Below are 72089 nucleotides of genomic sequence, written 5' to 3'. Positions count from 1 at the left end.
AATCAATTTATAAAAATAGTAACTCTAAGATACGGGGTATTATTTCCAAAGAAATTGACAGGTTTTTCCCAGATAATTGGTAGAATGTCTGAATTGTATACAGTGACTTTTGGTTAAATGTCTTAGAAAAACAACTTCATGTATATAAAATTCAGCTACAAATTATTTATATGTTAGGTGGAAATGTGCATTGTTCTTTCAATGATTGCTGTTTTCTGGTACTTTTCTCTTTTTATGTCTACACTGCTCTGTTATTTTTTAGATTCACCCTTGCTGTTATATGCCATTCTTTCACAAAGTATCATTTCTTTCACAATGGTTTTGCATTTTTTGCATGAACTTTCTTTCCCTATGATGTGTCCTTCTCACCATTAAAATGAAACAGTTTTTCCAGCCTGGAGACATTCCTAAAAATGACCATTCCCCAAAGTCACATTTCTAAGAATATTCACATATTTCATGGGTTACATTGACGCTCATTCTCTTTCTGGATTCTTAGAAGATAATTGCTCAAAATGCCTTTTGAAATAAAGATTTCTTGTTGCATTAGGTATTTCAGGATATATGGAATGCTCTGAAAAAAGGGTGCTGCAAAGAATATGAATATTCAAAGGTAAGAGTGTTTGAGATTTGTTCAATTTTTAAACAAATCACTCATCTAGTAACGATTGAGAAAAAATCCAGACTCTATGGAGAGTTGCTTTACATTATATGGTATATGTATGAGATTAAATTTTTCCTCTTTACCTTAGATTTAAGAATAGGATTTAGCACCAAACATTTAACAATTATTTCCAATAACAAGGACTCATTCATATAATAGAATGCTCAGGAACTTAATAATGGCTAGTATTTGCATTACTTTTAATTTGTTTTGTAAACATACAGAAAAAATTGTATGAATTGAACTAATTCACCAGGGGGAAATTTTATAGAAAGTAAAATTGATTGGCAAAGAATTGTGAAATATATACAAGTCTAAGATTTGCTTTCCTACCATTAGGGGGTGCAATTGAAGTTTAAAAGGCTTTTTATTTTTACCTAATTGTTCACATTAGAATTCAGAAGATTATGTTATTTTTCCTTTCACTGAAAGAATCCTTTTAAACCACCTTGAAAAAGATATCAAGAAATAATACACTCTTTGTGTGGTATTTAAATCAGTTGTTCTCTCTGCTTTGGGGTTGTAAATGCAAAGAATAATCTTTTAAAATGTGTGATAGCAGTATAATAGTAAAAAGGAAGTGTGATTCCTTAAGCGACAATTTCTTCTATAAATGAAGCTCAGGGAAATGTTGACAAAATATATCTTTAGTTAACTAGGAAAGGGGGAGGTGGGCAGGTATAATGGAAATCCATTCTGCTTTAGTATGCATATGCATATATGAATATTAGTTGTTAAAGTGACTCTTGTTTAAATATGTCAGAAATATAAAAGAATTGAGGAGAAATGTGTCAATTAATGTAAAGTGATTCAAATCATATAGATGATGCAAACTTTTGCATGTGTCTTTTGGGAGAAAAGTAAGATGTATAAATTTTGTCATAGTAAAATTTTGATGAAAATAAATTCTGGTTGACATTTGTTTGCTCTATTTTACCACTTTCTTTTTCAGTGCCAAACTTCTGTGCTACCGAGAAACCAATTAAATCATTCACAGTGTATGAATATTTGCATTAAAAAAAATATCCCTAGGAAGTACCCAAGTAATGTTTTTAATAGCAGTATTTTAGGAAACTTTCTATGGAGATGGGTAAACTATTTTTATTCTAAAGGATTTTGACTCTTAAATCCTTTCCTAACTTTTAACTAGGTCTTAAAATAACTTTTAAAAAATTTGATTGGAGGCTATGGTGGTCCAGTAGGCAGAGTTCTCGCCTGCCATGCTGGAGACCCGGGTTCGTTTCCAGGTTCCTGCCCATACCAAAAAAAAAAAAAAAAAAAATTCGATGAGCCTTTGATAAACTCCCTGTGTTGGTTTTTCAGCTTGAGATCACAATGGGATTGCCAGCTTCAAGTGGATTTTCTGGGTACCTGTTGATTGCAACATGTTTATAGTACATGGACTTCTGAGCTTCTATTGAGACATAAGTCAGATCGTATTTAGGTAATTGATCAAAATAAATTAATCAGCAGAAATTTCTGTAGAATTGGGAATTAGAAAGACTAGTCTGGAAGTTTAACTTGGAGATAGGGAAGTTCAGGAACTGCCAGATGAGCAATGGTTTTCCAGTTTCATATGATTCCTTCTTGTACCTTCCTCATAGACTTCATCATCTCACCAACAACCTTTGGGCTCTCCAGCCATTTTATACCTTCAAATTTAGCTCTCTGTCCAGAATCTGCCCTCCACCTTTCCTTTAACCTTCCTATTTCTTCCTTTCTGACACATCTCTTGTTTTTTAAAGACAGTATTTTATGATCTAATGAAGGTAAACCTTTCCAAGATTGAACTAGTTTCATATACTTTTACTCTTCCTGGTTTCCCAGTTAAAAGCTTGTAGTTTCTTTACACTGTTTATGTTAAATCATAAACTTCTAGAAGGAAAAAGATTCTCATTCATTCTTTCATTTCCTGTTCTTTCAAGGCTTACAAACCATAAGTACTCATTACGTATTTCCTAAATTAACTGAAGCACTAATTATTTTAAATTTCTAACATATTCCTTGCATCTCTAACATTCCTTTCAGTCACATTTCCACTTTAATTTCATTCCTTTAAAATTTATTTTTGTCACTAGCTTAATATTCTAAGAACACCTTTCAAAAATACTGTTTTCTCAGCCTTTTGGGGAGTTTTTTTTTTTTTTTTCTTCTCTGACAGGGAAAGTCAACTTGAAAAACTCATTTTAAGAAGTGGTCCCTGGGGTCAAGTGTATTCATCAGCTGAGTGCTTAAGATAAATTGTGAGTTTACTCCATTCCTCTCAATTAATCTTCTGGTTTGTAACTGCAGCTCTGATTCATGTTAACAAACATGATGTCAATCTCTCTGTAAATCCAATTGATTTTTCTGTTCACTTAATGTCCGCTTGCGATAGATATGTGCATCTGCCCACACCCTCACACTGTCTCTCACAGACAAAATGCATATACTTTGGAGATTAAGATAAATGCAACCCAAATATCCAATTTCCTTATCTATGTGTATCCGTGCTTTGCCCATATTCTCTGCAAATTCCCAGCTCATTTCCCTATGATTCTCCCTGCCTCTGCTCTTGCATCTTCAAAAGTAATTAACTTGGAAAAATTGCTGACGGACTTCTGTAATCAAAACATATATTGCAACTTAAACTCCAATTACAATATATGATTTGCCTGGGACTCACATGCTTATGAGTTGCCATATTTAACTAAGGGTGCCCCGAATTGCAGCTACCACTGACCTCACTTATGATTTTTGTTTCTCATATCAAAGGAAATATTGAGATGCACACAAAATCCCTACACACCATGTGTAATGCTCAGGACCTTGTCCTTATAAGCCTCATTTTTGTGTTCCCTTGAGCAAAACCAAAATGAAAGCATTGCAGAAAAAAAAAATGTTCTTAGCAATTTTCTCCTTTTATTCTTCTTAGCTTTTATAAATTAGAACGTAGTTATCTAAAGTACAAAATGAGATGAGATTCTATCAAAAAAGAGGTTCCCCTCTCTCTTTTTTTTTTTTGATGTCACAAAGTCTTAGATCATTTTCATGTCACCTGCAATACCCCAAACAGTACAGGGATGCTTGAGATAGCATTTGCCAGGAGTGGATCTGGTGAAACACTTTTTCTTTTATCTTAAGATATTTGAGTTTAAATTCAGAACACAATGGTATTCTATTATCCACACTCCATGGTGCTGTTTTATTTTTCATTTTTTTAGTTTACATCTTTTCTTGGTGATCCTATCCCCAGTGAGTCCCATGCCTTTGAACACTAATAATCGCCCAGTTTGTATCTCTAACCACCTGGATTGTAGATCCAATCACAGCCTCAGCAGCTCTATTGGTAGTTCATGAGGCAAATTTACTGTCGCAATAAGACTTCTGATTTGTTCAAACATCTTTCTAAAAATATCCTCCTTTTCTAAGTACTTTCCAACTCAGTTGTTGGAATCATTATTCATGGAATTGCACAGATCAAAAGACTAGGAGCCACTTACAATCACTTCTCCTCTGTCCCTTTCAGCATCAAAACCCCCAGGAGGTCCAGGTCTGTCTCTGTTCCTTGTTCCACTTCCAACACCCAGAACATCTCTTCCTTGAATTACAACAATAGCTGCTTGAATAATCTCCCTGCCAATAATTTTGATATCTTTCAATGCAGTCACATAGTAGCCAGAGTAGAGGTTCAGAAATACAAGTCTCTTCTTTGATTCTTTGTTTAAAACCCTCTAAAGATTTCCTGTTATGCTCAGAACAAATTCTTTACTGGGGCCTGAGTGAGCTTCTGCCTCGTTCTCTACCATCATATCCTACCACTCGCTTCTTCTGTCCCTGTATTTCAATCACACTGGCCTTATGGCTTTTCTTTAAACTTGAAGAGCTTTTTCCTCACCGATCCTCCATGAACACCGATTGGATTATTTTCCTGCAAATACTCATTCCCCTTCATATTACATAGTATATTTATCTACTCTTCTGACCTTGGCTTTGGCGAATGGGATGTTAGAGGACACAAGGAATAAAAGCACCATATGGTTGCAGCATGAGGCTTGCCCTCTTGCTCTTCTGCCATTGTCATGTGAAGAACTTTCTGGGATGGTCCAAGAATTAAGAGAGACATACAGCAGAGATGTCCCAGCCAATTTACAGACCTTCCGTGTGAAACACAGCTTCCCAGCTTAGAGCAGACTCCCCCGGCTAACTCACAGACATAAGCAGGAAGAAATGACCTGTTTTATGTAACTGGGTTTTGGGTAGTTGATTATACATACTTTTTATGACAATAGCTGGTTATCATGGTCGCTGTCGTGGTGAGGTTCACATGTCAACTTGGCCAGGTGATGGTACCCGTTTGTCTGGTTGGGCAGGAGCTGGCCTGTCGGTTGCTATGAGGACATTTCATAGAATTAAATCATGATCATGTCAGCCATATCCACAGCTGATATCATTTGTAATCACCCAAGGAGAATATCTTCTGTGATTAGTGATGCTTAATCTAATCACTGGAAGCCTTTTAAGGGGGATTCAGAAGAGTCTCTTTTCCTGCCTTGGCCCACGAGACTCTTCTGTGGAGTTTGTCCAGACCCTCCATTGGAGTCGTCAGCTTCATAGCCTGCCCTACGGATTTTGGACTCTACGTTCCCACAGTTACGTGAGACACTTTAATAAATTTTATATCTATGGATATTTCCTGCTGATTCTGTTTCTCTAGAAAACCCTAACTAAGACAGTCATCTACTTTAAAATCCATCTGACTCCTCCCATTGTATCTCTTTAGTCTTTATTTTTTGCCTTTTATGAATAAAAGCAGTAAACTTTTTTCTTGTTTCTTTAAATTTTTAGAATATAAAATATATTTTTCCATAGTAGGCACTCATTGATTTTTGTTATTTGGATGAAGTAATGAAATCCCAAGCACCCCTTCCTGGTGGTTTTAGGATAATTATCTCTTCCTCATCTCTCAAAAAGAGATATTTATTCTCCTATCTGTGAAAAATGAAATACAAGAGGTACTTCTCTTTTGGTAGAAGTTCTGTTTTGGAGATAATAATGAGAGAATGTTCCCCTTCAAAGAGTCTTGAGTATTCTTCTTAATTACAGTTGACATTTTGTAAATTGTCACTGAAAAAAAAACAGGTGCATAGTGGTTCAAAATGCACATGTTGATGCCTCCAATTTGAAAAGGCAATCTGTGCAGAGAGAATGGACATCAGATGTTGTCTGAGAGAAAGGGCTTGAGGGAACAGTATACAACCTGAATAAAGTACCCAATATCACAGAAGAATCTGAGGATTCAACCTGAAACGCACCTATCAAAAACCTAGTCTATGCAGGCGTGATGCCAGCTTAATTTGATTTCATATGATATAGCATACTGTGTAAAGGTTATACAAGGGGATATTATTGCCATTGTACAGGTGAAAAAATAATTTAATGAAGATAAGAGAAATTATTAAGTAAAGCAGGATAGAACTGAACGAATTTTTTTATTTCTAAAGCAACAGCTAATCTTTTTATTAATGTCAGACCCAAGGGAAAAGTTAGAGAACCTTGTATTAACTACCATGCTGTAGAAAATATCATGCAAAAAAAGGTTTAAAAAATCGATTTCAAACTTGCTGAAGAATTGATCAAATTAACCATTGTTTTCTCCCCTTTTTCAGACTTAGGTGTATTATACCTATTAAACAAGTATATAAACTCTACCTCAGAATCCCAAAACGTTTACAAAGCCTAAATGGTCTGTGAATGCATTGAATTGTTTTGACTTTGCTGGTTGACTAGAACACACAGGGAAAAGAATCAGGGAGAAAGAGAGTCTGGAGCCCAAGAAGAGTCCAGCAAGTGTCCTGGGAAGAACACTTCCCGACCTGCACTCTAGGTGGAGGCACTAGTATATATGGACTGGAAATACCAGACAAAACTCTTGAGTACTAGCTATATTTTCATGCAATCCTAATTTACTGAGTCAAAGAATGTTAAATGTAAAAAGCTGATTGGAGCAACCAGTCTTATTCTTTCATTTTATAGAGAAAAGAAATGTAAGCTCAGAGAAATTGGGCAGGTTACACATTTCCTCCATCTTCCAATTCTGAATCTCCTAGATCCTGGGTATTCAGTCTGACCTCACCTCTTTTCCCAGGGAAGGTTATTCTCCAATAGCAGTCAAGTTATTTTGAGCTATTAATTTATTCTCTGTGTTTCTCTATTATTAGCACAGCATCCACACAACAAGTTGGAACACATCCAAGGGGCATTAGTCACTGTGAATTGGGTTTTCCTTTTGGACAAGCCTCTCTTTTTTGTCTTTATAAAGTTATATATTGTCTTACTTTGGGCATAATCAGTTTCCGTTGCAATGTTCCAGTAAACATAGATCCTTTATCTCCCAGATCATGTATTTTCTACTCAGATGTTTTTTTTTTTATTTTTTAGACGTATTTTTATTGAGACATGTTCACACACATATAGTCTATCCACAGTATGCAATCAGTGGCTCACAATATCATCCCATAGTTGTATATTCATCACCATGATCATTTTTAGAACATTTACCATCACTCCAGAGAAAGAAAAAGGAAAAGAAGCATACATCCCATATTCCTTACCCCTCCCCCTCATTCTGCGCAGATGATTTTTGGTCCTCCTTCGCTAGGTAACATCAGCACCTTTGTTCTAGGTCCTCTCTGGCTCTGATGTCTGAAAACACAGTAATAAACCCTAGATCCATACTCAAATATCTACTAGGACTAGGCGAATAGTACTTCCTATTTAAGGGGGCATCTGCTTGCTACTGAACCTCAACGAATTTTTTTTACTCAGAGTGCAAGATTCCATCCCTAGAGTTTGCTATTCATAGGTCAAGTTGGGGTCTGAGAGTCAGTTTCCAACAAGTTTCCATGGGCTGCTAAAGCCACTGATAGGGGCCACACTTGAAGCATTACTTCTCTCAGGCATGAAAATTATTTGTAATATGGTCTTTTGAAGGGTTCTTCGCTCTGGTTGCCCAGAGACCCAATTTTTTCCAGCACCTTGCAGCTTCCAGCATCTCTGTTCTACTCTCAGCCTCTCCACAATTCTTCTGTACTAGGCCTTGTGGAGTTACAGCTTACACTTGAAAACATTGTATTTGGCTAAAGATCTGAGGAACTGTTGTGCAGATTTCGGAGTCTCTTCTCTGCATGGGTCTCATCTCTGTTACAGTATCCTGCAGACTACAGTAGTCCCTACAGCCACCAATAAGGTTCTTCCCCACCCCCCACCCCAACTATCTGCTATTTGCGGGGGACATATCCCTGTGCTGCTGTTTATGTCCCAGGCAGAAAAACAGGATGAATGTGGAACTCAGCCAATGTGTGGCTCTTCTCTCAGGCATAGCTACATGCTGTCTTTTTACCAAAGCCTGAAAAGAGCCCTTTCATATAGCATGTCCTATTTTATTGATTATTATGGCAGGATGATACTGCTAAAATCTATTACTCTGTCATGGTCAGAACTGGCAGAGTATAAGCCTCTGTACTGCTGTTCCTAAATTTTAAGGAATAAAAGAGTTTTCTCAACAGCTAGTTGCTGCTTTTTCTTCTGAATTTCCATTTTCCACTCTCCAGCTCCTTCCCCAGTTGTAAAATATATAGCAAAATATTTACTATTTGGAATTTAATTAGCCAGGACCATCACCGGCCCAGAAATAACCCCCTGACACGTTCACTGAAAAAGGGGAAATGGCAGCTAAGAACCTGGTAAAAAGGAATGCTTCAGTCATTCTTTCACTTTTAAATCTCAGAGCAAAGGATATTCCAACTGCTGAGACGCCCAGAGTTCTCTTTAGTTTGCAGGTGTTTCAGTGAATTCACCATGGTGTAGGGCCCTGAACACGATTTTGTTTTATTTCAAGGTTACGTTAAAATCCAAGGCCAACCAGTTCATAACTGAACTCACCAGTGACTAAAATATTTTAATCTGAATAGCAATTTCTTAATTTATCCTATGATCTGTACCTACCGGGGGTCTGTTCACACATCCTCTGGCCAAGACATTCTTTCCCTGTAAACAATTCTTTTAAAATCAGAGATTATTTTGTGAGAACTAAATCAGCACAATAACTGTTAGAATATTTTCTGTCACCAGGCTTCTTTACTCCAACACTTCTCTGCACAATAATAGCTAATAGCTATTTCTTACTGAGCCATTATTTTCACACAATATACACATGAGATGTGCATTATTACATTCTTGTTTTCCAAGAGCGACACAGACACAGAGAGTTTATGTACCTAATGAATGTTAGATCTAGGATTCAATCATCTAAGTCTCTCTCAAGAGTCCAAGTTATACCTACTGTGGTATAAGAACATGCAGAGTCCAATATCGATTCTTAGGATCACTTCTTGTATTGACTTTGTTTATACATCATTTGTATTGAGCAGTTCTCATATTAAGAATGCTTGTGTCACTTCCTCATCTCAGTGACTGGCTAATGTCTCTGATTAAAACATTTCTTTAGATATGTTCATATATTCTATTGTGCTTCGGGGAAATTCGTCGGTGGCTTTGAATAACTAGCCTTAATCGCCAATTGTTCATTTGTGGGGCTATCTCAATCTGGAATCCTGCAAGTGGTATCTACATTCCGGAAAATTATATTTGGCTCTAGCATTTTATAAAAATTTAATTTCTTGCCATCAAGTTAGTGTGGTGAAATGTCACGTGCATATCCAGATTTGTACTTCTCTTGAAAAATATCATGAAATTTAGAAATAATTGAATCATATTACACATATTGACAATAACCTATTAGCTCTATCCAGACAGAAATGTTTTCAAACTTTGATATGTAATTTAGCTCAAAAGAAAATAACTGCTAATATCATTTCATAAGATAAGTACACAGATCTATCTTACTATTTTCAATGGTCATGTAGAGTAGTCTACTATGGTAGTACATTATTTATTTTAGTGTTTCCTATAAAAGCACATTTGAAAATCTTATTTTTATGAGAAGCAGTCTATTATATTGGTTAAAAGCACAGTTTTTGAGTCCCTGCTATGTCACTTACTAGCTTTGGTATCCTAAGGAAATTATTTCATCTGTCTGTGTCCTAGTTTCCCTTATCTAAAAAGTAGTGATTGAAAAATTAACCTGCCTCATAGAGGTCTTATAAGGATTAAATACATACAAATTGCTTAAAGATGCATCTGACATATAATAAGTGGTTTTTGACCATTTCTTTTTCGCTACTGCACACTATGATGCAATGGAAAGACACCTTTGGAATGTGTAGAAATACTCTTTAGATCAGATATTTAGAAGTAGAACTTGACTTTGACTTGGGTCAAAGACCTGTGGGCTTTAAATTTTATACGTAGACTATTGGCAAAGTATTCCCCAAATGAGATGTTTTAATTCAATATCCATCAATAACACATGTCCTAGCAATTCCTTAATTACTCTTTTAAATGTTTCCAATCTAGGGCAGTGCGATGACAGCTCAGTGGCAGAATTCTCACCGGCCATGCCAGAGACCCGGGTTCGTTTCCCAGAGCTGGCCCATGTCAAAAAAAAAAAGAAATAAATTTCTAATCTAGAGTTTGAAAAGTGACTTCCTTTTATTGTTTTATTTTGCATTTCTCTGCTGTCTAGAGACTCATTGTATTAGTTAGCTATTGCTATGTAACAAGTAACTCAAAAACTTAATAGCTTTAAATAGCAAACATTTATTAACTCACACAGTTTCTAAGAATCAAGAATTCAGAAGCAGCTTAGCTGGGTGTTCCATCTCGGGTCTCTCATGAGGTTCCAATCAAACCATTGACTGTGGTTGTGATCTCTCAAGGGGCTGGAGAATGCACTTGCAATCTCCTTCATGTGGCTTTTGGCAGCCTATGGGCTTTTGCCATGTGAGCTTTTCCATAGAGCTTCTCACATGACAGCTTGTAGAGCCAGATGGAAGCCACACTGTTTTCATAACCTAATATTGTAAGTGATACACTATCAACTCTGCCATTATTTTGTAGAAGTAAGTCATTAAATCCAACCTACTTTCATTCAATCATGGTTTGCTAAGACCAGTCTATACTTAAGAGGAGAGGAATTACATTTTCCCCTTTAAAGCAAAAAGTATCAGAGAATTTGTGGGCATATTTTTAAGATCTCTGTGCTGATCTTCTTTAACCCTTCTGTGATTGTCTGTACATATCTATGCCATTTTTTCAATTAAAATTTTTAAGGCTCCATTGCACAGTAATCTACGAGATCTGAGCTACTAGACTGGGATATTAATAAGGTGACATTTCTTGTATTTCCCCCTTCAATTGCTAAAGTAAATGCCTATATCACGAGGAGATCTAATATCCCTCACTGATGTTACTTCTCTTTTTCTCCTTTACATCCCTCCCTCGTATCTATAAAAATAAAGCAGTCTTGCTTCGACATTTCTTGCTAACCTACACTCACAAACTTGCATACTTTGGTAGAATTTGCTGATACATGGTGGATATATCTTGAAAAGTTTCCAGAATGAGTCCTCTTTCACAAATCTACAGATTTTTGTACTGAATTGTAACAGTATGTCAGTTTTCCAGGCTTCTGTGACAAAGGATTGGCTTAAACAATGGGAATTTATGGTCTCACAGTTGCAGAGGCTGGAAGGCTTGCTTCCCCCTAGGATCAGTAGCATTCTAACTGGCTGCTAAGTCTCGGGTTTCGTGGTTTCACCATCACATGCCAAGCCCTCTCCTTTCTCTTCTGGATACCCTCTGGCTTCCTATACATATAAGGACTCCAGTAATAGGATCAAGGCCCATCCTGATTCAATTGCCCTCACTTTTTGTAACTAAAAAAGGTCCTATTTCTCATGGTTCATTGTTCATGATTTTTTTTTCTACCATAGTGAGAAAGATGAAAATAGTATACTTCTTTAAAGTTGGATTTGCTCTGTCTTGAGCTGCCCTGTTATCTTTTCTGTCCAGCAGGAGCATTTTATTCCATGGAGAGATTCTATAACATCAAATCTCAGAAGCAAGGTGGGGATGAAGACCCTGTACATCTCAGGAGACCCCCAGATCCAGACGCAAACTCACCCACCTCTACTTCCAGAACACAGAGGATATTAAGAAAAGCTTGCTTTTATTCAAAGGTCAAAATGTCCTCTGATGGTCTTTCACAAGACCAAATGTATCTGCTTCATATTACTGCTCTAGTGCTTTGATACATATGAGGCTGATATGTTCTCTGTATCTTTTTGTTTGTTTGTTTTTTGCATGGGCAGGCACCCGGAATCAAACCCAGCTCTCCCGCATAGCAGGTAAGAACACTGCCACTGAGCCACTGTCGCACCACCCCTCTCCATATCTTTTTTTTTTTTTTTTTTTTTTAGAGAGAGGGAGGAAGGGAAGGAAAGACAGAGAAGGAAGGAAGGATGGAAGGAAGAAAGGGAAACATCTTTAAACATTTTCTTGTTTTATTATATTTTGTTTGTTTGTTTGTTTTTTACATGGGCTGGGGCCGGGAATCGAACCGAGGTCCTCCGGCACGGCAGGCAAGCACTCTTGCCCGCTGAGCCACCGCGGCCCGCCTCTCCATATCTTTTTATCTTATGATTTGTTTATAGTGTCTTTGACCTTTCAAAATTATTAATCTATATTTCTATCAGTCTTTTCCTTTATATACTTTGGGTTTGTTTTCTTACCTATAAAGGCTTTCCCCACCCTAGAATTCTAAGTTATTCTGTGTGCTGGTTTAAATGTGTTACATACACCAGAAAAGCCATGTTTTAATCCTGTTTCCATCTTGTGGAGCAGCCATTACTTTTAACCCTAATTCAATACTGTAGGTTGGAATCTTTTGATTAGATTATATAGATGGAGATGTGACGTTCCCAATTATGGACATTAGCTTTTGATTAGATGGAGATGTAACTCTACCCTTTCCAGGTGGGTCTTGATTAGCTTACTGGAATCCTTTAAGAGGAAACATTTTGGAGAGAAGACAGAAACAACAGGGTTTAGAGAAACGACAGAAGCCTCAGAGCTGACAGAAACTTCCCAGCAGAGTGGACACAGATGCAGGCACGTGGAGAACAGAAACACGGATGTTTGGAGATGCTTGGAGCCCAGCAGACTCCATGAGATGTTAAGCAAGCCACAACCTGGAGAGAGCCAAGGGAAGCTAAGAGATGAAAGTCAGCTCCAGAGAAGCAAAGTGAGGAGCCCCTACAGGAACAGAGGCTGAAAGTATGGAGCCCAGGAGCAAGAGACCAGCAAGGGACCAGTGTGTCTTTCCAGCTGACAGCGGTGTTCCAGAGACATAAGTCTTTCTTGGATTAAGGTATCCTTCCCTGGATGCCTTAGTTTGGGTATTTCCATAGGCTTAGAACTATAAACTTCTATCTTATTAAATTCCCCTTTATAAAAGCCGTTCCAGTTCTGGTATATCACATTCTGGCAGCTTGCAAACTAACAGATTATTTGTTTCTCCAATAATTATATAGTTGTTCTTAACAATGATTTACTTTTGATAATACTTATAAATTATAATATGTCTATAGTTGAATATGGGTGTGTATGTGTTAAGAAATAGAGATTTATTTTTCCTAATGCATATAGAGTTGCCCAATAAAATAGACACCACTTAGTTAAATTTGAATTTCAGTAAACAGCAAAAAATGTTTTTACCGTAAGTATTTCCTGTGCAATATTTGTGACATACTTATACTAAATAATTATTCATTGTTTAGGTGAGATTCTAATTTAACTTGGTGTCCTGTATTTTTATTTTCTAAACCTGGCAACTCTAAATAGATAGCTGAATATTTATTGAACATGCCATTATTTCACCCCTGCTGTCAAAGCCATTTTTATGTGAAATTTCTAAATAAGTTTGTTTAGAGCCGCTTTTCTGTTCCGTTGATTAATTGTCTATACATGCATTAATACCATCTGTATTGAATACTGAAATGTTAGAATAGAGATGATTTGGCAGGGCAAGTTACTTAATTTATGCATAAATTCTTTTATGACATTAAAAAAAGTTTACATTTTTTATGCTGGTGCATTAGTTTTTGCTGTTATTTCTAGTTATTACCAGATATCACTATTTTAATAAGATATATCTTTTATTTTCAAATATTTGAACTTTCTTGGGTAATTTAGTCAATTAAATGTTCTTAATCAATAAAACCTGTTGATTTTTAAAAAATCAATAACTATGCTGCTTATTTTGGTCAGTAAATTTTAAACCGAAATAGCAATAAATAATAAGAAAAACTCTCATTGTTATGCCTTAATATGTTTTGATGGGGGTACAATAATTCAAAGTATTATACACAATCTGTTGCATGCTTGCAGTTGATTTTTAAGCCTTTGACTTTCACTGTATGTTTTCTTTTTAATACCTTTTCTAGTATTTTAGTTTTTCTACAATAAAAAGGACAATTGTATCTATCTGGAAAACTATTTTATCTGTGTATTTAAACAGTTTAGAATTTTTATTTCCTATGAGGTATTTTATTTTCTTATAATAGCATTGCCCAGCCAATGTAGTATTTCAGATATATGTTCAGAATTTATGTTGATACCAAACGGTTGCTGCATTGCTCGTTTAACCATTTTTATAGCTTTTTATAGCTCTATAAATTTTTGTATATGATATTTGCCTATTGGTTATCTCCCATATGCCCCATTTTCTTGCCCCACCACACAGATATATAGACAAACTTTAAATGGAAAAAAAAAGTGCTAGCGTTGTATAGATCCCTTTTTGCATGCTGAGGTAGAGATCAATAAATTTTGAGTAGGAGGTTGGCTTCAAAATTTTCTTCCTAGACTGAATGAGTATTTATAGAAATATGGATATGTGCAGAAATCGTATAAATTATATTCCAGATAAAATAGCCATGGAAACTTCTGCAAAGATTTTCTTTTTTTTTTTTTTTTTTGCATGGGCAGGCACCGGGAATTGAACCTGGGTCCCCAGCAATGGCAGGCAGGAACTCTGCCACTGCGCCACTGTCATACTGCCCAAGATTTTCTATTTTTAAAGTCCTCCCCCTATCTTTAATTAGATAGAATACTCATTCCTTTGTTTTCCATACCATCTTATGTCATCACCTGTAGAAAGCGTTTGTGTAGCATGTTAAAAGTCTGATTTATAACTACATTTTGAGCTCTTTGAGAATAAGAGATATGACTTACTCATTCTAGTACCAGTGCCTGACAGACGTTAATTGTACAATGAATGAAGAAACAGAATTGAATTAATGAATGGTATTTGGAATTAAAAGTTAGTGAATAAAGAAATATGGCTGGTATGTGTTAAAATTAACTTCATAAAATGCTTACAAGTATTGGAAGAAGGAATAGCACCAAATTTACTTAATTTGAGGTATACTAAGTAAGAAAATTTTCTGAAGGCCATGTAAGTGACTATATTATAATTCTAAACCATTATCATTGTTAACATCTATAAAATGGCAATAATGACACCAATTTGTATGATTTACCTCAACCTTATTGAATAGATTTCATTGCTTTCTTCTTCCCCCATATCACCTCCGAATTTTATACATTCTCAGTTCAAGGAATGATACTTTATGTTATAATTGTTTTCCCATTCAGTTCATTCTTTTCGAAAGTTAAAACTGTGTTCTCAATCTTTGAATAGCAAGCTGCTAGTTCAATGCCTGACATACACTGTTGTACAATAAATACCTATTGCATCAAAAAGCAAATTAGCTTCAAGTCACTGTGTTCAATAAACATGAATCAAATGTAAATTGTAGGACAACATTAGCAAATTTATTCATTAAGATTAAACTCTGTTCACATTTTTTAACAATAATGATTTTACTATTTTGTTAACCTCTGTTAAAATCAACATTCATCTATTACATAATATTCTCTACAAATTTCCACCAATTAATTAGAATTACTCACATAAACTATTTCAAAAGAGAAAACTAAATGTGAGATTTTATTATTGGTGATGACAATAATTGAAGCAAACTCCAGTGTCTTAAACCAACAAATGAGGATCTTATGTAACATTTTTTAATGCTCTGATTAAAGAATTTTCTAATTATTTACCTCTGTTACAGATACTTGCCCCTATTTAAGTTTTCACTGGTAGTATTGAGAACCTAGCCAGATCTGAATTCTGACTACCAGTTCTGATTCCTTACAGATAATAATTTTAATAATTTGTGTGAATAGTTAGGAGGTAAGGAAAGAAAAGGTGGTCTTCTTTCATTGAGGGACAATCCATTCCAGCATGTTAATTTTAGGATTACAGACCAATCACACTTAAAATGGCAGGGACTGAGAATAGATGGAGCTTACACTTACTGACCACCAGTATACCCTTGGCACATTGTATACATTGCAATAGATAGTATAATACAATAGGTAATGCATACATTCAATTGCATGCAATGCAATACAGTATCATATATGTACAATATTACAGATGCATTAATGTAATATTATTATATATTATACCCATTTGAGATTAGTGAGGAAATTCAAGTAAATAGTAAATAGCTAAGGCCAATGTCACGCTCACTATATAGTAGTGATTTTCTAGCTCTCTTAGAAATTTGATTCTTTCCTAATGGAAGGGGGATATTGACGGAGAGTTTCCTATTACTAGTATGAATCAAGTCCTAAGAAATCTCTGCAATATTTCATTCATATCAAATATACAACAGGACATATCATAAATCCCTCACCTCCTCCTGCTTTCCAAACTTCAAACTATCTCCTTTGACTTCAAGCGCCTCTTCGCTAAAGGAGTCCATTTATTCATTTATTGTCCCACTTAGTTCATATGCAGAAAGTATATTTTCTCTGTGACCTTCCAGATGGCTATATATTGACAAACTATTTACCTAATATCATAATGCATGATCTAATGCATCTCAACTCCACATCATTCTATATTCCTCTCTGTACCAACAAAGTTAGAAGTCTACAAACTATGTTTCCAAGATGATTTGCCAGCTAGTTTTCTCTTAAGTTCTGCCATTGAGGAGGAGTGGTAGAAGTTTGGAAAGCAGGAAGGGGTGAGGGATTTGCAATCACTGACTCTACTACTATTGGAGTCCAGGCTTCATGGTTTTGCCAGACATCAACAATGTAATTCTATAGGAGCAGGACAGAGAAATCTTTCCAGCAGTTTAGAAGCCGTTGCTTACTCATAGGTTCCAGTACAAGTATGGTATCAACTTCACAGTATTGCTTCTGCATTCTTTCCAAAGTCTTTCTAACCAATTCTCTGCATCCAGCCTCTCTCTCCTTAAACAATCTAAAGTGGTATGTAATATCCTATCTGGAGAAATACGGTGTCAGATTGTTTTTTCCATGCCCATCCTTTATTTGTTAAAAAAGAGTTCTGAATTTTTAAATCATTAGTCTTTGATCTGGTCACAAATGTTTCTTGATTTCATGGAGTTCTTGTTGCTGGATTTAAACTATTTCTTTTTTTATTAACTAAGAAATGTAAGTCACTTAGGCCTGTGCAATTTGAATCTGAGTCAATTAAATGCTTTCAAATAGATGTCGAATTGAGCATGCAAGAGTGAAAAAGAACACTTTACCTGGAAATTGTGTTCCAACCCTACCACTGGGTGAAGTTTGGCAAGTCATTTATCTCTTATGGACTCAGAATCCTTAGCTGTAAAGTGAGACTTTGCATAAATGAATTCTTTTATTCATTAGATTTTAATTTTGTTTTATTTTATATGTTGATTAAAATATACCTGTAACTTAGTTATTAACATAATCTGCAAGGTTTATTCTTAGTACTACTTCATGCTAGCACCTGTCCAAAGGAAACATGTTTATCTCTGGCTCTCACGTTCTTCATTTATATCATAAGATACTTGAAATAGGAGGAATCTAAGATTCTTACTGACATTAAACTCACCTTTGATGCTAGTTTCACTCTGCTTCTGTTAACAGTACTAATTGAATTGTTGTATCATTCTAAACTTCAGTTTCCTTATCCATAAAATTAAAAGAATATATCTTTTCCTGATGACCTTATTAGAATCAATGAGATATCAGATATAACAATTCTTTTGGAAGTGTAAAGCACTTCAACATAATACATGATTCTATAATTTACTACAGTATACAAATGCATAGTGAAAATGTTTATATACCCATTTGTACACATTCAATTTTATTAAATATTGTGTTTCACAAGACTTTCTTTGAAGTTGAGCAGTTTCTAGTTGCAGCATCTATGTGGATTTGTCACTTTATCTCAGTAGAGTTAATAAAAGCTATGTCTACATATAAAGAAACATGGTCTTTTATTTAGGACACTGGTATATAGCCAACACCAATAGTCAGCCTTCAAATACTGATTTAATTAATTAAAACTTAGAACAGCCTGTTGAGGCTAGATGATGATTTAACACCTGATTATATCAGGTGCTATATATACAGAAGATTAAGAGTGTCATTCTAAACTTTTTTGAGAATCAAAAGAACATCACCATCACAGAATCCTAGAGCTGAGATGGAAGCTCTATTTTCTGCACTTTACCTAAACTATTCAAGATGAAAGCTCATATTTTACATGCCTTGAGCTTCACAAAGTGGCTATTTCACAACCCACCACATCTACATCCATTATGAAAATATCTTGTGAGGGAAGACACATTGTTTCGAAAATTTGGATATGGTTTCTATTATCATGGGCAAACTTAAGTCAGGAAAGAAGGGCAGAAGAAAGATACTTTCTGGAGGAAAACAAGAAAAAGAAAATAATAGCTCAGTTTTACCACTTAATCTCCACTAGCCTTTTGGAGTTTTCTACCTTCTTTTCTGCCACATCCTGATTGTCCAAAGATTCTCAGCCAAGTATATGTCCCAGTGTTTGGCTAGCTATAATTACTTTTGAGTTCCTTTATGTTGTCTAGACAAACAGGTAGGATCTGTAACATAATTCTGAGCTTCTTTTTCTCTTGGTTAAGGATAGGTGCTTTGAATTAGCCAGATAAATTGATTGATTATAACAAACTGTCTAACATTTTATTTCCTTACAGACTACCATTTAAGTGGTATGTTTTCATTTCCTAGCTGCTGAAATAAATACCATATACTGGGTTGTTATAAACAAAGGGAATTCATTGGCTCACAGTTTTAAGGTTAGATGAAATCTACAATCAAGACATCAGCAAGACAATGCCTTCTTCCTAAATACTGTGGCATTCTGGGTCTGGCTGCTGGTAACCCTTGGCCCTTTGCTTTTCTGTCACATGGTAATCCATGTGCTAATGTCTTCTCCTTTCTCTTCCAGGATCCATTGACTTCTAGCTCCTGGCTGCTCCCTGTAGTTTATCTCTTTGTCTGAATTTCATTCTGTTAACAAAGGACTCCAGTAATCCAGATTAAGGACAACCTAATTCATTTCATCTACTCCTTAACTGAAGTGACATCTTTAGGAAATCCTACTTACCATGGGTCTACACCCATAGGGCCAGGAGTTGGGACGTGAACGTGCCTTTTATGGGGGGCATTATTCAGTCTCCAGCATGTTGGCAAATTGGCTTATGGTCAAATGCCTATGTATAATTCAGGATTTGGATTTGGAAACCTCAGCTCTGTCCTTCTTCTCTTTATTCAGATCCCGGGGAAAACTGGCTTTTACCAGCACAGATGCATATGATAATTGTGCCACTGTAATCATTAAAATGTGAAATGCACATTTTTAGTAATAAAAATACAAAACATCTGCACCAGATTTAGCCCTTTTTTTTAAAAGAAAAATTACCTTAAATTTACAGCTAATGAGAATATGGAGATGTGTTATTCATTTCTTCATTTTTTGGATCATCAAACAGACTCAGAGATATTGAGTAATTTATCCAAGGTCTTCAAACTAGGAAGTGGCAGAACTGTGGCATGGATTCTTGGCTATGGAGTTCCAAAGGCCACACTCCTAACCTCTATTCTATATTGCCATCCTTTTTAGGGAAGTAGCATGTTCAAAAGCTAAAAGTAGAAAAGGTCATATAATAAAGACCTTTGATTGCCATATTAAACCTGAAAGAATCTGAAAAGGAGTTGAGCTGGAAATGAGAGTGGTATTTTAGAAAGGTTACTTTTAGAACACATTGGAGGAGGAAGATAAATGATACATTAATGTAAAAGATTAAAATGTGTTAATAAGACATTGCTCTCCGTTCTTTCTATACATTAGGTCAAGGCAAATAATTTTGAAATTGAGTTGTCAGAAAAGAACTTAAGGCTTCCTGATATGAAGAGATCTAGGCTTATGCTTCACAAATGAACCAAGAATTGATGTACATATTTTCTTTGTTCTACCTCTTTCAAAAAGAGTTCTCTAACAGAATATGTGCTTAAAAACCGTTGGGGTTTGATATCAACTCAACCATGAATTCAATAATCTTATTTTAATTGAAGGGAATATATCATTCATTATTTCATCATCAAGCATAATGTATTATCTTCCTTGTTGATTGATAACATGATGATCATCTCATTTATTCCAAACATGTAAGAGAATGCAGACTCTATCCATTTTGGCTGAACTTCATACCCATAAGTGAGCAAACAGACATTCTAATTATTTTCCACTAACAAAACTCTTTTTTTCACAGAAAGTTGTGGGAAGATGGCAGAATAAGAGTCCCCAAAATCAGTTCCTCAGCCAAAATAACATTTGGACTGCCAGGAACTGTCTGAATCAAACTTTGAAGGTCTAGAGTCTAGTGGAACACTGTACAACATCTATAGAAGAGCTGGAGGGAGGCTGGGAAATTATGGTAAATACTGGTGAATTTAAAGCTCCCATCAGTGGCTACTATCCCCCAGACCCTAACCTTGTGGAAGACAACAGTGGTGACTGCAGCCAGGGTCATGGAATGGCTTCCTGATATCAGAGTGGAATACAGAGACCTAGTCTTCCAAATTCCCTGTGTGTGTGTGGTCTGAATGCTGACCATTGCTTTTGATCAGCTGCTTCAGATTACTCATGGCTGGCTCTGAGTATAGTGATTGTTTCAATCTCCTTCAGGAAAAACAGCAGAGGAATTTTAAAGACAGTACCTGTGCTGATTTGACAGGATTTATTTACCCTAGAAAAGCCATGTGTTAATCCAAATTTACCTTGTGGGAGAAATGATTTCTTCTAAATCCCTATTCAGTACTGTAGGTTGTCTCCATGGAGATGTGAGTCTATCAGTTATGGGTATTAAACTTGTTTGTATGGAGATGTGTCTTTGCTCATTCCATATGGGTCTTGATTAGTTTACTGGAATCCTATAAAACAGGAGACATTTTTGGAGAGAATGCTTTTTGAGAACGAGAAAGCCGTAGCAGAGCCGAGCAGAGCCACGAGGCCTAGAGAACCACAAAGTCCACCAGCCAGTGATCTTTAGAGATTCTGAGAGAACGACAGGAGAATGAGGAGAGCGACAGGAAAACGAGGTGAACAATGGAAGAACCAGGAGAATGCCACAGAACCGTGAAGCAGAGAGTCTATGAGCCAGTGGCTTTTGGAGATGAAGAAACCAGGGAGCTTCATGAAACAAGAGGCCTGGAGAGAAAGCCAGCAGATGCCACCATGTTCACCATGTGCTCTTCCAGCTGAGAGAGAAACGCTGAACATCATCACCTTCTTGAACCAAGGTATCTTTCCTTGGATGCCTTAGATTAGACATTTCTATAGACTTATTTTAATTGGAACATTTTCTTGACCTTAGCACTGTAAACTAGCAATGTATTAAATTCCCCTTTTTTAAAAGCCATTCTATTTCTGGTATATTGCATTCCAGCAGCTAGCAAACTAGAACAATACCCTTCTGCAAAACTATAGAAAAGAGGTAAAGGTCTGCAGTAACTGAATGAATAAAAACTAAAGAAAATGCAGCATCAAAAGCCATAGGAGAAGCTCCTAGAGCCTTATTGACCCCTTCCCCACCCACACTCTAATGCGTGGTGTAGCCAGCCCCTGGCTCTATTCCAGAGGGGTAGTGTAACTCCTATACACATACTGGGGTGCCTCTATATCAGTTCCAACCTATCAGGTAGTAGCTTAAAAGACTGAACCAGTGAATGTATCTCAGGCTTGCCCTTCCTAAATCTGTCCAGAAGGTAAAGAAGCAACTTACAGACAGTTAAAGCAATGTAAGGAATTAAGCCAAAATGACCTGGGGAAGGAACAATTTGCATTAAGCAAACAATATAGCACCAAGGAGGGGATGGAAGTGGATTTCAAAGGAAGTGGGGGGCACAAAAACTCCTGTAAACTGTAAACAGGGGATTGTGGAGGTGGGAGGCTATGAGGAAATACAATCCCAGAAGAAGAGGGAGGCTCCACACAGGTTCAGATAAGTTGGAGAAGACACTGCACCTCTCATTCCCTTCAGGTTGATCTTCCTGATAGTAGGGGTGAGCTCTGAAGGAGACCTTCAGCTAAAGCATAGCTACTTTGCAAAGACTGTGAAAGGTGTTGGCTTTGATTTATTTATTTTTGTTAACTCCAAAATTCAAGGATATCTCTGTCATATCAACAGAAGGATAAAAACTTAAGGATCAAAATCTTCGGGACTAAATCCAAGAATTAATACTTTAAATATTAAAATGCACAGCATGTAACAAAAGATTACAAGACATTGAAACAATAAATGTTGGTCCATCTAAAGGAACAAGATAAAAATCCAGAAACCATCAATGGAAAGGACCAGACTTTGGACTTACTAGGAAAAGATCTTTTCAAAAAGATGCTTAATATTCTTAATAAGATAAGTAAACACACAGAGAAAGAAGTAAAGTATATAAGGAAAACAATGAATGAACAATATGAGAATCTTAATAACAAGATACCATTATGAAAATCAACCAAATGGAATTACTGGAATAGAAAGCCACAATAATTGAAATGAACAATTTCCTAGAGAGTTTCAATAGCAAATTGGAGCTAGCAAGAGAAAGAATCAGTGACGTCAAAGACAAGGCACTGAAATGATTAAGGTTGAGAAGCAGAAAGAAAAAAAAGTGAACAAACCCTTAAGAGACTTCTAGACACAATGAAGTATACCAATATATTTTTTGTATGAATCCCAGAAGAAAAAAAAAAAAAAGAAAGAAACAAAGGGGCAAAAGCAATATTCAAAGAAATAATGACAGAAACTTTCCAAATTCCATGAAAGACATGAAAATGCACTTTCAATAAACCAATGAACACAAAACAGGACAAACTCAAAGAGAACCATGTGAGAAGCACAGTAATCAAATTGACCAATGCTAAGAACAAGGAGAGAGTTCTGAAAACTGCAAGAATAAAGCAGTAAGTTATGTGCAGAGAAATCACAAGAAGATTATAAAAAAACAATGCAAGCAAGAAGTTATGGGAGGAAATATTTAAAGTGTTGAAAGAAAACAATTGCCAATCAAGAATTTTATATCTAACAAGAATTTATTTAAAAGATAAGAAAGAGATTAAGACATTCCCAGACAAACAAAAGCTGAGGGAGTTAGTTCATCACCACAAGAGTTACTGGTGAAGGGAATTCTTCAGATTAAAAGGAAATGATATGAAAAAGGATCAAAGCAGCATAAATAAAGACACTACAGTTAATCCTATGGGAAATTATAAATGCTAGTGGTATTCTATTGCATCTTTTGGTAGGTAATTCCACTTCTTATTTCTTATAAGTGCTAAAATGCAAATGTATGAAAAGTAATGATAAGCTTAGGGTTTGGTACACACAGTATCAAAGATATAATTTGTAATAAGCAAAAAAATTAAGTTGGTGGACAGAGAGGTATAGAAACTGTACATGTGGATGCCATTGAAGTTAATTTGTTATCATGTCAAATATGATTTTTATTGATTTGGGATGTTAAATATTAACTCTCCAGTAATCACAAAGGAAATCTATGAAAAGTGTATTTGGAAAGAAATGAAAAGGGACTCAAAATGTTACATTAGAAAAAAAATTGAATAAATATGAATGTATACATTAATTTAAAAAATTGGGGATAAAAAGGTATCAGAGTTACCAAGACAAAATAGCAAAATGGCAGAAGATAGTCCTACATTATCAGTAGTAATTTTAAATGTAAACGGTTTGCACTTTCCAGTCAAAAGGCAGATTGGCAGGATGGGTAAAAACTCATGAAAAAAACTATATACTGTTAAAAAAGATGCTTTACAACTTCAAAGTCATAAATAAATTGAAGTTGAAAGGATGGAAAAATATATGCCATGCTAATAGTAATGAAATTGAGCTGGGCTAGCTATCTCAATATCAGATAAAATAGACTTTAAGTAAAAAAATTGTAAGGAGGGGAAAAAGAAGGTCATTAGATACAGATAAAGGGGTAAATTCATCAAGAAGACTTAGCAATTATAAATAGGTATGCAACTAGTGGCAAAACCCCAAAATATATTAGGCAAATATTGACAGATTTGAAGGGAAAAATAGATGCCTCTGAAATTATAGTAAAAGACTTAATTATCCCGTTTTCAATAACAGATAGAACATCTGGAGAGAGGAACAATAGGAGATGAAAGACTTGGAGGACACTTCAAACCAACTAGACTTAGCAGGCGTTATAGACCCTTCCTCCAACCACAGCAGATACACACTCTTCTCTAGTGCAAACTGATCATGTCTCAGGATAGACCACATATTAGGCCACAAAAAAACTCTCAACATATCAAAAAATACTGAAATCATCCAATGTATCTGCCCCAACAACAGAAGAATGCAGCTAGAAATCAGTAAAAGAGGGAGAAATGGAAAATCCACAAACACATGGAAATTAAGCAGTGAATTCTTAAGTAATTAATGTGTCAATGAAGAAATCAAAGCAAAAATTAGGAAATAGTTTAAGGCAGATGAAAATGAAAATACAATATACCAAAACATGTGGGTTGCAGCAAAAGTACTTCTGAGAAGAAAATGTATGGCTCTAAATACTTATATTTAAAAAGAATAAATATCTCAAATCAGAAACCTAAGCTCACAACTGGAGTATCTAGAAAAAAAAAAAAAAAAAAAAGAGCAAACTAATCCCAAAGCAAGCAAAGGGAACAGAGATCAATGGGAGGTAAATGATATATAGAGAATTGAAAAAAAAAAAATAGATTAAACAAAACCAAAAGATGGCTCTTTGAGAAGATCAATACAGTTGGAAAGCCATTAGTTAGACTGAAAAGAAAAACAAAAAAGAGGAAACAAATCATTAAAATGGTAAATAAAAGGGAAGCATTACTACTGACCCCACAGAGCTAAAAAAGATTAAGAGGATACTATGGATAACTGTGCAGCAAGAAGTTAGATAACCTAAATGAAGCAAAATAATTCCTAAAAACTCTGAGTGATCTACACTGATACAGGAAGAAATGGAAGATCCCAACAGACCAATAACTAGGAAAGGGATTGAATCAAATACCTCCCAAATTAAAAGTCCAAGAAAAAAGACAAAGAAAAGTCCAAGACCAGATTACTTCACAATTAAATTTTACTAAACTTTACAAGAAAAAATTTCCATTACTGTTCAATTCTTATAAAAAAATTAATACTTTCTAACATATTCTGTTAGGTGAACATCACCTTCATACCAATGCTAGGTAATGATACTACAAGAAAAGAAAATTGCAGGTCAATATCTATTGTGAATATAGATGCAAAAATCCTGAATAACAATACTAGCAAGCTGAATCTCACAGTGTATTAGAATAATTCTACACTTTAATCAGGTGGGATTTCTCTTAGGTATGCAAAGTTGTGTCATGTTGAATTAATGTAATACATTAACAGAGCAAAGGAAAAATTCTTCTAAGGATTTTATAGTTCTGGTTCTTATATTTAGATCTTTGACCAATTTTGAGTTGTTTTTGTGTATATGGAGTGAGGTAGGGGTCAACCTTCATTCTTTTGTATGTGGAAATCCAGTTCTGCCAGCACCATTTTTGAGGATTATTCTCTCCCCATCCTGAAGAAGATCAAACATCTTCAGGACCTTGTGGTAGGCAATATTTTCTGAGACTTTACACCCAAAGCACAAGCAACAGAAGAAAAAAATAGATAAATAGAATCTTATCTTTTGGACAACAAAGGATTTTATCAGTAAAGTTAAAAAAGACAGTCTACATAATGGGAGAAAGTATTTGGAAAAAACATATCTGATAACGTTTTAAAATCCACATATAAAAAGAAAACCTACAACTCAACAACTAATAAAGAAAAATTAAGAACTGAAGGGGATTGAAATAGACTTTTCCCCAAGGAAGACATACAAATTGCCAAAAAAAAAATAAAAATAAAAAAAAAAAGGATATGAAAAAATGTTCAACATCATTAGCTGTTAGGGAACTGCAAATCAAAACCACAATTGAAATACCATTTCATACCCACTAAAATTTCTACTAGTAATAAAATGGAAACTGGCAAGGAGGTGGAGAAATAGAAACACTTATTTACTACTGGTAAGAATGTAAAATGGTACAGCCACCGTGGAAGACAGTTTGGCTGTTCCTCAGAAAGTTAAGTAAAGAATTATTTATGACTTGGCAATCCTGCTTCTAGGCATATACCCAAAAGAAATGAAAGCAGGAACTCAAACAGATATTTGTGCACCAATTTTCATGAGGGCATTATTCACAATTGCCAAAAGATGGTAGCAACCCCAGTGTCCATCAACTGATTTACTGATACAAATGCCATGGATATTCAGCCATAAAAAGGAATGAAGTTCTGATACATGTAATAATATGGATGAAGACATCTTATTGAGTTAAATAATCTTGGAATAAAAGGCAAATATTGTATGTTTTCATTGACGTGGTATAATTCTATTCATCAAATTCATAAAGTCTGAAACGAGAATATAAATTATCAGGGGCCGGGGTGGGGATTAATGCTATATATTGTTAAGCTAATGTTTATATTGTTCAGAGCTTCTGTTTGGTGCAATGGAAAACTTTGGTAAAGGATGTTGGTGATGGTAACAAAACACTGTGAGCATAGCACTGAATTATAAATTTGAATGTAGTTAAGAAGGGAAATTCTATGTTGTATATATGTTAGCAGAATAAAACTAAAAAACAAACAAAACAGTACTGTGTAACACAAACAGTGAACCCTAGTGTAAAGCATGGACTGTTGTCAATAGTGCAATTATAATAATACTGTTTCATCAAATGTAACTAATAAATCACACTAATGCAAGGCGTTAATAATATGGGGGAGGCAGGTAAATGGAAGCCCTGTATTTTCTACATAATTTTTCTACAAACCTACAACTTCCCCATAAAAAGTACCAATAAAAAACACCTAATAACGAAACATTTTTACAAAACTCCTTTCCACATTTTATCTTTTAAGAAAAGGCAGAACAGCATAGATAATTATCTTTCTCTCTATATAAAAACTTCTTACTTTTCATAAAAGGATTGATGCATTCTCAGAGCTTATCAAAACATAATTTTCAAAAAAGCTAAAAAACATAAGTCTCATACTATATAGTGTGCATGTGTTCCAGATAATTTACCTCATTAGTGAGGGATCCAGCAGAATTATAAAGGTAGTCCTAAAAAGGATAGAAAGACTGTCTTTAACAGTGAATTAAAGACAGAATACCGAGATAAAATTGTTAGCTAAAAAATTGGTTATTATCCTACAGGTTAATAAAATTATAACCTTTTTAGGTTATAGACAAAACTCTTATTAGACAAAACTCACTTGTATCACTCCTGGATAAAAATCATTTTCAACTATCTGCGTTTTGCAATTTAATGTCTAATATCGCATACTGCTGGGCCTACTCAGTAGCAAATAGCCAATCAAAGAAAGCATATTTTTTTCCAGTGAATTGGATGATCTTTGGGGCAGAGCATTAGAGGATGCTACATTCTATCATTGAAAGGACACGCAGTCATTCGTTTGCCTTGTTTTCAAGTTTGGTACATATGTATATATTTTGTATGCTGTATGGTGGGTTTACATTTCCATCCTTTTTTCATGTGAGCATTCCCTTATTGCAGCACCAATTTGTGGAATCTTTTTTTCTTTAATTTTTTGTTTGTTTGCTTGTTTGTTTTTTGGGGAAATTCAAGGGCCAGGAACGGATCCCAGGTGTCCCTCATGGCAAGTGAGAATTATCTCTCAACTACCCTCTCCACCCGCCCCCCCCACACCAAGTTAGGTAAATATATTTTTTAATATCCTCTACCCATAATAAAATTACTTTATACTTGGGCTTATATTATATTTAGTATAGACTTTGGATGCATTCTTCCATTTAGTCCCTGTCTTTGTTTCCCAGATACCAGATCACCACAAATTTCATTACTTAAGGCAATGGAAATGTATTGCCTCACAGTTCTGGAGTTTAGAAAGTACAAAATCATGATTTTGGAAGGGCCAGGCACGCTCTGAAGTCTGTAGGGAAAATCTGTCTCTTGCTTCTGTCAGTCAGCAATCATTGGCACTTCTTGGTTTGTGGCAAAGATCTGTCCTTGTAATCACTCAGCCATCTTATCTCTCTGTGTCTGTGTCTCCTCTCCCCTTCTTATTAAGGATTAAGGGCATAGTCTAAGTCAGTAGAACCTCATTTTAACTTGTCTAATACCATCTGCAGTGACTCTGTTTTCAAGTTAGGTCACATTTTGAAAGACTGGAGACAAGTACTTTATCTTTCTGGGCAGACACAATTCAACCCATGACAGCCCTCAACTGAGTATCAATGAACACACAGCCTTTTTTGATGAAATTCTGATTATTTCCTTGGGAAAATCATCATAAGTAAAGAAACTTAGACAAAATAATTTGAATATTGTGATTGTTGTTGATGTGCATAGCCAAATTCATTTTTAAAAAGAGTACCACTTTATATTACTCATGAAAAACAGATGTAACCATCATACAGACAGAATCAAGCAGCCCCGTTTACAAAAATCTGCCTATCTGGCAGATGTGAAATAAATTTTCTTTTTTGATTTTCATATGGTATTTGGTTACAAGTCAAATGGAAATTTTAAAACGTGGATTTATTTTATTTTAAAATTGCTGTTTCCATATTAATGTTCATCCTTTTACTTTATGAAAGCTTAACGTTTTGTGTTTAATTCTTATACAACAAAGAGCTTGTCATGTATAATATTAATGGAATGTTTTATTGAAAAATAATAAGATCATAAATGAAACTCACTTGTGCTGACTTGAAACTCAACATAAGATTATACTAATAATGATGTAATGTCATTTCCTCTTTTTCTATTAAAACTTGTAATGAAAAATGTAATGCCCTTATATATGCAAATGCTGCTGATAAGTGTCCAGAACAGACACTCCAGGAACCATTACAGGGATATCTGTAAATGTAAAATTCTTTGCAAATTAACTATAATCATTGTATTAATAAATAAATAATATAGCTTTAGGCAATTTTATTTTGAACAACTTAGAATTAAATGGGCAACCTTCCATAATAGTTTAAATCCTTTTTGTAGGGCATGTGCTTGTAAAATAAAATAGAAACCAGAGACTGAAACAGACTCACGATTATGCAATTTATTTTGTATGTAAAGTTTGCATATATGCACAAACACTAATATATAGAATAAAATATGCCATTACAACGTTGTGGGTTTTAAAAGATTTCTCTGGACCCATTGATCATTTATATATATATATAAATTTATATATATTATAAATTATTATAAATATATATATATATATATATATATATATATATATATACATATATAATTATCCTACCTCCTTGGAGTGGGAAAAAAAAAAAAAGACAGCCAATGGTCAATGCTATAGTTTGGTCAACTTTTTTCTATTTTTGGTTGATGTTCTCTAATTTAGAACATTTGGTCATATGTGTGTATCCGTGTGTTACATGTTAATTAATATATAAATTATACATAAATTGTTACATAATTTATACACAAATATAGATAAAATATAGAGAAACTAGGGAATATTTACGATAGTAAATAATGGAGAAAATTATTTCTCTGAGCTCTGTGGAATCCTGTCTAAATCAACATATATATATATATAGCATGTAGGAATTATAGAAGCTTTGAGCTCACTTTCTTGTCTGCTGCCATTGGGGAGACGGGAAGTGGGATCCCAAAGAAAGCGAGACGCCTTCACGTTCTGTGCAGAGGCCCGTCTAAATTGTTAACTCACGGACATCACTGGTTTCACGACCCTCCTTCCACCTCGGTCAGCCACAAAAGCCAATGAATAGAAACCGAAGGGTAAGAAATCCTAGCAAAGAGGTCTCGGGAAGTCCTCCCGGGCCTGCTTCCCCCCGCCCCCCCAAAGCGCGCCGTCTGTCCCTAGCCCGGCCCGGGTCTACACAGCGCTGGGAGCAGGCACGAATCCACTCGCTCAGTCCCAGGGGGCTGGGGTCGTGGGCTGGAGTTCGCATGGGACCAGGCGAAGCCCGCCCACCCTCAACCTCCACTGCACCCCACCAAGTCTAGGAAATCCTCTAGCGGTGCCCTGTCTCACTTTGACCACTTGAGGGGCCGCAGGCAGTACTGCGTTTTCCCACGGCCCCATGGGCCTAGAAAGTGCCAGAACAGTAGGTGTCAAAGCCTGGGTAGGGGTCGGGATCAAAGCCGCGGGAGTTCCACACAGAACTGGAACTGGCCTCTCTGCCGGGGCTGTGATCAGTCAGCTGTGAAAACTTCTGGTCCTTCAGATTCTTCAGCTCTTGGAAGACGAACCTGCCAGTGCGAAGGAGGGGAGTGGGAGAAGCTGGGGAAGCTTTTAGGGTCCTGAATTGAGGGGTTTAAAAATCCCAGTGGCCTGTTCCCCAGCTTCACACCTCCTTACGGTAATTTAAATCACTGACACCCCGGGCAGGGGATTTTTGTGTCGAATCCTTTGGCAAAGAGTTCTTGGCCCTCACTCATGCTTGCCACGATCAGATTTCTCTTCTCAGACTACAGTTAGCCAGGAGGTAGGGGGTATTTGCTTTCAATCTTTTTTTTTCTGTGCTTATTTCACCTCGTGTGGTTGGATGTGGAAGGCAGGGGAGGGGGTTCCAAATCCAGTGAAACTCCCGTTCCGTGAGTATTCCTTTGCCTGTGGGGTTGGCAGTTCTTAAAGTTTAGCAAGTCTGCAAATAACTACAGAAAACAATAGCGTCCCCCTCCCTTCCTCTATTTTTTTTCTTTTTTTTTCTTTTCCTGCTTTCAAACGCCTTCGAGGCTGTAGCCGGGCTGGTCTCCAAAGGTGCAGCAGCCACAACAATCTCGCAGTTCAAAGTTAAACAGCAGCAGTTGCACAACTTCCAGCAACACTGGGCTAGTCACTACCGAGCTGAAACTCCAGGAGGTGAAGAGGAAACTTCTCTCCGCCCTTCCCCCTGGAAACCCAGATACCTCCATCCCGGCCCCCAGATACATTTGAGATAAGGTCCTGGAATTCGCTTGCCTTGTGGACCATGGCTCCCTTTGGAAGAAACTTGCTGAAGACACGGCACAAAAGCAGGTAAAGACCCACGTGTGTGTGTGAGTGAGACCATGTATTTGGGAATCTAAGTGTGAAAGAATGTGCTTCCTTGGAGTTCGATTCTGATAAAAACTCCCCTTAGGGGACAAAGCCCTAGGGAGTTAAGTCTTGTACATGTGAAACCCTAGTTGGTGAGGATATTGATCCAGTATGGATGGTGGCCAAGTGACAAAGATCACAGAAAGGAATTACTTTTTTGACTCCAGTTTTCTCTTCTGCCAGTCTTGGTTCCACAGCTAGCATCATCAAGAGTCTCTCAGTCGCACTGCACATTTGAGGGTAATAGGATGGTGAGTTTCATTTTGCTGCAAACAGAACGTAAGTGTATTACAGGAAGGGTTAAAATTTTGATGATGATATAACTAGAAATCATAGCCCCTAATTAGAAGGAAAAGCACAGCTGCTTATAGAAACTGGAAACAATGCTTCGGCTCCTCTGCGAGCTGGGCATTCCTGAAATCTGTAAAATACCCGAACTGAAAATACTTTATAGAGGAACTTCGTGTAAACTGATTTCTGTGGAAAATCCTTCAGAACTTTGGGTGGTTTGAAGCATTAAAGGAAGACTCAAGCAGCTGTTCTTCTTGATCCTTATGATTATTTTACTTTGATTTATTTTGCTATTTCGAGCATGCTATGCCCGTAATATAAATATAAATGTATTTAAGACACACACACACACACACACACACACACACACACACACACACACACAGATTTTTTGAGCAAGTCTGTTTCAGCCCCATTAAATATCTTATTAGGATCTCAAATGTTAAAGCCAAAATATGTGAGGATAATTTTAGATATGGACTTTACCTTTTGAATGTATTTTGGCTCTACTCTTCTGAACTATGCCTGTTTGTACTTGTCATAATTTACTTAGTGCAAATTTAAGAAGTATACAATTATATAGTCAGAAATGATATAATTATTTTAAAGTGTCTGTTTGACAATTCAGAATGTTAAACTTTTAAAGTAAATTTCAGCACTTTATTCTTTATTCAAGAATGCCTACCTTAAAAATTCTGGTCTTTAACTGATTCCAGATTTATTCATGATTTAGTTCATTAAATTTCCTTAAGAAACTAAACCAACAATAATGGTTACTGTAAATCTATCTAATCCAGTTTTATTTGCTAATAACAACATTTTATCACAAATGTGTCAATTCTGGTGATTAGCCAAACTATCTGTATGTTAGCAAATCAAATAAAATGGTTTGCCTATTTTTAAAATGTTTGCGATAGTTATCAAAAATAGTTTTATGCTTTAATGCCAGCAATGTATTAAAACTCTTTCCAGAAGACAAAAAAAAAAAATTCTTATTGCTTTTTTAAATGATTAATTTGTAGCACTAATTTTGAAGTACCTTTATTTAAATGTCATAAGGTACTTTGAGGAGTTCATGGTTTTATGAAGCAACTTTCGTTTCTGGAATAGTGGTCTTTCTAAATCCTATCCTTAGAGTTCAGGGTTTTTGTTGTTGTTGTTGTTTGTTTATTTTTATTTGTTTGTTAGCTTTTAGCAATTCAATAATTCTGTCATTAGTAAGCCAAATAATCGTGCAATAAAACTCTACAAGTGCCCCAGTGTATTTCCTGCAGGGGAGTACATTCTCTACTTTCATAACATCAGCTTTGTCACTGCTCCATCTTCTGCTCTATCCCTAAAACTAGCTTTCCTTCAAGGAAGTGAGTATACAAACACTCCCTTTCTTTAATGTGATGTTTTCTGTACATAATTATAAAAATAGAAAAGTTATTCCAGAAGGTATGCTTTCCCAGGAACATGAAAGTTTTGGGAAATTTTGCATTAGTGAAGATATGTGTAAATTTTTATAATAACTGAATGATTCTCTTTACATATTTTATTTCAATTTATTTTAAGAAAAATGTAAACTACAGTATATTCATGGTTGAGACATAAAAATATGGATATTTCAAATTAAGCAGTAAATAAGTCACAGGGCATATTGAAGTAAAATTAACATGTGTGTTTTCTTTTTCAATGTTTAGTATTGCTGTAAAATAGTTTTAGTTTAGTTTTGCTTTGTTTTTTCACCTTCTCAGAGATGAAACTACAGGTAAGCCTTAGTTACATGAGTTTATCCATTCTTTTTACCAAGTTTCACTTGGTATGAACCCCACTCCAACATACAGAAACCAAATATCTTTCCTTAAATGATGAGGGTTGTTCACTTTATGATAAAATATGATTTATGGTAGTACCATTATCTGATAAGAACTAATGTGTTCTTTAAATGTGTAGTGTAAAATAAAGTGTTTGTAGGCTGTAAAGAAAGAACGTGAGTAGTGTGCTTGTATACCTGATGATATATAACTATAAAATAAAATAACTATTTGAGCATGACTGCATTTTTATTATCAAGAAAAAAAATACAGATTCTTAGAAAGAAATTGTATGTTTAAAAGTGCATACTTTTTAAAAAGTTGGTTTATGAATATTCTGGATCCTGCTCTCTGTATATCTTCCATGGTTGCTAACTCTTGGAATGATATATAATCACACAAGATAGAGCCTTATGAGTTAGTTCTGTAAGTATTCTCAGTATATATGGATATTTGAGAGTTTTTAAGATAAATGAGACCCAAATAACATTTCAAAGTATGAGACATAAAAGCTTAGACAGCAAAAACTAGCGTGGGGAGGGCAGGCCCATATTTGCCTAAACACCGCTGCTTTCTCATGCCCAGGACAGTGCCTGCATTTGGTTGGTCGGCAATAATAGTTTTTTTGTATTATTTTGTAAAGGATAATATGATTTGTACTCAAATTAGAAAAAGTATTGTTAAAGCTGTTTTATCCTTTGTGTGTCATGCCATGTCATTTATTAATATATGAAAGCCTATAGTTTATAAATAATCATTTGATACTCAATGCAACCAGAACCCTAAGGAGATATGCAAGAATAACCAAGCTGTTCTTGCCTTGCCAGATCATCTTTTCTAACATTTAAGACATATTTCCTTTAAAAATTTGGGACAGTCTTTCAAATATTCAAGAATAACAGATTATATTTGAGAATACACATTTTCCAGGCTTTTCATTTCCAACTTTTGTATAAATAAAAGAAACGGGGCCATCTAAAACTTGTTAGGTGTACAATCAGAGTTAACCTTCTCAGGCTTAATAAACTTCTAATTGTAGTTTAACAGTGAAGGAGTACAATAGAATACTGTATAACTGAATTGAACAATATTTAATCCAGTCCAGAATAATTACAAATGCCACTGAGGAAAGAGAAGCTTTAAATTTATACGCTGTTTACAATTCTCGTAACTCATAACCAGGAACAGTATAATTTTCAGAACATCTTTGATCTCAGAAGATAGGTTGTTAACTTTGGTTTCAGAATGAAAGATATTTTGTGACAGAATCTCAAAGACATGCATATTTTTTTAAGTAGGAGAATGAAAATGTTAAAGACTGGAGACGTTTTCTTTTCAACAAACTTTTTAAGTCTTTAAAGCATCTACTTTCTAAATTTGTATTCTAAAAGTAACCAGGTAGCCACTGTTTCTCACATAAAAGCCAAAGAAGCAAGTAAGGAAATACTAATCTACTTGATATTCAATAAATGAATAGAGAGTAACATTTAGGTTTCATATAAGTTCCATTTGTGAGTGTGATTGTTTTTATTTTAGATTCCATTTTCAAGATAAGATTTTTTAAAAGGTGATGTTCCTAAACAGCAATCAGGGACTTTTTAAAAGAAGTTCGGAAAATAGGATGTCACTTTAAAAGCTCTTGGAATACTTGGTTGTGAAACATGATTCTTCACATGTTTTAATTAATAAGATTTGGAGGCAAATAGGTGGTTGACCTTTTATTTTATTTATTTGTTTTTTCACATGGTCAGGCACGTTTCTGGCATGGCAGGCGAGAACCCGGCCTGCTGACCTCCATGGCCTGCCCTGATGGTTACCTTTTAACCAATCTTCTAAAAGCAGAAAATTGCCTTGTACAGCAATCAGTGTTCTATATATTTTTCAGAGCTGCAAAATTAGAATCTTTTACTTAGGTAATTTGTAAGAGAAGAGAAAATTAGCAACGAATATGAGGGAACGAAATCTGGTTAATAAGACCTTTATAATTACTGTTATAGTACTATTTAGTCATCTCTTGGCTTTCCCTCTGGCTTTAGCTCTTAGGGTTCAAAAATCCACAAGTAATATGAGACATCCTCACAATATCAAATTGAAATTAAAAAGCTCTAAAAAATACTCCTAATGAATATATTTGAAGTAAATATCACAGCTCTATTGTTCTATAATGGGTATGTACAATTTGCTTTTAAATACATTAGAACATATCTGGCCATTTTTAAAAGATCAAATGCATTATATTTCCTCCATTAGTATGGCATACCATGACTACTTCATCAGAAAGAAGAATTAAGCTTTGCAGTTAGGGTAAATATTACTGTCAAGAAGGACATCTTCTCTCTGTAGTTAGTTATATGGTAATTTATGAATTCTGCAAAATGGAAAATTACCTTAATATTTTTAACATTCCAATAAAGACTTTAAATGTTTCCAAAATTGGATTAAGAAATGTCAGGATTTTGAGTGTGTAAGTCTTCCTAGGTTCCCAGGAATCCCTGAAAGAGATTTCCCTTGTTGATACATGGTAACTCAAGTAGCTATTAGCTGGCATCAGGCATTCTATTAGAAACCAAGGCTAGAATGCTTTTTCCCTGGCAAAAATATTTGGAGAACTGTGGCAGTGGTGAAACTGAGCTCTAGATTAAAACTGGAATTGTTTAAAAGCCATGAACCAACTTAAACTACACTAAATAAGCTTTCATGTTTTGTATTTCCATACCAATTCATGACACATATCAAAGCAAAAAGTTTTAAATGGATTTTTGAAAAGAAATTTTTAAAAGTTTGAAGCCAGCTAACGTTTTTTGTTTAGCTAGCAATCTTATTAGCTGGACTAAAATATCAGAAAGTTTTGTTGCTATTTAATTGGTATGTAGTTCAGGACTTCCGGTAATTGCCCTAAATAATCCACAAAAGTGTGTCTCTATGTTTGGTTGATTTTAACTCTGAAAATGGAAGAAAATTGAAGTAGGGGTACAGGTTTATGTCTTCCAAGAATACGTGATATTAGACCTTCTCAAGGAACCTCTTTGTCTCTGGTATAATGGTTTTCTAAAATGAGGCCTCATGTTATCTACACCATATACAGATCAAAAGAAAAAGTTCAGCGCACTTCTGTGTTCTAATATTCTGTAATGTGTGTTTGGTAAGGCGTTTTTTTTTTTAAACATTCTTTTGACAAAACACAACATTGATTTCTTAAGAGTTAATTATTTACTATTTTTAATGGATTGTGAGTCCATTCCTCTGGAGCCTGTTTTAATACTATGCCTTGTAGAAAGAGTTTGCATATCTGTGGGTTAGGACTGAGACTGTACCCAAAGCACTACTAATAGGAATTATTATCCAAGTGCAAAGTACTTACTTTATATGAATAGAAGAGAGTCATGGGAAGATGTTTATCACTGGCAATGATAAGCAAGGTATTTCAAGAATAAGAATGGCCAATGAGTATTAAGTGCATGGGCAAACAAGGAAATTTATCCTTACAATTTTATATCTACAGGCTGGAATGCAATCTGGTTTTATAAAGAAAATGGTTTAAGTCTTCTATAATCAATTCTCTGGAGTACAGTTTCAGTTCTAGATAAAAAGTGTTTGTGGTAGTACTTGGCAGACAGTAGGTATTCAGTAAATATTTGCTGACTAAGAGCATAAGTTCAACAAATATACACCAAATGCAGCTGATCCCCAACATAGGACGTACATCAGAGCAGTAGGTAAGTACATTTTGTTGAATGGATGCGTGGTTAACTTAAAGAATGGATCCGTATGTGAGGGGTAGACTTCAACTATCCCTGGTCCTGGGCTCAACTCCTCCTTGTTATTGAGGCTTTATGGAGCTGTGGTAGAAAACAAGCCAAGAAGCAAGGTTGCTCATTCTTCTTTAGGGATGCTGTTTCCTGCATAACGAGGAATCAGGCTCATATTCTTAACCATTACCTCTTATGACCTATTTAGGATTTAGTTTTTCATCTGCAAAATAGAGTTTAATCTTAAACCAACAAGTTTTTGTATGTAAAAGACTTACTACGGTGCGAGGTACGTGACAAAAGCTCAATGAATGTTCACTCATTGCCCAGACATGCTGTGAAATATATCTAGGTTCTTAAAGCTTAAACATGGTGTGATAATTTGGGCTTTGAAACTTCAACTTTGACTTACTAGAGCTTCTATGGGCCACTGATCTTTTTTTCTCCTGTACATATAAAGAGGTAGATTTATATATTACAAAATGTAGTTAAGAATGAGTACAGGTGTTGTATGGGATTATCTTTGTATTTTCATGAGACAGTTTGATTCTGACAGCTTTTTAGGCTTAATCTTCATGCTTCTTTTGTGCTACAATTGTCAGACCTTTAATAATTTTGCAAGGCATAACATTGTATAGTTTAAGAGCTATTTCCTATGTGTTTTTGTGGAGTTTTGATAAAAAAATGGATATAACTTAAATAATTTAGTTTTATCTTTAATTTACAAAATGAAGGGTTGAATTAGTCATTTAAGGTCCTTTTGGGTCTAAGCTTCTATGATACAAAAATTTGCAATGCAGAGGAGTTTCAATTCTAATGGTACCATTTATGTACCTTTTAAGATAACATAAAAAATAGAATTACAAGAATTTTTTTCGTACTTTTTTTTAACTCTAACCTAAAGCATTGCCACATAACCTCCATCATGATAGGTAGTACTTTAGTGCATGTTAATGTATTTATTTTTATTTACAAAATGTGATCAGTTTATAAGTGATAATAGTATCTAATAATGCCTGTGTTTACTATTTGCTAACCATGGTTCTAAGTTTACCACCAAAATGTATGAATGAAATGAGTAGCTTTATTTTCATTTCATTTCTTAATCACTGGTAAACACTAAATTTGGTATAGTACCAGACATGCAAAGACACAACCCCATTCCTAAGAGATTAAACTCCTAATTGAGGAAACAGCACAATGGTTAAATGTCTCATGCATGAAGTATTTTTTTTAATCACTCTCCCATGGGAAACCTATCTTTGACAGAGTAGATAAAATCACAGTCTTCATAATACAATTAAAAAAAATGATAGTATAAATCTCTTGGAATTAAGGAAGGGCTATTTCTCCATAGAGTAGGTGCTCAATAAATGTTATTTATTACTTTAAGTAGAAGAACATAGAAAAGGAGTAAAAGTAGGTAAAAGAAAATAAAAGGAGCATCATCTAATTAGCTTTATTAAGCTCCCACATTTAGGTGACAGGCTTGGACAAGACAAGGGAATGCAATAAGTTATAGATGTAGGAGGGGGTTGAATCACACAGAGCCAAGACTGACTCAGATAGGATAATCAAAAAAGTGGAATATAGGAAACAGGCAGCAAGATGGTCAGTTTGGTGAGAATTCACAATTTTCATTGGGTGGGTAGAGAAAAAAAATTTTTACAATTGAGATTACAAAGTATTTAGAAAAATTTTAAGGATGTGTTTGTATAATAGTGTCAGATTTAAAGTTATCTGTAGTTGATTGCTGTTCAATTTAATACTTGTAGTAAATTGGTCAGTGTATAAGTTCATGGAATAGAGTGCCTTCACTATTTCGTAAGTCTTAATTTTAGTTCAGTTAATGCAGGCAATGGCCCAATTTCAACAAACTTTCATGTCCATAATCTATAGGTGTTTTGTGTCTGTGCCCTGTTGAAGGACCATGCAAAGTGTATGTTTGTTGTTCTCCACCGAAGACTGGGACATTTCTGTCCCATCTAAAATACATTTTTGTTAGTCTAATGCTCCTCATTTACTCTGACCTTTTTCAATTCCACTGGAGTTCCCGCAATGATGGGTAACTGAAAAATTTAGAAGTCAGTGGGAGAGCATTAGTTTTGGGGGACCAGATTCTAATTATAATAAAGGATAGCTATTATTAGCTCTGCATATAAGAACTCACATCTGCCTGGAAGCTGTGAGATATTATTGAAATTCCATGGATGTTCCCACTGGATAGACATATAATAACCATATTCTCATATGAAGTAAAGAATTCTGGACAATTAGAACAACGTTTAAGAAGCAATAGTGGACCTTAGAGGTGCCGTCTCTATTAACAGTGAGCTAGGTATCTATAGAAGTGGAGCACAAAATATTCAGCTTGGTGTCTTGACTGCATACCCCTCTAGTCTAGTATTGAGAGCCAAAGAAGAACTTCCTATGACTATTAATAATGCTAATAAAACTAAATTACTTTTTATTCTTGTTTTATTCATTTTTAGTGGTTCCACTTTTTATTAGGAGACTTGCCATAATCACATTTTAGAGTAAAATGACTTGTACTATGTTATGCTTACACAGTCTGTACATACTGTAGTATCATTTTCTCAACTATTATATCATTTAAAAAAATTAATGAACTTATGAACGATACCCCTCTGTCAGATTTGGTATCTACTCATATATATTTTAATCATTGTGTCATGATGATGGCTATTTAATAATTTTTTAAAACTCAGTAATAGTTGTTGAATCCCAAATTTTGGGACCACTCTGATAGATTAAAGATGAATCATATATGGATCATAATTTTAAAGAACTTGCTGATTAGTAAATACTCAAGATGCACATAAATATTTGAAATACAAAGCAGGGAGTTTTAAGTATCACAATAAAATCCACGCATTTTAAAAATATTATTTCCCTTTTGATAAATGCCAGAAGCACATATTAAGATGCTAGGGAAAGAATATTTTATCCCTAGGTGCTGGAGATAAAGTAGTGAGCAAAATAATCAAGTTCTTTCCTCTCATTGAGCTTACACTGCAGCGGTGGGCAAGCAAACAATAAAGAAGCAATTACTGAGTAAGAAATTTCAGATAGTGTTTACTGCCATGAGGAAAGAAACCTAAGGCTGTGATAGAGAATGTGTGGAGGTCTGGGAAGGGGAGGCATTTGAGTGAAGACTTGAATTACCGAAAGGGGTTAGCCTTGTAAAGCTCCAGAGGAAGAGTAGTTTTAGGCAGATGGAACAGAAAGAGTGAAGGCACAGAGATAGGAAAGAGCTTGGACTGTAAGAGAGCAGAAAAAAAGAGCAATGAGTAAAGGGTCAACTGGTAGGAGATACTGTTGAAGGCTTAGGTGGGATGTGCTCATTTTAGGCATTTGTGGATCATAAGGGACGTATTTGTACTTTAAATGCAAGGGAAATCCATTGAATGTTGTTAAACAGGGAAAATATGTATCTTATTTAAATATTTTAAAAGGTCACCCTGGCTGCTATATGGAAGAGGGAACATAGTAGGACTGCGAGTGGAAGCAGTTATGAAGATATTGCAATAAGCCAAGCAAAACAATGATGACTAATGTGATAATAGTAAAGGAGAGATGTGGCAAAATACATACATTTTGGAAGTAGAACTGTTGGGATTTGCCAATGGGTGTGGAGAACTGAAGGATGATTCTGAAATTTTGATTTCAGCAACTGTAATGGTAGTGTCAACTTTGGAAAGGGAGACTAAATTTATAGTGGATCAGATTTTTTTTGAGGGGGAATAGGTGAGAAATTAATGGCTCTGCTATGACTTGGCTAGTTTGAAATGCTTATTAAATATCCGAGTAGATATATTCAGTAGAATATTGATAGTGCTATAGTTAAAGTGGGGTGTGATGCCAGAAGGATAGTTCAGTGCTCCTCTGCTGGTTTCACAAAGCAGCATTTGAACTGGATCCTAAGTGAGAGGGAAGATTTGGATCTAAAAAGATGGGAGAAGAACATAGCAGGAAAAAAAAATGGGAAAAGGCAAAGCGTTTGGTATATTAATGCCAAGGCAGTTTATAGAAGATTATTTTAAACTTTATGAATTTAAACTAAACAGATTATATTAAATTTTCATTTTTTTATAATGGGGACCACTAAAGACTTTGAACAAGAAAATTGCATGATTATTATGCAACATGAAGATTAATCTGGTAGAAAATACTGAAGGGAATAGATAAAGGTTGTGAGTGGTCCAGTTATGGGGAAGTTCAAACGATCTCTTACATAAAAGTAAAATTAGATGAATTCAAAAGAGTCACTATGGAAGCAGAATTTATAGCTATTCAAAATTGAATGGATGCGGCAGTAAAAGATAGAAAAACAATCAATGGTAGCTATAATTTGGTGCCTGAATGATGGGAAGTTTAGGAGTTTCATCATTAAGAACAGAAAAGAAAGATGAGTATAATTTTTGTGAAGAAAGAACATCAGGGTAAAGAGTCAAAAATTTAAGGGGTCATTTGAATGTTTCCAAATATTCTACCTCCAAACACCTGGTGTTTGGACACATTACACCTGAGATGGGGTTATGAAAGCAGCCTTTCATCCAACCTACTCTCATCCCTCCTGAGATCCATATGAGGCTGATTAATATGAAGTATACTGCACCTGGGATGGGACTCTAAAGACAAAGCACACTGGTTCCCCAGTGATGACCTTTAGACTGACTAATACTGTCTTAAACCCACTCAATCTACATGAGACATTTAGCAGCCATTCCCTGTACGATCACTTTAGTCATTACCGTTGGTTGAAATTATTACCAAATATGGATATCACTTCCTCTAGATTTTTTCTTCTGTGTAAAGACCATCTTATTTTCATCTTTTTGTTCTCTAGAGAACCTTGCCCAGAATAATGGTGTACATAGTAAAGTCATTAAATGCTTTATTATTTAAATAAGTAAAATCTTGAATTTTGGTTCAGAAACATCATCTATAGCAGGGAATGGCAAAATTTTTGTGTAAAGGGCCACACAATAGTATTTTAGATTTTGTCTCTGTTTTACCTACTCACTCTGTCATAGTGTGAAAACAATATGCACAATATATAGTTAAAGGACATAACTCCAATCTAATAAACAAGCAGAGGTAAATGGGCCTCTACACCCTAGATTTGCAGATCCCTGATTTATATTATTGACTGACAAGTTGCCTTCATTTACACCCCTAAATTCTCAAAACAAAAAACAGAAGCATTTAATACCTACCATGTTATACACTTAGGCTCCAAAGATGAAGTATGCAGCCCAGGACCTGACTGGTAAACTAGCAAAAGACAAGCATATGCAAAGAAGAAAATGTTATTGTTGAGTGTACAGTGGGTTCTATAGATGCATTAAGAACAGGCATCATTTCTATCTGGGATGATGGGAATGAGGTTATTCAGCAAATATCATAAAAGTTTCTGAAGCAACATTTGAAGCAGAGCAAAGACTCAAATGGAGAAGGAGAATTGTGTTACAGGTGAAGAAACAGATGATGGAAAGGCCCGCAGTCAAAACAAAAGCATGGTAGATGCAGCTCAATCCAACCTAGCAATCAACAGAGGGATATCTTCACTGCTTGCTAACCTCATATTAGATCTTTCCAAGAATTTAGGAATGACTAGCTCCATGCATATAATAATGAATGCTGGTTATGAGTTGGGAGGTAGATCAGGGAAGGAATCATTATAGTAAGCCAAAAAAGAAAAGAAAGGCATTAAAAATAAGGGACTCGGAAACCACTTCAAGAATTTTAAGCAAGAAAAGTACACAATTAGATTTGCAGTTTTAAAAGGTAATCTGGCAGTATTTTGTGGACTTCAAGTGAGAAGAGGCTAAGAATTCATGATAATAATCCAATATTGTAATAGCTTACTAGAGTAATCTAGAGTAAAACAGGGTTGTTTGAATTGTGGCAATGGTGATGGATAGATAGGAAGCTTTCTTAGTAGGAAAATAAGATATAGTGATTTTTGTTAAAAGCGGATAAGAGAGTGAAGAGTTCAAGGGGCCCCTCTGTTTTCAAGCTTGAGACGTGGAAAAGGGGAATGGTATTTAAATTCAGTAAAATAAAAAAAAAGTCAGGAGATGGTATAGATCAGGATATGGGAAAAGATAGACCCATATTTCCAACTTCCTTAGAAATTGGAAGAGAGGTGAGTGTCAGTTTTCGTGAGTCAGTTTTGATGTGCTAAGTTTGAGGTGCCTGTGGGTTATGCAAATATAAATGACAAGTAAAGATTCAAAGAAGGAAGATGGAAAAATGGGCATAGAATGCAAGAACTCAAGGGCAAAATAATTAGATTTGACAATCATTGTTGCACGACTCTGATAAAGTTATGGATGATATTATAGTCACCCAGGAAAATGTGACAAGAAATGTGTTATAGTCAAAACCTGAGACATGCCAACTGCAGCCATTGCAACTTACTGTCTAATAAAATGACACACACACACCCAGAATTAGTGGTTGAGAACAAGAATTGATTACTTTTCATTATTGTATGGGTTGGCTGACTGTCTGGTTTCTTTGCTGGTCTTCATGATTGTGTGAATTTGCTGGGTGACTCTTCTGTTGATTTTGTCTGGCATCTCTCATGCAGCTGTGCGGTAGCTCAGGGCTGGGTTCAGATGGGATAGCCAAGAGAGCATAGTGGCTGTCTCGCATGGTCTTTCATCAAGTGATTTTTCATCAAATGAGGGCAGTGTTCCAGGAAGAAAAGTTCTTGAGGCCTGTACTCCAGGGCTCGTACAACTTTGCTTTGCCACTTCCTATTGGTAATAGTAGGTCCCATGGTCAGTTTGAGTGGAAAGGAAATTGACCCCTGCTCTTGATAGGAGAAGTTATGAAGAATTTGTGGCCAAGTAAATCTACAATACATACAGTTATTGAATACTTGGAGGAATCAAAATCCATGAGGGTAGAGAAGGACAAGTTAAGACCAGGAGGAGATGGAGAAGGAAAAGTTAGAAAGAGAAAGAAAGAACCATGTGAGAGTCAAGACTCAAGGGAAGGGGAGATGCAACAATAACAGGGAGATGTCTACAATGTGTAACGTTGCAAAAAAATGAAGTCAGGTTAGTTCTGCAAATGGTTACTGGATATGGCAGTTGGAATTCTCTGATCACCTTAACAAGAAATGCATCTCTCCAGGGTGGGTGAGGGCAGAAATCATTTTACTGCCCTCACCATTAATTGAATAGTTAATGTAAGTGATGAACTGGAGAGAATAACTGTGGACTGCAGTTTATGTTTTACTGTGAAGGAAAGATAGTAGAGGGGAATATGTGGTCAAATGAAGGTCATTACAAAGGGGCGGCAAGAGTTAGAGACAAAAGTAAAAAGTGCCAAGGGAAAGATGGAAGACATGAAGAGCTTGAGAAGGGATGCGTTATGAAGCAGAGTTTTAGAGAAGGATGAAACTGAAATTGAAAGCACCTTAAATAGATTTAACCTTGGAAAGGAGAATGGACCCCAATAATTTAAACATAGATGACTGGTATTTTGCCTGTATTAACAATGGTATTACATTACAAAATGGTATTAGATTTGATGACAGTCCTGGTATATTCATTTTTCTATGATTATGAGTTTGTTATTGCTCTTTTGGTCACTTATTTGTGACTAATACAAAGAGTTAATTATTTTAGAATAAATGTCTAAAAGGAAGTTTTGAAGTCGAATTTTGTTGCAGTTTTTAACAGAGCATGCTCAGAAACTGAAAATAAGGGATAAAGGGGCTCACCTCATTTTTCGACTATCCTAGTAGATAATTCAAATTCTTACATATTTCTAAAGCCATTCAAATATGTCAGAATATCTCAGAATAGATTAAGAGGGAAGAGTAGGTGCCTGCAAACAAATACAAGCTTAAAATCCTCATCATTAGGAAATATCATCTATAAAAAAAGGGAAAACAAATTATGGATTTGGATGCCTAAAGGAAGACTAATACTATATAACTACAGCTAAATATTCAGGCTAGGTAACTTTCTTTTTTAATAAATATGTTTTTTAGTTATAAAATATTTCTCTGAAAAGTGCAAATCAACAAGGAAACTTTAGATATTTGCCAAGCACAGTTACTACTGGGAAATAAATTTCCAGCGAGATGAGATATTTTCTCAGCATTTCATTTGGTAAATACTACATGTTAAATATTTGCATTTCGATTATAATCAATTTCCGGAATCCAAACTATGAGCTTAGTTTACCTAACCCCTAGTGTGCTTCAATACACGTTCTTCACACATTGGCTTCCCCTGTCTAGGTTTTGGGAGTTATGTACTATTGCTAACCTGCAATTATGGAATGTCTAAGGTTTTTCATATCCTGCATGACTGGTTATATTATTACTACCTAGAAAAAGAAAGGTCTGAGCTATTTATGACTATAAGGACTTTTGTTGATCTCTTCCTGGGACTACAGCACCATGATCCAAAAATGTAATTTTGGAGGGCATTTGTCACAAACTACATAAAATTATAAAATTAACCTGTTGGCTGATAGGCCAGAGCTTCTTAACCATTTGTTTGTTTCATTAATTTTGACTTTGTTTAAACTTTATTGTGTGTATGTGAGTGTGCTTGTGTTTTAAAGAGAGAATATCACAATTACCATACTCCATGGCTATTTCTATTTCACGTACAGCATAAGATATTTGCTTTACTTAAAATATCTTCAGCTTTCCTGAGGTGCTCACTTTTCTTAAGAAAAGAAAATAGCCGTCAAACTTAAAATAGATATAAAAGTTACATATAACTTTTAATGGCTGAACAATTGGGAAACAGATAATGAGTGCTTTAGAACCTACTTAAAACAATTTCATGAACAATTCTCTAAACTGAGAGAAGCCCTGCAACTCTCTCTTAGATTAAAAAATATATTCCTTCAAAATTTATAATGTGGTAGATAAAAGAACACATTAGCATGTTTTATAAAATTCTGGGTAGTCCTGCTTTAGTTACATTGAAATATCATTTAATTTTTAATTAAATATTGGTGTTTTGTGAAAAAATAAATGGTATGTTTCATTGCAAATAGTTTCTTGTAAAGAAAATAGCTGAATTTAGGTGTTGCAGATGTTTCCTGATAAACACAAATTTTGTGAGATGAAGTACAAAGAAGGTCAAATAAGTTTGGGAAATACTATATACTATACCAGAATCCCTTTCCTTCTCAAGAATTTTATTGTATTTTTTTTGTTTTTTTGAGATATATATTCACATACCAGATAAGCATCCAAATTGTACAGTGGTTCACGATATTATCATATAGCTGTGCATTCATTACAATGTGTTTTTGAGCATTTTTTTACTCAAAAAAATAGAATAAAAATTAAGTGAAAAAGGACACTTAAAGCATCCCATATCCTCCAGACCCCCTATTGTTTATTTATTTCTTGTCTGACATTTTCTTATTCATCTGCCCATACACTGGATGAAGGGAGTGTGAGTGTCAGTCACAGGTTTTCATAATCACATGGTCACCCCTTAAAAGCCCTATAGTTATTCCATCATCCTCAAGAATCAAGGCTACTGGATTACAGTTCAACAGTTTCAAGTATTTCCCTCTAGCTACTACAGTACACCAAAAACTGAAAAGGGATATTTTATCCTGCGTACAAATAACCGCCAGAATGACCTCTTGACTGTATTTGAAGTATCTCAGCCACTGAAACTTTATTTTGTTTCATTTCTTTACTGCTTTTGGTCAAGAAAGCTTTCTCACTCCCACGTTGCCAGGGCCAGGCTTGTCCCCAGGAGTCCTGTCCCACATTGCCAGGGAAATTTGCACCCCTGGGAGTCATGTCCCATAGAGGGAAGGGCTTGAGCTCACCTGTGGAATCGGTTTAGAGAAGCCAATCTGACAACAAAAGAGGTTCTCTGGGGGGTGACTCTTAGACATAGCATAGGTAGGCTTAGCTTCTCCTCTACGGGGATAAGTTCGTAAGGTCAAGCCCCAAGATCAAGGACTTGGTCCATCAAATTGGCAGTCCTCACTGCTTGTGAGAATATCAGGAATTTGTCAGGTGGGAAAGTTTATTTTCACCTTTTCCCCCAGTCCTTTAAAGGAACTTTGCAAATACATTATAATCGTCTGCCCTAATTACTCTGCCGTGCATCAGGGTATCACACCAACCTGTGCAAACCAACAAAGTCTCACTCCTTATTCAAAGTCCTATTTAATTATGAATTATAGTGTTCAAATAAGCTGACAATACAAATTAAATTAGATAATGTGCTACAGAAAATATAAATTTTGATTGGTATGGATATTAAATGAGTTAGAACATGGCAAGCACTTATAAAGTGCATATCACATAGTGAGCCTTTATTAAATGTTGGTGCTATTATTAATAATATCTGATTTTGTAAAAGTAATGTGTTTATATAGAAAAATATTATAAGGAAATTATTAAAATTTTAACAATAATTATCTCTAAGTGTAAGATGACTTGACCATGTTTAATTTTCTTATTTGAACTTCTTCATAGTTTGCTACTTTTTATGATAAAATTGTTGTATAAACATAAATAAGATAATTCAAAAATGTTTATTATATGAAAAAGACAGTAATCAAACGTAAGTGCACCTGGCTCCTTGCATTTTACTACATTACATTTTTTAGATTTCACAGTAATAGAAATCAGAAAACTTTATCTCTTGAATAATTGTGTAAACCAATTTTTAAAGTCTTTTAGAATTATGAATAGAATGGAAAGTCAGCTTAAGATTTTATTTAGCCGTGCATTACAGAAACTTCAAGATAATTGTGAAGTTGCTTTTTAAACAGATAAAAGTAGAGATATGTGTTTTATAAGACTTTTGATTGCCAAGAAAGTCAACCATTGAATATTACATTTCTAGGCAATACTGTAAGTATTGACAATGTGTAAAAAATGAATATTCTATTCTCTTATCTTTCTTTCATGATGCCACGAACATCCTTTCCCTTAACAGTTTCAGATGTCTGACTCTGATTTAGATCTTGTTTTCAGAGAGAAAACTTAATAAAATATACTTATCATTATATTAGAATTAATAGAATTCATCAATTAGCTGATTCAATTCTAACTCATTCATCTAAATTCATTTTCCCCACTTATTAGCTGAGTACTTAATCGCTCATATTGGGTGCACAGGTGGTTCAGTGGTTAGAATGCCTACCTTCTATGCTGGAGACCTGGGTTCAATTCCCCGACCATGCACCCCCCCAAAAAAAACTCTTAATGCCACAGTTTCCTCATCTATAAAATGGATTTGACAATAAAACTATTTCATAAGGTTGTTATGAAAATTGAGTAAGTTAATATGTATGACGCATTTAGAAATATGCCTCACATATACTGAGGGTTTTCTTCCATGCATCCCATGCTTTTCTTCTCCCAAGTCACCTTACTATATCTAAAATTTTTATTCTTCTAACTTCCTGGCCCACAAATAATTATGTTGTCTTAAAGTGAATGGTCTTCCTAAAGCAAGATCTAAATCAGCTTCCTTGTTGCAAATTAGATCTCTTGATGTTTCTTATTTAATCCTTCTACAATGTGTTATAGAAATTGAAAATGAAAGTCAGACATTGAGTTCAACTTCTATTTATTTTTATTATTTATTAAATGTTATTTAACATTTATTAGTTTGTTGTCCTTCTCTGAAACTTTATAGCATAGTTTTACAGAGTGTATCTCATGATTTCCAATCCTATTTACTATGGACTTGAACTTTTAGTCTCTTTTGCTAAACATTTTTTTTTCTCCTTTCTAACTATATGATAAATTCCTAGACACAATGACCATCTTATCTTCCATTTCTGTTTTATCCTCAGCACTTAATCACATTTGCTAAAACCACATTATAATTAACAAACGAATGTTGGAGGACGTGGAGAAAGTCATATAATTCAAAATGGACAGTTTATTTTAAGATAAATTAACTTAGAATGGACTGATTGATTTGCATAGAACTTTTTTTAATCACTCATTTAAGGTTTTAGCCTTACCAAAATTTACCTCTAAATATCTGTTTATGTTTGGATTATTTTCTTTTATTGCAGTCTTTTGATCATATTCTACAAAATATACTTTTTTCTTTTATGCAATAATGATAAAGCTAAAATAGTAATTTACCAGCTAAAGTAATTATTGTTGCATGATTATAGCTTTGATTCTTGGGAAAAGGTACTATTAAATTTGGAGATACAAGCTTTTAGTTTGAAAATAGCTATGGTGTTTTATTTAACCCCTCAGAATCCAAACTGATTTCAGAATGCTAAACTTTAGAACTGGTTTTGCAAACTCAAATACCAGTTTAAACTTCTAGTATGGAACTTAATTTAATAAACTTGATCTTTATCTTCACTAAACTTCTTTAATGAATTATATTTAAATAGATTTAATTTACAATGCATAGCATATGTTTATTCAAAATTTTAAAAAAAAAGCAAAGCAATGTGAATTTCTGTACAGTATTGCCAGAGTTTGACCTAAAATAAAGTATGCTGAAATCAAAGCACTGTATTTCTTTTATCATTATGGTTTTATATCTCACATTCTTAATTATCATTTCTGAACCTTACGTTGTTGAGTCATTCTATCTCCAAGAGCTATTATCTTTCATTTTTTAAATATGAGAATCACACCCAATGATACATTGAAGAGTTGTGCCGGTTTGAAAATGTTTATGTGCTCTAGAAAAGCCATGTTTTAATCCTAATCCCATTTTGTAAAAGCAGCCATTTCTTCTAATCCCTATTCATTACTGTATATTTGAAACTGTAATTAGATCATCTCCCTGGAGTTGTGGCTCAATCAAGAGTGGTTGTTAAACTGGATTAGGTGGGGACGTGTCTCCACCCATATGGATGGGTCTTGATTAGTTTACTGGAATCCTATAAAAGAGGAAACATTTCAGAGAAAGGAAGATTCAGAGACAGCAGAGAATGCTGCAGCACCACGAAGCAGAGAGTCCACCAGCCTTCCACCTTTGGAGATGAAGAAGGAAAATGCCTCCCAGGAGCTTCAGGAAATGGGAAGCCAGGAGAGAAAGCTAGCAGATGATGCCATGTTGCCATGTGCTCTTCCAGCTGAGAGAAGCTCTGACTATGTTCGCCATGTGCCTTTCTACTTGAGAGAGGAAACCTCAACTTCATTGGCCTTCTTGAACAAAGGTCTTTTTCTCTGGATGCCTTTGATTGGACATTTCTATAGACTTGTTTTAAATGGGACATTTTCTGGGTCTATAAACTAACAACTTATTAAATTCCCCTTTTAAAAAGCCATTCCATTCCTGGTATATTGCATTCTGGCAACTAGCAGACTAGAATAAGAATTAAACATGCTGGACCCTATTTTCCACAAGATTAACCATGGTTTTGAGAAAGGACTTTCTAAGATGAGTTCTCAAAGCTGTCATAGTCATCTAATATATTTTCTATGAATAATATGACTTTTATGAGACCTTAAAATCTCAGAATCTGTGTTCTGGAACTACATTTTTTTCTTTATATTATTATTATTTATATTCTTTATATTATTATGTTATTATTCCATACTGCATTGGGTGCCATGGTGACTCAGTGGCAGAGTTCTCACCTGCCATGCAGGAGACCCAGATTCGAATCCCGGTGCCTGCCCATGCAAAAAAAAGAAAAAGCTAAAAGAATCATCACACTACATTTAGCAAAGTATCAGACACATATAAGTGAATAAATAATATATGCTGCACTGTATCTGGTCCTGTGGTCCTGTTACTTGTTATGACTTTGAATTGCATTATATAATATTACGGAAAAGTGAATTCCCATTAGATGAATAGTATATAGGTTTATTGAGCTTTAATCAATGGTTTTAAGGGAATTGATTGTATTGTATGTTAAAAAATATTGAGGTAACAATTCCCGTTTCTCTATGAATGAGAATTTTAGCTGAGAAGCATTTATTTACTTTCAACTGCATGAAAAAAAGGTTGCGGTTCTGTCTTGGCGAAAAGGCTGAAAAAATGCCTAATATTATAAACTCTTGTTTCATACTCGACAATCAGAAACACAAATACTATAACCAGTTGTTTGTTGTTATTGTTTTGTGTAGTGTTTTATGCCGATTGATGTGAATCGTAGTGACTCTGGAACTGTATTAGATTCCAGTGTCTTCTCAGCAAACAAAACAAGATGATATTACATTCAGTCTAGTTTTCTGCTAAAGTATTTTTGAAGTCTGTCTCTAAATTATCTAAGTCCACCTTAAAACTTACAGCTCACCCCCAGAGCTGGATAAAGGATAGCAGGGACATTTTTCTCTTTTGTTTCCCACAGCTGCCTCTGAGAATTCCCCTTTCATTTTGTAAATGTGACAGGTTGTCTTTTCCTTTCTCCAAAACTCTGGGTGTCCAGAAACCTTCCTTCCCCATTCTTGTCTTTGCTTGTCCCCTACAGCCCAAGGAAGGATAGACTGAAAGAAAGGAAAAAGAGTGAAATGCAATTATAAACCCTTCTGCTGAGTCTCAACCCCACTGTGACCCTAAATGTTCTCCTTGACCTTTCCTAGTATGTCATTTCACCCACATCTTCTCACCCTACAACCCACTCCCTGTATCTACCTAGTGGCTAGATGTCCAAAAACTATGCCTTAAGGAAGAAGTGACATTTAATAGTCTGTGAATGTAAGTTTTTCCCGGAACTAAAATTAACCTTATTTGGGATATTTGTTCTGCTGTGGTATCCATAACATTTACATAGAAATGTCATTACTCCATTACTGCTTTGAGTTTAAAAGAGAAAAGCCCAGTTGTGCAGAATTAACAATAAGAAGCATAAAAATTGGCTACAGGGTGCCAAGGAGGGAAAACAACAACAACCACAATATTCTAGATACATTCCAATAAATAGTATGCTAGTTTCCATCATTATTTATTTTACGCTACTTAGCTTGGTAATGTCTCTCTTGTTTATTTTTGCCTTCATGTATTCTACTATTAGATTCCCTAGACAATGTAAGAAAAAAAAAAGATAAAGTTGAAATTGTGATGAAAATATATTTTGTTGTAAGATTAGAGACAAGATTTCTCAACAGCAGGGTACGGATAAGTCTTGATGGTTGCTCTGGGTTCTGTCCTGTGCATTGAACCCTTGGACCCTGATGTGACAACCAAAAAAGTTTTCAAATATTGCTAACTATTTCCTGGGGGTCAAAGTCATCCCTGAAAGAGAATCACTGATTCAGAAGGAAAGAATCTTCAGTTTAAAGAATTAGTAATGGTAATTTAAAAAAAAAAAAAAAAAAGAGGAAACAGAATAGTTTGTTGAACAGTCTTTGGGCAGTTGGCCAGCTCAGTTATGCTCCAAAGTTTAACAGTTTGTTATCCTTTAATCTAATTGAGTCTTCCTACACAGTCTCCAGGCATAGGTGCAACTGCCAATTGCTTGGAACTGAGAATGTTCTAATTCTGGTTTCTAAGCATGGAATTTCATTCTGTAGAGTTAACCAATATAAACATTTCACTAGAATCATTCCTATACAAGGAAGCTTGACCAATTAGTATCATATTTTCTGGGAGAACCTAGGAAAAAACAAGTAATTGTGTTGGAGGGTCTCTGGAAAAATGCCTACAGAGTTTCAAATATTTTCCATACATATCTATACATTTTCATACACACACACACACACACACACACACACACACACACACACACACATGGCTTTACAAATATATCTTATAATATAGTTATTCTTAATAATTTAACATTATAATAATTCTTAGCATTATGAATAAAGTAGGATTCAATGAGAAATATTTGTCCTATTAAGTTTGACATATCAAATTTTAACTGCACTTCAGTGTCTACTACATACTAGAAAGAAATGTTGCCCTTTGGTTAGTTCCCATATGTCCCAACTTCAGTGCTTTCAATGCTCCTGGACAACTGCAAAAGATGGCCAAATTTTATTCACTTTATTTCCGTTTTTCACTACCTTTACACTGTCACTTTTCTGTAGATTCATATGTGTGCTCATATATATATATCTATTTGATCTGCAATTTGGCAATGTAAATCATAAACAATAGTTTGTCTTGTAATAGTTGAAGATTTAAAGTGTTTATTCCCCTGAAGTATTGTGTACAGTAGTTATTCAATAAAAATTTGTGAAGGAATTTTGATTTATGAAGGTTGTGTTTTCAATCACAGTCCAACTCTTCTTAATGCTTTATCATTGTTTTTGTGATATTAAAAGTGATCATCAATGGTTAAATATATTTAAAATTCCATATGACAATAGAGTGAATGCAAAAGTCCTATAGTTAATTTTTCGCTATTAATTTAGAGTAAACCTGGAAAAGAAGCTATATAGGAAGCTGACAGCATTATTTATGAGTTTCATCTAGCACATTTGTCAGCTTCACTTGCGTACTTAATTTTCCAATGTGGACATTATAGAAGGACAAAAACCAATTAATGAAAGAAATTGCGGAGTAATAATCAGGTATATATACATATATATATAATCAAGTTTTATATATATATATATATATATATGGGCAAAATGCATCTCTTTAACACAATCTTCATCAAATAAGACAATTATAAGTCAAAGGAAAATTTAAAGTGATTTGTGATCCAAAGATTATAGGAATGATTTTTAAAATGCCTATTACTAGTTAAAACATTACGTCATATTGACAGTATACATATAATAAAATAAGCGAGTTGAAACATGCAAAAGAATATTGTGGAATTGATTGGACAGTAACAAAATATTATTAGTTACAATATCAAGTTCAATAAAGTTATAGAATAAGAATACTAAAAACACTATGCACTTCTTTGTATAAAATAATAACAATGGTAATTTTATTAAGTTTAATAATTAATATTTATGCAGTGTATTTTTCAGTTTTCAAAGCTTTTTTGCTCTTTTTCTTATTTGATATTTTCGGCAACCCAGTGAGAGATGTCAGTCTCTCAGACATTGTAGTATTACAGTTAAGGGCCCTGAGGCTCAGACAAAAGTGGTTTATCTAAAAATGTCTACTAGTGCTAGCTAAGGTGAAATCATACATTTTAAATTTCAAGTCCAGTTGTTCCCATTATGCTTTGTTACAGATATTCACAAATAAATCTCATTCATGTTTCAGAAGGAGAAAATAATTTAAGAATTGAGATTTTTATTTTACTTTTTTTTACTTCTCTACATATACAAACAATTTTCAAACATTTTATGATTGTAAGGCATTTTAAAATAAACAGAAGTGTAGTAAGCAACAAAACACTTACCTATGAGAACCTCAGAATAAATTTAGTATTATCAAATCAACAAAGTATTAAGGGGATATATATATAACTAGGTATAGTATGTGCATGAGAAGTCTCCTAAATATATAGTATCTAATTATAGAGGTAGTGTAATATATATTTAGAATGTAAAGTAATATAAGTTTCATTGAATAATATTTCAAATTACTTTTAATGTAATTTCCGGTCACTACAATATCGTAAAAGATGATTGTGTGAAACAGTTATATATTGAAAAAGTTCTTCATAGATAATGAAATATTAGAAATGTTCAGTACCATACTTGGAAGCCATGACCTAATTAAATTCTGGCTTATGAATCTTTGTGTCTTTTTGAAAATCACATAGAATTCATTTATCAAATTAAGCCAAATTTCCGAATTTGAAATGGTGTAAGTTAAATCCCAATGTAGAATTTACTTTGTTCTAATAAATATAAGATTTTTGAGTAAATGTTGTTATTCTATAGTGTAACACAGACATTAAGAATTTTGACTCCTATAATCTAGGAAATCCCCATTTTATGACCAGTTAAAATTTTAATAACCTATATTTGCAAGCAGGTGTGGTATTCCTATATAATCTCCCAGCTGAAGTGAACTTGCTGCTTAGTCTGTCTTAGAGAAGCTGGAGAGGACAACTCCTGGAATCACCATCCACATTAATCTGACCCTCTGCCTCTTTTTCCCAACTCCCTTAAAATTCCGGCATCAGAAATCTGGGACTCTCAATACTTGACTTTTTACTGGATGTTCAAATAGAAGAATGATATAATTGAGGGAAGGTAAATTTGTATTTAAACCAAGAGTTTCATTGATTTCAACAGATGATTCATTAATTTTGTGGAGAAAAATATGCATTGAGTATAGGGTGGGCCATGGTGACTCTCTAGCAGAGTTCCTGCCTGCCATGCCGGAGACCTGGGTTTGATTCCCAGTGCCTGTCCATGTCAAAGAAAAAAAAATGCACTGAGTTCCAAGAAATTCGTTTAAAAATAACTATTGAAATGCAATCATTGCATAAATTAGCAAGTTTTGAAAGTGAGTAATCATAAAGTCTGTTGTCATTTATCTTGAGAGACTAGTTATAAATTAACTTCTAAAGCTAGAGTTGCAATGAAGGTACTTTCTAGTTTAATGACTTTAGGCAAGTTGCTTATCATTTCTTTGTCTCAGTTCTTTGCCTGTAAATGGGGATAATATTTAGTAATATCACATGCATGAATTCTTGAAATCAGGAATGCTGCTCTCTAGCAAGTTAGAAACATCTAAAACGTAAGTAACTTCATTGGGTTGTAAATAGTAATTGTCAACAATTACATTTCTAATATAGGAGAGTAATTTTTAATTTAAGCTATTAAGTGACATTGAGTGAGCAAGAACAGAGGATGTGAACTTAAAAGTAAAAGAAAACAGAATATTAATGAGGCTAACAAAAGAGGCTGTTGATGAATAGAGCTAAAATACTGGAATAAAAACAGAAAATAGAAGTAAATTATGAGATATGGGGTTTTATAAACTAAAAACTGAATAAAGTCAAATGCATTTTCAATTTTCATGCAGCTATGGAGTATACTCTGGGAAGTTTAATTTTTACTCAATATAAAGAATCTCTTTCTATTTATTCCCCACCCTCAATAAATACACACAAAAGCAAAGCAAATTAAAACAAAACACTCTTAAGAAAGCAATATATGTATGGATTTTTATTTTGAAATGGGATCCTTCATTACATTTGGTAATGCAAATGTTACATGTCTCAACACCTAGATTTGAATCTTTAGGTAAGAACAGTTTTCTTATCACATTATATTCCATTCCATTCCACTCCAAACCAGTCATCAGTCAAATCTAAACTCATACGTCTAACCTTATGTTGTGCATGCATTTGTAGATGTCAGGACTTCTACTAGATAGTAAACTTCCAAAGACTCAGAAGGAAATATTTTATTTAATTCCCTGTGCTAGTGCTAAATTGTTATTTATATCAGGTGATTAGGCTTGATGTGGGAACCAGTAAAAGCAATTAGCACTGCAAAGTAGTGGAAGTAGCACTTTCAACACTTGGCTTTTTACTTTTTATCCGACTTTAAGATTGCTAAATTGTTTTAGTTTTGATGGGTTTTTATTTTATATCCTCCATATATTTTGGTGTTTGAATGTTCTTTCTTTTCCTTTAATAAAATGATGCTAAAAAAAAAAAAAAGGATGTGAGCATTATCAGTATTAGGACCCACATTTGAGAACCACAGAATTTAGCACTGGAATTGACCCTAAGTAAGGTGTTCTCTCACCAGTCCTTGCACTGTTTCCCACAATAAGTCAGGGACGCTACCTTATAAATTGTACATGTCTTTTTACCATCTACATTTCCCATGACAGTGTCAGCCACAGAGGAGGTACTCAGCAAATATTTGTTAAATTAATGAAAAGAAACTCAAGTAAAGTCATATTATAAAATGAGTACAGTTTTCGAAATCCTAAGCCTGCTACAAAGAGACTTCAGGCGTGATGGAGCATACACCAGGTGTGGAAGATTTATTGCCTGGATTCAGTAATAGATGGTCATTACTCTTAAACTTGTTCAGTCAAGTGGCAGAAGTTTTTGAAAACCAAACCTGGTTTGAATGATGGCTGTAAAACTTCCCCCAAATATTTAGAAATAATTGACCCCAAAAATACTAAGATGTTTAGGGCAGACAAAAAGAAAAAGGTTCAGAACCAGTCAGACTTGAATATGAAATTTATTCTTTAACATCTATAAAACCATGTGAGTTTGTTTAATAATGGCACTAATTTTCTCATACGTAATGTGGAAATAATAGTACTTTTCTCAATTGCGGTAAGGACTAGAAATAATACATTAAAATATATAGAAGAAAATCTCTGACACAGAGTAGTTATTGTCAGTATAAAAGGAACCCTTTGGTCTAGTAAAATAACAAGGGTGATCATGACAGTCCCCCAATACATCCATGAGCCCTACTCAAATTAGGTTCCTTTCTGTTTTGAATGTATCTTCTAGCTTTCAGCTCACCTGAAATATGTCCCACTAGTGGTCGCTATGCAGTGACCTTCTAATGTCCCCGCTCTCTACTTCCTCGTCCTTTGCACAGATGTGGTGCCGAGATGAAAATAGGTTTATAATTCAGCATTTTCCTTAGCTGCACACCCAGCAGTGATATTTCCCAACCAGAAAAAGGAACAAGACATGAGGACTAATCTAAGGAAACAACAGAAAGGACTTTTGAATACATGAGAATTTTGTCATCTAAGGGAAACTTCCAGGCCAGCCAGAAATCCTTATTACTCAATTAGATCAGGAACAAGATTACTAACAAAAAGGCACAAATGTAAGACGTATCTATGGCTGTTCTCCATGGCTAACCATTGGGAGAAGTCTCCTCTTGACCAATAGAACACTCCAAAGAGGTGTGAGGAATTGTATGTTTCCATTGCTATCAAAGGTTAAGATTCTCTGAAAAATAGTATATTTTATGACTATTTTACACATCAGTCTTCATGCCTGAATTATAAAATGTGAAATCTTGTTTTTATAGTATGGTGGTTAGGACTGCAAACTCTGGAACCAGCTTCCATGCTTGAATTTAAATCTTCACTTCACTGCTAGCTAATTGTGTGACCTTAGAAAAGTTATTAAAAACCCCTGTGCATCAGTTTCTTTATCTGTACAATGGGGATAGTAATACAGTTTACCTCACACAATTGTGAGGATTCAGTGAGTAAATATATGAAGCAGTTTGAAAGAGTGGCTGGTACATATCAAATGTTTTAAGTCCGATGGTTATTATCCTCAAGGCTGTTTATTTTTTAAGATTTCACTAGAATTTAACCCTAAACACTAGAAATAGCACCCAAATAGATTTCCTTAGTTTTCATATAATAGCTATTGGCATGATCTCATAAAGTTTCAATTATGCTGACTATTCAGTTTTGTTATTTTTTTCTGTGTTTATAAAATATTTATATTGAAATTAATTATATTTTAAAATACAGTATATGCATAGAGCATGGTTCTCTGCTTTTCAAAATATTCAAGTTAAAGTAAGTAAAATCTCCATGGTGTTAAAAATTTTTATATTAATTTTAAGCATTTTATATGCATAATTAATGCATATTAAGGTAAGAATTTATTTAGAACTAATTTTTACTGTCTAGTCATAACCAAGAGTGTTGGTAGTATAGTTACTCTGAGAACTTTTTTTTATTTTTATTTGTGTATTATTTCTTCACTAATCAAAATGTTTTATGATCTTAAATTATAACCTACTTTTTTGTTGCATATAATTACTGAAGATGAGTTGTAGATACTGTCAAAATATAACATTTATTTGAAAATAACACATTATTCAATACTGAGTCACTAAGTGCAAAAGCTTGTATAGCAAGTCATGATAACTCAGTGTAGCTTTTTGAGTAATCACATAAAATTTTGTCAAATAGAGTTGAATATTTATGTTTTATTGGATACTGTTTGTTAAGAACTGGATCTACTTTTTTATGTTACTTGATAACACCGATTTATTCTTTCACCCTTAGTAATCACTTTAATATCCTAGGAAAGTCCGTAACCAAAGTATAATATCTCATTCATTAAAGATAAAGATGATAACATAGAATTAATCACTATTTTTACATAAACATTATAAACTGTAAGTGTCAAAAGATCCTAGAAGCCAGTGGAAATTTCTTTGGTATGTGTTTCATAGAGCCATATGTTTTGAGGGTCCTGCATAAAAACAAGGTGACAAATGACTTTGACTTGACTTTCATAAGAAGCCTATCACTACTTAAAAATCTTATATCTCTTATAAATCATTTTCCCAAGTAAATGGAAATAAAGATAAGTTTCTAGGGCATTAAGTTTTTGCTTTATTCCATGAGAATTTCTGATGCTTATGTAGTCTAAATCTCAAATGAAGCTCTCATTAAAGATTAATCTAGAAGGGGTATTAGCATTAAAACATCTTTGTGAGTTTACACAAGTGATGACAGAAATATAATGTCCCTTGTGTTTCTTTCAGATCTCCAACTAAAGAGATGGATTCGGAAGAGAAGGAAATTGTGGTTTGGGTTTGCCAGGAAGAGAAGATTGTCTGTGGCTTAACTAAACGCACCACCTCTGCTGATGTCATCCAGGCTTTACTTGAAGAACACGAGACTACATTTGGAGAGAAAAGATTTCTTCTGGGGAAGCCGAGTGATTATTGCATCATAGAAAAGTGGAGAGGCTCAGAACGGGTTCTTCCTCCACTAACCAGAATCTTAAAGCTTTGGAAAGCATGGGGAGATGAGCAACCTAATATGCAATTTGTCTTGGTTAAAGCAGATGCTTTTCTTCCAGTTCCTTTGTGGCGGACAGCAGAAGCCAAATTAGTGGAAAATACAGAAAAGCAGTGGGAGCTCAGTCCAGCAAATTACATGAAGACATTACCACCAGATAAACAAAAAAGAATAGTCAGAAAAACATTCAGGAAACTCGCTAAAATTAAGAAGGACACAGTTTCCCAAGATCAAGATAGTATGGAGACATTAGTTCATTTGATTATTTCCCAGGATCATACTATTCATCAGCAAGTCAAGAGAATGAAGGAATTGGATCTGGAAATTGAAAAGTGTGAAGCTAAATTCCACCTTGATCGGTTAGAAACTGATGGAGAAAATTACGTCCAGAATGCATATTTAATGCCCAGTTTCATTGATGCTGAGCAAAAATTTGACTTGCAGTATGATGAAAACCAGCTACTGGAGGACCTGAGTGAAAGTGGTGGAATTGTACAGCTGGAAGAACAACTAAAATATTACAGAATGCTAATTGATAAACTCTCCATTGAAATTGAGAAAGAGGTGAAAAGTGTCTGTATTGAGATCAGTGAAGATGCAGAGGGGGCGGCTGCAGGTGAACTGGAAGGTTCTAATTTGGAAAGTGTTAAGTGTGATTTGGAAAAAAGCATGAAGGCTGGTTTGAAAATCCACTCTCACTTGAGTGGCATCCAGAAAGAAATTAAATGCAGTGACTCATTGCTTCAGATGAAAGCAAAAGAATATGAGCTCCTGGCCAAAGAGTTCAGTTTGCTTCATATTAACAACAGAGATGGATGCCAGCTAAAGGAAAACAGAGGGAAAGAACCAGAGGTTCCCAACAGCAATGGGGAAGTTCTTCCCTTTACTCAAAGAGTATTTAATTTGTATACAAATGACACAGACTCAGACACTGGGATCAGCTCTAACCACAGTCAGGACTCAGAAACAAATGTAGGAGAAGTGCTCTTATCAACATAATTTGAATAGCAACTTTCTGACCTATTTTAATCTTGATGATGCCTGTTTAATTGAATAGGAAACTTTATTTTAAAATATTACCTTCTGAAACAATGTAAGTCATGTTACTCAGTAGTTAATAAAAACTAGCAATATATATGTGTTAGTCTTTTGTGTAAAATTTTCGATGTGACCTTGATTATTATTATTATTATTATTTTTTTTGCTTTGCTTTCTCAATCCCATGATTATTACAAGCTCAATGAACTATTTATTACGAGTGCAGCACAAATAACCTGTTAGGTGTATAACCGAAATAATTGGTTGGGATTTTAATTGCCCATAGTTTCTGTGGGAAATGTTTTATGCAAACTGATGTAATTCTTAATCTTAGTCAAAATATTGAAACTATACGTGAAATAGTAAATTTAAAATGTGTTCTTTTTTTTCAATCACTGAATCATTGGAATTCTTAAATCTGTAACATATATGACAGCTGTTATGTTGTAGCTTCACAAAGCCAAATCTTTGTTCTTTTAACTGATATCAAGAATGTGCAGTATATCATGTCTGTCAGTCACTGAGCCCCTGTGCCTATTTAGTCTTCTCTAACAGGAGGTGGGAAGGGCTGCTGTTGAAACATGTACAAATATTGACAGTGGATCAGTCTGGAAGAACAGATGAGAAAAGGACAAGTGTTGCATAAAAACAGCATTTCTTCTAACAGAGTCTTAAGTTGTTGAGATGGGCATTTCTCCTCACTATGCCAATCTGATCAAAGCAGTGATCTGTGCAGGTTCATTGAGTGGGGCACAGCACAGGTTAAAAAGGAAATCACAGGGTCAAAGTTGCATTTATGTGTGGCCTATGGAAAAAATAAAAGGGATACAATTTGGGGTCCTTGGTGTGAGCAAGATAAATAGAATTCTGTATATCATAAATATTGGTATTTAATTAATCTCAAAATATACAGAGAACTCACATGGAAACAAAACATCATAATCATTGGCTTTACGTTGTCTTCATCCACAGTGGAAAAAAAAAACAGAAAGAAAGAAGAGAAAATCCAGCTTCACCCGCAAGCATGCTAATAAAATAGCTTCTGATGAATTGAATGGGTTATTTAGGTGCTTGTCTGGCAGGTATTATAGCTCCAAACTGCTTGTTATGCTTGGTTTTTAATTAGGAAGTTTATTCTTCCTTCCTTCCTACTTCACTCTCTCCCCACCTTTCTTCTTTGCTCCCTTCCTCCCTTTTCTTTCTAATTATCCCTCCCTTTTCCTTTCTCTCCCTTCCTTTCATCTGTCCTTCTTGTCAATGAATACATTACATAATCATATTGAAAACAATATGATCATTCGATTGTACTGTTAACTGAATACTGCTGCGGATTATTTTTCTTTAGCCGACACCTTTGTTTTATGTCAATGCACATGTAAGTAGAGATATTATTTTACTTACTTTTAAATTGGTTGATTTCCAGTATTTCTCATTTATTTCCTTTCATTCTTTTGCACACTGCAGTGCTTGTTTTTAAGGCAGTTTTCTTAGCTGTTATTTCATTCTGCTCCTCCCACCACCTTGATATTTTCTCCCATCTTTGGGAAGATACTTAGAATTTTTTTGGTTTTTCACTTTTGGGCAGGGCCTTCTATGTTATCATTTTTTTATACCAAAATATTGCTGCAGGCTAGTGAGAAGTATTTGAAGTTGGCTGGAAAGAAAAGCAGGAATTTCCATACCTGGAAAGTATTGTGATAAAGTATAATAATACTAAAATATGTTTAATTAAAAATGTGGAACAGAATTGAATAGTCTATTGAAGGTCTTAATAAATAATAAACCAATTATAATGCTGTTGTCTTAGGGTAAAACTAATCTCTTTGGGTTACTCTTATCTTTAGTGAGAAAATAAGGACAAAGAATACTGTTTATCTGTTGATATAACCCAGTATTTCTCTGAATTCAAAGAAATCCTGATAAGAAATAAGGACTAAAGAGATGATTTCATTTTAGAAACTTTGAATTACACTTTGTTTTTATAAAATTAAGCAGAGTAAAGATTCTAAGGTTTAATTATTTTCTTTTTTTTTTGGCATGGGCAGGCTCTGGGAATCGAACCTGGAACTTAAGCTTGGCAGGCGAGAATCCTGCCACTGAGCCACTGTTGCACCGCCCTTAATTATTCTATATTTTTACAGTAAATAATGTTTAAAACTCTTGGCAAAAAGCAGAACCAGTGATTTTTAAATTCGTTTTAGAAATTTTTTTTTTTTGCTATTTAGTTATACAAATGCATGTCCGTTGGCAATGAAATAATATTAAATATTAAATGATATTAAACAATATTAAATAATTCATCAGTTAATATAGTAAATTTCTAACTTAAAGTAATATATAAGCACAGTAATACAAATAGGGATACTAGGATATAATGCCTTCATCTCTGAAACTGAGCTATTTTTTGTTAAATTAAGTGAGAATTTGAGTTATAAATATGAGTTGATAGAAGCTTTAGTGCTCTGATTTTTCTGTAGAAACTTTAAAAAAAGTGCCTACAAATTATTGATTAACATGACAGATTAACTGTGAAACTGCTATACACAGCTGGAAGTAGCAAACTGAAACTAACTAGTTTTCTGTCCTTCAACAGAACCTAGAATTTCAGAGACTGTGCCATATTTATCCTTGCAACAGGAATGCCTCTTTTCCCTGTCTTACTCTGAGCTCCTTCCCACTTTTCTGTCTATTTCACGTGCTTCTCTTCTATGAAACATTTATTGTTCCATTCAAATGGTTGTAATCCCTAATCTTTATACTCACTACTATTTTAGATGTATTATAGAATAGTATTTTTATCCTGGCTTAGTTTATATTTATTAATGTACATATTTCTCTTTCCTTCAGCCTCCAATAGAAAGATTCTTGGTTGTCTTATCTTCTTTAATCTTACCTCTTCCTGTCAATCTCTGTACCGTCTCAGTTTTTAAATTGATTTTTTTAATTTTAGAGTGTTGTAACCTTTTTTTGTATTTCCATATATGGTAAATGATGCTCATGTATTTTGTACATTGATATATACATTTTAGCAGATATAAAAATTTGGATGATAAACTCCCTGTAGAAAATATTTTCTTCAAGTTATTTTGAAAATTTTTATGATGGCATTAATTTTGGTAGAGTTGTAGACAATCATGGAACACATTTTATTTTTAACTTGCAGAATTACTGATAAAAAGCAACAAAAACGGTTGTAGTTTTAAAGCCCTTCAAATATTAAATTCTAGTGTTTTGCTCTAATTGTGTACTTATAAGCAAAAACATTTTATAGAGTTGGGTTTCCAGTTGTAAAGATGCAAAATAAGTTGAATATATTCTAAATTAAATATCTGATTTTTTCCTCTTTTTAATTAAAAATGGATAACTGCAGTGTCTAGAAGCTGTCTAATCCATTCAAATACTATTTTTATATTTATTTAAAAATTAGCTACATATGACAAAATATATTTCTGTGGCTTCATTATATAATTTTTCAAAGTAGAGTTATAATCATTTTATTTTAAAATGTATTTTTCTAGTGACAAAGGAATACCTTTTAATCCAGATATAGTTTGCTTGTTTTGTTGTTGTTGTTGTTTTTAATATTACACTATTGCTTTTCATCTTACCCGGTTGGTTTAATTAACCTGATGTGACAGGTACAAAGTATATATAGTTTTTTCAAGTTCAAATAGATCAAGAAAAATAAAATAAATAGTTGGACTCTTGCTTGTGGTATGATTTTTCTTTCTCATTGTGTTACTTGTCTATATTAAAAATGGATTTAATGTCAGTTGGAATTATATAACTGCTGAGCTAACTAACACAATTTATTTTAACTTCAAGCGTTATTTCATGACAATATAAATATATAACAATTAAGGTCAAATAAAACTTTTTATGAGGTTTCCGGATATTTCTTCCATTTTTCCATGAATGTGTGTCTTAACTTCACACTTAGGTTCGTTTTATGACCTGTTTTCTTGCTTTCTAGAATAAGATCCATTCTAATATAAAACTATCCAAACAAGATAAGTCTTCCCTAATATAATTCAGTTTGTCACTACCCTTGATTTCTAAAAATAGGCCTTTTTTGACTGTCCCTAATAACTAAATCATATGAACCATAAGGAAACTACTTCGCTCATTCTGCAAATGACCATCATGCTACTCTATTAAGAAGCTATCTCTAGTGTTTGATAACTCATATTAAAAACATTACTTTCTTAGTCAATATATCTCAATAGTGAGAGAAAACAATGTCCTTCTGCTAATTTAGAAGTAATTTGCGTTTTCACCAAATGTTGGAATTGAAAATCTCATTTTTTAGGTTTTATAATTAGTTGACATATCAAAATGTGAAACTAGGATAAACAAATGGATTTTCTTAAATAGGAATGTCAGACACATTTTTATAGGAGGCTACTAAATTTTTCACTACATTTCACATGTATGTATAATACCAATGAATTTATTTTTAGGTAAAACAGACACAAGGTATAAAACTAAAATTATTTAAAGTACATAGTGAAAGGTATGTACTATGTACAAACTAAATAAGTACATATTGAAAGGTACCCTTTCAAACCCCTGTGACCCAAATATTCTCAGAAACACTGACTGTTAAGCATTATTTGGAAGTTCTTCTAGAAATAATCCACGCATATTCAGGTATATATATATTTACATATAAATATATTTTCCCTGATAGCCTTGTTCACAGTACACACTGTTTGGCACTTTGCTTTTCTCGCGTAATATGTCTCACTCAGATGTGGATATTTTGGAATGACACTATATTCTCCATATAGAGATTCCTTATTTATGTTTGATGATAGCAGGAACTCCATTTCTCAATTATAATTTACGTAACCAGCCCTCTTCTGTTGGGTGTTTAGGTGGTTTCCAGTCATTTGCCATTTATTACAAACCATGCTATTCTGTCTGTACATTTATGTTTCTATATTTCTAAATGTAGAATAGCTAGGTCATGTAGAGACAAATACATTTTTTAATTTTAGTAAATATTGCCACTTAGCTTCCACGGAAATTAATCTTTTATAACCTGAGTTGGACATATACTCCTACCACCCACAGAATTGCTTTTTTAATTTGTTTTTCCTGTTACCAAAAAATTGTTATATAGTTAAATTTACATATTTTTCCCACTAATGACTCATGTTTTTGTGTGGGGGCCATACTAAAAACAGCCTACCCATTGCATGATAATTAAATATTTTAAAAATAAATTTCTCCCAATAGTTTCTTCTAGTGAATTTTTGGTTTGCTATTAAGTGTATGAACCACTGGAATTTATTTTGGTACAATTTTCGACATAAGGAGACAACTGATTATTTTCTAGGTGGTTACCAGTTATCCCACCATCATTTACTGAATAATTTTGTCTCACTATTTGAAGTGCCACCTTTTTTGTAAACCAAATTATGCTATGAATTTTAGAAATATTCCTGGACTTTCTCTACTATTCCATTGTTTTAACTGTGTATTTATGTTCTAGCACCACACCATTTAAATCATTGTGACTATATAATCCTTTTAATATTTGGTATCATCTAATTATTTATAGATCTCTCATTACTCAGGTTTTTCAGAATTTTCCTATTGTTCTTGTTTAAATTTACGATACTTTTAATCATCTTGATAGTTAAAAAATATCTTGTTGGTATCTTACATTGGGATCACGTTAAATTTATAGATACATTAATAGAGAATTAACCAGTTCTTTCATACTGAGTCTTAGTTTCTGAAAGCACTTTGTATTTCCTTTCGTTCAAGTCTTTATTTTTATCCCTCAGCAACATGTAAAAGTTTTTTGTATAGCTTTGCACATTTAGTATTAGATTTATTCATAGGTTTTTTTTTATCTTTTGTGTTGCTGACTTAAGTAAGCTTTGGTGTTTTTGTTTTTTGTTTGTTTTTATTCCACTACAATGTTCAATTAATAATTGTCTTAATACAAGTTTAGAAGGGGGGATTTTTTACTGCCTGCTTATCTTAAACCAACACATTAGTACCGTATTTTATCAATGCAAAGGACCAACTTTAATGAGTGGAATGAGTTTGTTTACTCTTTTTTACTCTCCTGCATATAATCTTGATTTCTTACATTATTTGCATATCAGAAAAGTAAGCTGGGACATTAGGAAATTCTATGAACTGTCAAACAATTTAACATCTCTATTCACTGAAGAAAACCTTTTCTGTTCAAAAATATTAAGATCAAAGAAAATTTTAATGAAAAGAATTCTAACATTTCTGTTCATTTGTGTTGAGGCAAAGTCTATGCAGTAGGGCTAGTAATATTTGTAGTCACCATGACCATAAGATAGATAAAGATGCAATGTGCTTAATATTATGTTGTTAGCCAAGTTGAAACATTATAAAACAACAAAATGAATGATAATATATGAAAAATGCACAAACATTACCTGCAGTATTTCTTAACAGTGGCAATAATGTCATTTTGGCAGGATAGTTTGTGTCACTAAGTGCACAGCTTTCAGCATCACTCCCTCCTTCCTACTAAATGTCAGTAGTACCTTTTAGTCATTCAGATAAACAAAAATGCCATTCCTCTACTCATTCTCCAACCATAATCACAGGCCTCTTTTAGAGACCAATTATAGCCCCAGTTGAAAGCAATGTAAGCAATATGGGAGTTCAACTAGTACTAAAAAAACAGTACTTCGTAAAACAAAATCAAAAGTAGCATCAATGACACAGGTCTGTAGATATTAACTACAAATGCACAAGACACACTTCCTAAAACAAAAACGCAGAGGGTCATAGTAGGTTAAAGTCAAATAATTATGGTATTGAGATGTAAACATGGTAATGTACAACTTAGAGAAGTTTTTTTTTTTTATAATATTAACAGGAATTCAGCCAGCCCAACTGAATTTCAAGGATTATACAACCTTGTTATTATACTTCCATAGGTGTTTCCAAAAGTGCTGATCAAATTATCACATGTTGAATCAGTTGCCTCAGCACAGGTATTCTGTAATTGCTGCTAGGAAGAAATCAAAAGTCCCACCTAGCATGGGGAGCATATTCTCTTTCAGTTTTGCTTAACACTTTTTCCCCCACCCCATATATCACCCTTATTAACAACTTGCATTGGTGTAGTACATTTCTTATAATTGATGAAAGCATCTTTTTTATCATCGTACAATTAACTTTAGTCCTGATTTAAATTAGGACTCACTGTGTTTTGTTTCTTACCTATTGGGATGGTTAATGATAAGTTAAAAGACTAATTATTCTTCTGAGGAATTGTTTATTATAAAAGTTACTATGTAAGATTCAGATGATGGTCAGACAGAAAACAAAATAGTAGAGATACAGATAAAAAAAGAAAAAAAAACCTTTCAGGACTACTAAATATGTTCATAACAACTTTGATTTTTAATCATCATGGTTGTAGGTGTTTACTTCTTGCTTCTTGACATTTTTGGCATTAGAGCACTTCCATCAGGTTACAAGCCCCACCATTCAGATTACTGAAGAACTTTCTATATTGAAAATAAAGTAAGTGAAATAGCCTTCCCTTGTATTCCCCTAGCTTTCCTTACGGCGATTGGCACAACACATTGGAAAGCAATTTGGAAACACTGGTATCTCTCAACAACCTTTAATTATTCATAGCCTTCAGTCAGTACTCCTGCTGTTCATAATAAATGGTAAGAAAATATTCTAAAATTTATGAAAACACATATATATTTAGGTATTCCTCTTGCCTTTTGTATAACAGCAAGTTAAAAGCCAATAATAGAAGATTTTAGGGTAAGTTTGATGATATCATTTGGGAGGAAAATTTCCTAACGATATTGATGTCTATGAAAACCATATGTGCTAGTTTGGGATGCATGGGTGGTTCAGTGGTAGAATGTTCTCCTTCCATGCGGGAGACCCAGGTTTGATTCTTGGACTATACACTTCCACAAATTAAAAATTAAAAACCATATATGCCAGTTTGAAGCTATTATGTATCCAAGAAAAGCCATGTCCTTCAACCCTCACTCAATATTGCTGGGTGGGACCTTTCTGATTTTTTCCCATGGAGACATGACCCACTGAATTGTGGGTGGTAACTTTTGATTAAATAGTTTCTGTGGAGATGTGTCTCCACCCATTCAAGTTGGGGTTGCTTAGAGCCCTTTAAGAAGGAACCATTTTGGAAAAAGTTTTACAGCCACCAGAACTGACAGAGACAAGAGAGAGTAAACGCCCCTAAGGAAGCAATAGGAGAAGGCAAGAGAAAATGCTAGCTGACGTCATCATGTGCCTTTCCACTGGAGAGAGAAACCTCAAACATCATCAGCCTTCTTGAACCAGGGTATCTTTCCCTGGATGCCTTAGCTTGGACACTCATATCCTTGCCTTAATTTGGACATTTTCATAGCCTTAGAATTGTAAACTTGCACATTATTGAATTCCCCCTTTTAAAAGCCATTCCATTTCCGGTATACAGCATTCCAGCAACTTGCAAGCTAGAACACCATACAACAATGAAATCTAGTTTAAGAGAAAATAATTTAAAAATGCACATAGACTAAGATTACAGCTACATTTTTTAAAAACCTCCATATCAAAAGGCAAATATGTATGAAAATGGAAATTGATATTTTTGCTGTGTGTACCCGAGAGTTAAGAATTAACAAATAATTACAATTACTAAATCATTATACAAATGCTCTTCTTACTTTCTTGTATATTGTAAAATGATCAGAGGGAAATGCCTAAGGTTATTGAACTGTGGCCCAGGTGCCTTGATTTTTGAAAATGAACTCATAACCATATAACCTTTATCCTGTGATTGTAAAAACCTCATGACTAGCCCCACTTGTACTCTGTTTTACAATTTTAGAGTTTTATAATCACAAAGATAGCTCCTGATGTTTATTAATGAAGGAAATTGAGTCAGCCTAGAGCTAGCCCTCCCCAATTCCTAAACTGTCTTTCAGGTAAGGCCAGCATGTAATCAATCTAAGCATGCTCGATAATTAGATCATCAATATCTTCATCATCTCAAACCATTATACTCATTATCCAGAAGCATGATATCTTTTTTGTTTTGTTTTAATCTTGTTTTTATTGTAAAAAATAACATATATACAAATAATAAATTTTTAAGTACATTTTAACAAGTGGTTATACAACAGAATTTAAAGTTTGGTATGGGTTAAAGTTTCACAATTTTTCAATTTTTCCTCTAGCTGATCCAAGACACTGGAGACCAAAAGGAATATCAATACATTGATTCAGCAGTCATATTGATTTGTTAATCCTATTTTCTTTGTTATATTCTTCCTTCTCTTTTCTCTTTTTTATGAAAATTCACATACATACAAAAAAAGCAATAAAGTTCAAAGTACATCACAGCAATTAGTTGTAGAACTGATTTCAGAGCTTGGTATGGGTCACAATTCCACAATCTTAGGTTTTTATTTCTAGCTGCTCGAAGGTACTGGAGACTAAAAGAAATACCAATATACTGATTCCGCACTCAGACTCATTTGTTAGACCCAATCTTCTCTGTATAACTCCACGATTACCTTTGATCTTTCTATCCCACTCTTTAGGGGTATTTGGGACATGGACATTCCAACTTTTTCATATTGGAGGGGGCTGTTGATAATATGGGATAGGGGGATGGAACAAATTGTTGTTCCAGAAGGGTAGGACTCTGTGCATTTCAGGATTTACCTGGTCCGGGAATCCATTTGAGGTTGTAGGTTTCTGGAAAGTTACCCTAGTACATGGAACCTTTGTAGAATCCTACATAATGCCCTAGATATTCTTTAGGATTGGCAGAAATTGTTTTGGTTGGGGGTTGGCAAGTTATGATAATAGCTATGTCTAATTGAAGCTTGCATAAGAGTGACCTCCAAAGTAGCCTCTCGACTCTATTTGAACTCTCTCAGCCACTGATAATTGTTCCACTTCTCTTCCGCCTTTTGGTCAGGATGTCATTGTTGACCCCATGGTACTAGGACCAGATTCATCCCTGGGGCTCTCTTCCATGCTGCCAGGGAGACTTTCATCCATGGGTGTCATGTCCCATGTAGTAGGGAGATCAGTGGTTTCACTTGCAGAGCTGGGCTTAGAGAGAGAAGAGCCATATTTGAGCAACCTGACCATCTTCTAATATTACAAAACTCTCAGAGTTACGACAGCTCAGAGAGACAACTTTTTAGGCTGAGAAGCCATCTGCTTTTCTGCTTCAACTTAGCAATAAACTCAATAAAATTTTATTCTCTTTGTAATCCCAGCATCATATATTGGTTGTTGTGTACATCTGGCAGAAAAGCCTTCCATTTTGTTCAGTATCAAGAGCTTTTTGTATTAAAGTGATTGTTTTAGGCATAAGATGATTCTTTTAACCATACATATGTTTCAAAGTATAGAATCTTTATAATTTTTTTGTATGTTATATGGCGGGGTAACATTTCATTATTTTCCCATGTGAGCATCCTATTATTGCAGCACTATTTGTTGAATTTTCATTTGTTTTTTGTTTGTTTTGCTTGTTTTTTTTTTTGTTTGTTTGTTTGTTTTGGGAAATGCATGGAGTAGGAATGGAAATCGAACCCGGGTTTCTGGCATGGCAGGCAAGAATTCTATCACTTAAGTACCCTTGCACCCCCTGAATCTTTATAATTTAAACAAATAAAAAATGTTACCTGTGTGTGATGACCCTTGGACTTTTACTGTTTTGCTGAGACACTTTCAGTACTTTAGAGACATTCATGAACATCAAACAGTGAAAGGGTGATAAGATCAGTAAGCTGGGAACTATAAACCAGGATGCTGCAACAAAGCATTTGAATTCCAGGATCTCAGATCTCTACCTGTAAAATGATTTTGGAAGGAAGGATGGAAGGAAGGAGTTAAATTAGGTAATCCTCAAAGTCTTCAGCTTGATTAAATTACATAAGGCAATAAATTTAATGCATTCAAACATGCACATGTTATTCCTTTTTGTTCATGGCTCTATTCTCTTTATTTTATCCTTGGTTTTGCCTACAGAGGCTTAAATTAAAGTAGCCTCTTCACTGATAAGGTAGGAAGTTAAAACTCAAAATCTACTCCACCTAGCATTTTTACTCTTACCTCTCATTTCTTTCCAAAATTACTTAGGATTGCCAATATAGACCGTGATAGAGAAAAAGTCAAGGTTATGTTTACTAAACAATATATGGTGAGGAAAAAAGGGCATCATTTGTGTTTCCAGAATAGAAAAATTATACTGGAAATAAAGGTGGGGAGGAAAGCAGCCTCTATTATTTATTTTTATATCTCCCTGGTATCTAACAGAGATTAGCACCTGGTATTTGCTAATAAATGTTAATAAAATTAGACAGACCTGGAACATAAGAGATATTCTACAAATGTTA

General features: G+C 34.4%; 2 protein-coding genes across 3 annotated transcripts in view; one reads left to right on the top strand and one right to left on the bottom strand.

Annotated features, from left to right (window-relative positions):
* NTS (neurotensin) overlaps window positions 1–4233 on the bottom strand; it is a 15691-nt gene extending 11458 nt beyond the window's left edge. Inside the window, exon 1 of the mRNA XM_077168148.1 lies at window positions 4147–4233. The gene's annotated coding sequence lies outside the window, so the exon portion shown is untranslated. The remainder of the gene's footprint in view (window positions 1–4146) is intronic.
* A 26548-nt stretch (window positions 4234–30781) lies between these two features.
* RASSF9 (Ras association domain family member 9) lies at window positions 30782–64509 on the top strand. Of its 2 annotated transcripts, none has more exons than XM_077111536.1 (2): window positions 30782–31146; window positions 59394–64508. In XM_077111536.1, the coding sequence occupies exons 1-2, from the start codon at window positions 31100–31102 to the stop codon at window positions 60649–60651; spliced, it is 1305 nt and encodes a 434-aa protein (XP_076967651.1). In that variant the 5' UTR covers window positions 30782–31099; the 3' UTR covers window positions 60652–64508. The 2 variants fall into 2 exon arrangements, with proteins under 2 accessions (XP_076967651.1, XP_076967652.1); XM_077111537.1 differs by lacking the exon at window positions 30782–31146 and adding an exon at window positions 31177–31485 and having other exon boundaries at window positions 59394–64509.
* The last annotated feature ends 7580 nt before the right edge of the window (window positions 64510–72089 follow it).

This window comes from Tamandua tetradactyla, chromosome 7 (genome assembly GCF_023851605.1).
Source record: "Tamandua tetradactyla isolate mTamTet1 chromosome 7, mTamTet1.pri, whole genome shotgun sequence".
In the NCBI taxonomy this organism is placed as follows: domain Eukaryota; kingdom Metazoa; phylum Chordata; class Mammalia; order Pilosa; family Myrmecophagidae; genus Tamandua; species Tamandua tetradactyla.
The sequence above is the reverse complement of the archived record's forward strand: the minus strand, read 5'-3'. Positions and strand labels throughout refer to the sequence as shown.

What these genes read in the sequence shown, in the direction of transcription:
- RASSF9 (XM_077111536.1), top strand. Translation starts at nt 31,100, where the DNA reads ATGGCTCCCTTTGGAAGAAACTTGCTGAAGACACGGCACAAAAGCAG. An exon ending in AAGACACGGCACAAAAGCAG is followed by an intron (nt 31,147 to 59,393) that starts GTAAAGACCCAC and finishes TGTTTCTTTCAG; the next exon opens with ATCTCCAACTAAAGAGATGG.